This window comes from Atractosteus spatula, chromosome 20 (genome assembly GCF_055471065.1).
Source record: "Atractosteus spatula isolate fAtrSpa1 chromosome 20, fAtrSpa1.hap1, whole genome shotgun sequence".
NCBI lineage: Eukaryota > Metazoa > Chordata > Actinopteri > Semionotiformes > Lepisosteidae > Atractosteus > Atractosteus spatula.
The window spans coordinates 4,984,214-5,036,184 of NC_142725.1; the positions used below are offsets into that span (position 1 = coordinate 4,984,214).

Here is a 51,971-nt window from a genome sequence, read left to right on the forward strand (position 1 = left end):
AAACACTTAGGTACCTACCAGATTGGTTGATAGTAAAAGGATCACATCTAGTAATTTCTTGAAAAAAAAGGTATCAATGTATCAGATTCAAGAATATGGCTGGGTAGCTTGTTCCATACTGTGTAGAGACGTGTCTCCTGTTCTCATTTTTAAATATGCTTCAACAAAGTTGCTTCTTGTATCCTCTGGTTTGTTTGAAGAAATGCATTGGACAAACTTTTTTAGTGCATTTGAGGATTTTGAATACTTGGTCACCTCAAAATATGTTGATCATTACTATTGACACACAGTGCAGAACAAAACTTCCACTTTTGGATAAATCAGCATCTTTTATTCAATTAATCCTTTTATTCTGTGCAGCCACACTGAAGAAATCCAGTAAGAGAAACACAAACTACCTCAGTCACAGCAAAGTGAAGATAATAAAACACACTGCACTTTACAAGAAGAAGCAGTTTTGCCTTTAGGAAACCACAACAACATGTTAAACAAATGGTATCTAATCACACTCAACATCAAGATGCTGCTCTGCTTGTCACTATAAAATGCAAATAAGAGGAACTTCAAGCCACACGTCTCTAGAGACAGGGAGAGAGGTAAATACAGTAATTTGGTGCAGAAAGTAAAACATCTGTTCTTCTATAAACCACATTCTTTTTAGTTTATAGGGAAAAGCTAAGTATTTTCAGAATCGGCTCTGAAGTCAAAAAGATTATGTTATTAAACAGTCCTAATTTCTTGAAGTTCTGTTTTTTGAAGGGAAAAATCTTTGTTGGTCGAATTGGATCACAAAGACCAGACTTCCACCAAGAACAGCACCCAGTCTACACAACAGTACAGCAGCTGCAGCTTGCACCTGTTGGGTTGGTATAGAGTGACTCTTAATGTACATCTCATTGATTTTAATTGTTCTTGTTTGTTGGTAAAAGGCTTCTTTGTGTTTCACAGAGGAGAGATGAAGACAGAAATGTATAGTACTAATTTAATTTAATGGAAACCGTTTACAGCATAATTATATATGCACAATCTTATGAGAAATATCTGGTGTTGAAATAAGGTGTTCAAAAATAGCTTTGTAAAGTGCCTTGCTGCAACCTTGTTGTGAAAGGTGCTATATAAAAATAAAATGAATAGAATTGAAATATTGCTGTACTCAAATCATGTTTCAGAGAAAATGAAAACTACACACCTAAGACATTCCTTAGATGTATATTTTATGTTGAGGCAATGATCACATTTAAATCTAAGATCTTCCTTTATATGCTGTGAATTATGCCTGTGGCCAGCAGAGGAATCCTACTCCGTTGGGCCCCTGAGCAAGGCCCTTAACCCCAACTGCTCCAGGGGCGCTTACAATGGCTGACCCTGCGCTCTGACCCCAAGCTTCTCTCCCTGTCTGTGGGTCACATGGAGAGCAAGCTGGGGTATGTGAAAAGACAAATTCCTAAAGCAAGAAATTGTATATGGCTAATAAAGTGATCTTAAATAGGAACAAGTAATAGGTTTATTCCATGCTGAAAAGATAAGAAAGAAAACACAATGTTTCGGCTGTGGAGCCTTCTCTGGGTGACACCTGTGTCTTTTCAGCATGGAATACACCTATTACTTTTTCCTTTGCAGCCTACGCATTCTGACACAGCTACCCACCTGAATTAAATAAATTACTATTGAAAAAGTTCAGAATGGCAGAAAATCTTTGCTGCCTATTTGAATTCACCAAACATCTAAAGGTTAATGACATCACAAATCAAATAACTGATAGCATCCAGTATCTATACAAATCCATTTAAAACATTATTCACCAGACAAACACAGATCAACATGATTAGTCAATTCAAAGCACGTCATCCAAAGGTGAGATAAGAACTTTTCAAATGTACTATATAATTATATAACAATATGGATATTATGGATATAACAATAAGGATACACCCACTCAAATCACTTCCAAATCCAAAATGCATTTGAAAATATCACTCATCAGAGAAACAGTGCAATATAATAGTATACCATCACTGCACTAAAGTGAAGAACAAAAACTAACGTAAAGAACAAAGTTAACATGTTGAAGACAATGTCAGTGCCAAAGCAGAACCATATGAATTGTCCAATAAGGATGTCGAAAAGGCTAGTGGAAAAATAATGAGAAAAGTTCTGAAAAATAATCTGCAGAACAATGAGAAGCCCATCAGATTGTGAAGAATTGCATACGAGTGCAAAACAATGGAAGCAAGTGATAGCACGTAGGCCAGGGTATATTTGCACTTTGTATTGTCTGAATACCCAAATCTGTAAGTTTAAAATTGGAAATTATAATCAACAGCTCTTACTGAATGTAACACAAATGTAACCAAAAATTCTGCAATAAAATATCAGTCTTTTAATCTAAAAGGCTTATTTAACTTATTGAGTTGTGAAAATCGTTATGGTAAAAAACAGCAAATTAATTTTATATGTTCTTCAGCTTTTAAAGCTTATAACTACGATAAAAAATAGTCTTCAAAAACATGGGTCTTCAGTAACCCCAATGTTTTTTTAATTTACAAACTCAGAAGAAACGGCTATTAGATAAAACAATGAATGGCTGTTACGCTAAATGAAGATAATCCCCAAATTTATGTCAGACCAAGAAAGCGACCAGCAAGTGTGAAAGGTGGCTTAAACAAAACAATTCATTCATTGTTCAAGCACGTAGGACTGAAATTCTTTCCTGCTGTATTTCCCACAGATCTCGAGTACAAGGAGACATGGTGAAGATGGTGATAATGGGCCTTGCCTTGCTGGCACTTCTGCACTGTGCTGTCCAGCAAGCTTGCTACTATCAGAACCAACATGGCTATAACAGCTTCAGAATAAAACATATTCTAGGTTCCAAACCAACCAATGATAGGGAATGGAGTAATTTAATGCACCGGAGAGGACTGTGTCACAGGAATTTTAACTCCTTTATCACTAACGGCACTTCAGAAGTGATCAGGGTGTGCCAGAATGAGGGACGGAGAGTCAATATTAATAATCTGTGTAAAGGTATTAGACGGTTTGAAGTCTGTGAAGTGAAAAAGAAAACAAACACACGATGTTCCTACAGAGCCAAGTGTAAATACAGGAAAATCATTCTCGGCTGTGACTTGAATGGCAACACATGTAGACCTGTGCATTATGAAGGAAGACCATACACCGTCCCAAGGGGAGCTCCTTTATGCCACTGAAGTAACATTCCCCTCACAGGGCAGTCCAGGCACTAGGATTAGGACCTGTGACAGGCATACGTACTGTACATACAACACAAGAACAAGCAAATGTTCTCACTCACTTTATTTTTCTTGCACTAGGCAAAACAGTATCCTGTCAATTTCCATCAAGCTTCATTTCCTTTCCAAAAATGTTCAAATACTATATGCATACATTTTATAAAAATTTACTTAAGATTTGAATCAATTGACCGTCAGTATGGTGTAGACTAGGGGCAGGCAGTGGCAGTGCTTCAGCATCTCATTTCAGTCTGGTTTTCATTCCTCTCAGACCTTAAAGAATTAGAACAGAAGAGAGCTTGAAGAAGAGTGGAGGCCACATGGTCACCTACAGTGGTGCTGTGTCTGCAGGTTGACACGTCTCTTCAAAGCTGCAGCAGTTGAAGAGCTGCAGAGGGAGAAGCCGGTGAATTGGACTTCAAGCCACTCAAGAGCCACCACTTACTGCAGGTGGTTAAGAGCTGAGCTGAGCTGAGCTTTGATCCAGTCCAGTGGTTGCCTGTCCTGGTCCTGGTGCCCCACACACCTCCATCAGATCATTGAAGCCTTAATTGATCTAAGTAGTGGCTTCATTGGAATATTTATAATTTGTTACTAGTCCCGTTTGGGATTTTATTTCACTTACTAAACACAATGGTCAATGCTCCAACATGTTAAAGAGCTGGGAACAAACAGTTCAGATTAATCTGAATTATTATCAAGTCAGAGATGGGTTTGATTGTGTTACTAGAGGCTCGGCTGCAGCAAAATCCAGCAGGTGTGTGGGTAACCAGAACTGGGAACCACTGATCTAGAACGTTTGGTAGTTAGATAATTTACCCAGGAATTGCATCCAGGCATCCATATAGATCATGTCCATTAATTGAACTAATTAAGAATAACAATCAGTTGTGTTTTAATCATGTGCTGCTGCTGTTCAGCAGTGCCAAAACCTGCAGGACTGGAGCTGCCTGTCCCTGATCTACAATCTGCAGTATTACTGTATCTTTTGTTTTAACCTTCTTATTTTATGTTTTTGACCAATTTTGTGCACTTTTCTCTTGCCTTTTGAGTAGTGACTCTTAAGTGATTGATTGTGCTGTTGTTCCTTAAAATAAAGACTTTGCTTTGACTGCAATAAACCTCCGCCACCTTCTTGTCCACATCTTGTTGAGAACGTTGTTCATGAAACAACCATCTTTGTTATCTGGTCTCTTTTTTAGGACCCAACTGTATCTATAGTCACATATACTCTGATCCTTACAAATGCTAATTATAATTATGACTTTGATTAATTATAAACTTTACTAATTATCATTACTTAATTATTGTAATTAAAACAATGAAATCATTGACGCCATCGAGAACAAAAACTAGAAGATACTGCCAACTTCAGCACTAGAGCCTGAGACCTTTACCTTAAACAGAAGTTCTCAGTTTTGAAAACACAGTGCCCCAGTTTCAGTTATCACAAATCCACAACACTCCCTGCCTAGGTGCATGGGCTAATAATTTTAACACTTTTTAAAAAAAATTAAATTGCAATTTATGACCTTAATCGTTCATGAATTAAATTTGTGTTTTGAAGAATTTGCTGGTTAGTAGCAAATACAAGTCAGTGATTAAACCACCAAGTATTGGGAGAAGCTCAGTTAGAAGATGAGTCTTCATTCTTATAAATTGATATTAAAAACGTGGCCTTGTAGTCAGAAACAATTGTGTGCCCTAGGCGTGCCCTAGCAGTTGACAAACCCTGCCTAAGCCTTGACGGGTTCTCCATTCTGTCTCTTCTCCTGTCTTCACTTTCTGATCTCTACACGAGACTTCCTCTACTGGCTTCACAGTCACTCTCAGTATTTCCACTGTAGGCTTTGGCTTTGGTCTTGGTCTTGTAATAGACTCTTTAGAAATGAAACCAGCTCTAATCAGCTTGCTTGCATATCATCTCAACGAAAGAGTCTTTAAACACCTATTTATACATCAGCACCATGACACCAAGAATCCACCCACCATCCATTTTCTAATCGCTCTATCCAATCCCAGGTCACAGGGGAGCTGGAGCCAATCCCAGCAAGGAAAGGGTGCCAGGCGGGATACACCCTGGACAGGACACCAGGTCATCGCAGGACACACAGAGGCACAGACACTGACACAAACACTTTCCCAAAAGCCAATTAACCTGCAACTATGTCTCTAGAATATGGGATGGACCCTAAGAATTTCCTGTTTAATTCCTACAAGCTTCTAGCAGATGCAAACATTATTATTCTGTTGCTGTCATTTCTTATCAATCCAGGTGTCCAGTTGCTCTCACAGTTTGTTGTGCTGGCACACATGGCTTTCAACCTCTTTCAGACTGACCATCCCCGTTATAGACCTCTCCAGTGCTGACAGACAACCATCTCAATTGACAACTGTTACATGCTTACTTGTAAAAAAAACAGATTAGACTCTTTTGAGAATGGAATTTGTAATGGGGGAGAAGAAATGAGGGGGAGTGCTGAAATTATAAAAATATTTTAAGAATCAACAAGACAGCAATATTTAAATATTAGCAAGTCCAAAATAATAAAAACAATACATTTAAAAGATAAATGACCTGTATTTTGATACATGGTGAAACAACATTTTCGGTCCAGCAAAGGTTTAATACCCGTGTTAAATACTTCTGTTAAAAGTGTCAGATATGTGATGGTTCCAGTTACCTAGCCTATGTTTGTGTTTAAAATAACCTTGGAGTCATAAAGGGTCCTAGGCTTGTCACATGTTCACATCACTATTTCTCAAAAGTTCCCACATAAACAGACAAACCCATTGCTGATTAAGATGACCGCAGTACAGATGAAGCCTGATGCCTGACATTTTAGGTTTTGCCTACAGCTAACAGATAAAGTTTTTGCTTTTGCTTTTACTAAAATGCATTGATTTGCAGTTTAGATTAAAGCCCGCTATAAAGAATCTTAAAGCATTCAGCTTCAATCTTTTTCTTCCCCACACGTCATTTATTTATATTTACATTTGGCCTCATATTTATTCATACCCCTGCTACAATGTAATGAAATGAAAGCAGGTTTTATGAAAAAGACGATATGTATTAGCCAGGAGATCAATGCTGTCAGAGAAATAATTCAATCAATAAACTGAAAGATTGATTTATACAACCAGGTAGGCAGATGTATCCGTTGAACTACCAAGTTTAAAAACGGTATTTAACTTAGGCTCCCACTACATAAACCATCTTAGGAGCTGTACTCAAAAATATTGCATCTAGTCCAACTCAGCCCATATACACTGCAGTACATTGTCCTGTTTAGTCAGGACTAATACTGAACACACATCAATTGTAGATCAGTATTACACCATTCACTCTGCTGACAAACTGCACTATTTCATGTGACCTAATTAGAACTGGACTGTAGATACCCCACCTTGTAGTAGTCTTTAGTCCAGTTTTCAAGTACACTACTAAACGCTCTGCAGTGTTGACGTATTTAGCACCATCAAGCCACCTTAAAGGTGACTAAAGCATGTAGGGTGTGGAAAGGGCCCGAGTTGCTTCTTCATACTTAAAAACATTTTACCTCACAAGTGCCTTCACCTGTCTGATCTTTGTTGTTAATGTTTCTATTAGCCCTTTCACAACAGTGCAACATGAAGCTCCCCAAGTATTAGTACCTTCTTTTTATACAAAACAACACCCACCTACCCTGGAAGCACTAAGGAGCAAATCTACAGAAAGATACAGGCAGATATTCATGATATTCATGGACAAACTGTTAAAGCTGCAGAAGTATTGCACCCTCTTTAAATCTAACAGCACCTGATTCAATAAACAGCAATTCCATGTACACCTGAAGTGTAGTTCCTATAGTGCTGTCAAAACCTGACCTACATAGAGTAACACTCCATATTTCAGCATAGAACTATCCAATGGAAAAGAAATAACTGGCTGAGTGGCAGATCCGGTATATTTAAATAAGACAATGTTGCCAATTACAGGAGTGTAATCAGACTGGAAAACAGCAGATAGTTTCTTCAACTTTCATGATAAGAGCAGTTTTCAATCTATGGGACATCAAAACCTTAACATCCTTGAGCATTTAGTTTTCCAAGTGAATGGAAATAATTTTACAAAAATGTTACAAAACAATGTTGCAATGATGTCAATTAATTTAGAGCAACTTTGTGTGTTGATACATTAATCTTAGGACATACAATCAGGAATATGTATTTAACAACCTGTTTCCTCAGGGCATTAAAATACAATTACCCAGAAACAGTGGGAGCCACTCTGTTAACACAACCCCAGACAAATCTTTAATAAACGCACAACAAAGTTTATATATATAAAAAAACAACACAAAAAACAATGTTATTCCAGAATCACAACTCTTCTTTGGCACTGTGCGAGTCCACTGCTGCACTGACAGCAGGTTTGCTATCCTCAGTGTCTAAACCCTGCGCCTCCGGAGAGGAGGAGTCCGATCTGTTAATAGTAGAGGGGTCAGAAACAGACGCCGTCTCAGCTGGTACTGATGCTGTCCCTGAGTCACTGCTGGGGGGCTCAGCAGTGGTCTGTGTTGTTTCCTTCCCACCTTCAGACTGTGTGGGTGTCTCTGGGACGCTTTCTTTAGCTGTCCCCTGAAACTCTGCATTCACGGGGCTGATGAGCATCTTCAGAAGGTCTTCAGCTTGTATCCGTTCCTGGAAGAGAGATGGAAATTTTAAAAGGAGATCTTTTACACACAGACTGCACAGAATGTCCAAGACTCAAGACTCAAACACTGTGGGAACAAAGTCACAAGATATGTGGTTGAATGGGTTTTGTCAACAATGTTGGAAGAGTTGAAAATGTAAAAGGTGGAATGGGTCAAAACTGCTTGCAATGCATTTATTGTAGGATGATTCTTCATCAGAAGGATTTAAATAAAATCATTGATGCTGCAATAGAACATTCACCCTTTATCAGGAAGTCACTTGTTCCTGGTAAAAATTGCCACAACCTGCAGCCTGAACTGGTGGCAAGAAACTACAGACTCTAGTCCATCACAAGGCGCACACAGACAATTTAGAGACAACAACACTCGACCTAGCCTTTAGAAGCTGTGAAGAACATGAAAACTCCACCTGTAAGTCTGCAGAGTCAGGAGCTGTGAGGCAGCAGTGCTAGCTACCATGCCACCATGCTGTCTGCAATGGAGCAGGAAAGGGGAACTGAAACACTATTTTCATATTTCTGGGTTAGAAAGAATCACCACTGATAACTGCATTTCTAACCACAATGATAGTAAAATATTACACAGTAACATGTTAAAAAAAATAAACTGAATTTCCAGTGCAGTGCCATGTTACCATCAATGCCTGCAATTCAGAACAAGGCAACGAAACTTCCAATGGCTTGAAGCCGCCCTATTACACTGCAAACAAGCAGGGTTGTGAATACATCTCTTTTAATATTGCTCACGACTTCGAGACGGCTTTGCCGACACAATAGTTAACTCTGCCTGCAGATCACTTTGCAACATTTCTGCGGTGAAATGCCTGCTGCAGAACCTGTACATTGTTGTACTTTGTTACAGATATTTCAAAACCCGTCTGAAAAATTAGGACTGCAGTTCCGCTTTAAAATGTCAAAGCAGCCAAAGCTGAAGCTGCTTGGAATACATAGAACCGTAAACTCTAGGTTTGAGCTAAAATTAAGACGGACTTGATGCAGCTGTGCTGCTGAATAATTAGTGTTCTAATAATCAGTGAACAGCTGCTTCACTACCAGTAGATTGTAAAGGGGTGTCCTTAAGAGCTACAGTTTTAAACAGGAGGCCTCTTAAATCACTACCCGTTTTAAACATGAGAATATAGATAAATTAACTAAATAATTACTCACAATTTTCATACCTTACTGTACTTTTGCAATTATACCTGAAACCACTTACCAAATATCTTGCACCGCATTATTGCTTTGGTATGACTCAACAAATCAGTTATATTTCGTAACACATTAAATAAATGTTTCAGGGAGATAATAGATAATAATAAGAGCTTTCATTTGTCCTACGTGAAATTATTAAAACCTTTACACAGCATGTCTAGCAGAGAGGTGAAAACTTTACCGATTGATTTCACACCAACACGCCATCTTAGGAACAGTTTCATGGATTCTTTAATGACCAAGTAGTCAGGGTTTCATGTGAATGACAGTTCCTGTATCCCCTAAAGCCAGGTGTAGAATCAAACTTCAGTTTGGATCGGAGCGAAGAGCGCCACCTATTGGCCACTAATACCATTCATAATGGCAAACTTAATTTTAAATAAATTGGTTTAAATTAGGGAGACATGGTCACCCTGTGTTTGCATAGGTTTCCTCCCATAGGCCAGAGACAAGGTAAACTGGCTTCTGTAGAAACTGGCCCTGGAGAGAGAGTGTGCACATCCGTTTCTGTGCGTCTCCTATATTGGCCCTACAGTAAACTGGGCTGGTGTACCCTGGCTTGCGCCCACTGCTGGCCTGGATAGGCTCTGGCTCCCTTGCGACACTGAATTAATAAAGCAGGTGGGAAACAGATGAATGGACAGTGGTCATCAGATCCAGTGCTGACCAGGCTCAGCCTTGTGTTGCCTCTGAGACCAGGCTGCAAGATGGCAAATTATTATCCATCCATCCAACTTCTAACCATTCTTCCATTCAGGATCATGGGGGAGCCAGAGCCTATCCCAGCAAGCAACGGGCACAAGGCAGGGTACAGCATTGGGACGGGACTCCAGCCCATCGCAGGTCACACATAGACACAAACACACTCACAATCACACCAGGGCCAGTTTTCCCAGAAGCCAATTAACCTGCTAGTATGTCTTTGGACTGTGGGAGAAAACTGGAGCACCTGAAGGAAACCCACATAAAAAAGAGAGAACATACAAACTCCACATAGACAGTAGCCTAGGTCTGGAATTGAACTGCAAGGCAGCAGTGCTAACCACTGCGCCACAGTGTCATCCTAAACGTTTATTAATAATAGCAACAATAAATCATAAACACAAACTGAGATGGAATGAAATGCCGAATTATGACTCCTGAGGCAATGAAGTTCCAGGATTTAAATAGTGAGCTCCAGTTTTTACTGTTCACCCTGAGAAAGTGGAGTGGAGCAGACGGCCAGTTGTCACTGCTGTACCTTCTCATTGTGACGCGGGTCCAGTGTGAACCACAGAGCCACGGCGCAGCGCTGCCCCCTGGTCACGGCTCTCACTCCGTGCGGGTTCTCCTTCCCGGCCCCAAACCCCACCACTCGGCCGCACTGGGGCCTGACCACGGCCTGCAACACAAGGCACCTCCTGAATAACAGACAGTCCTTACACTTATACAGCGCTCTTCTGGATTCACCACTCAGAGGGCTGCACAGGTAGTGGTGGTGGAGGGGATCCCCATAAGTGTGCAGCCCCACCTGGAGGGCAGCCAGAGTGCACAAGTATCCTCCCCACACACCAGCTCTCAGTGGGGAGGAGAGCAGAGTGAGGAAGCCAGTTCAGAGATGGGGATTATTAGGAGGCCATGACTGGTAAAGAACAGTCTTATCTGAAGGACGGCCCCTATCTACAGTATAGTGTTCCCATCACTATACTGGAGGATTAGGACCCACACAGACTGCAGGGTGAGCGCCCCCTAGTGGCCCCACTAACACCTTTTCCCGCAGCGACCTTAGACTTTTCCCAGGAGTCTCCCATCCAGGTACTGGCCAAGCTCACACTTCTGAGCTCCAGTGGGCTGCAAGTTTTCTTCTTTTGCCTTTCTGTGAGAAAGAGCTTAGCCTTCACATCCAATTTTACAATAAATACTTTCACTCAGTAAGAATGAAGTCTAAATCTAAGGATGTACGTTTGTTTACAAAACATTTCTACAAGCAAACCAACCCTGCCTGGATAGTTTGTTCAAAGTAAAGACCTACATTTAATTAATTCATTACTAAATGAGAATATGGTCTTGTTCTGCTTACATCAAATAATTAAAAAGAAAAAACATATACTGTACAATCAAATCACTTACTGTGACAGTTTTGGCATCCAGCTGAGTGAAAATGAAATCACCCCCTTCAAAGTCATCATTCAGATACAGGATAGCACTGAAATACAGGGGAAGATTTAGACATTTGCAAGTCTTTGAAGAAAGTCTACTTTGGTCTAAACATGAGCTGCTAATTAATTGCTTACATTTGGTTGGAATACTTCTACCATTGTGTCTTTTTGGAGTGGGTAAAAACGAGAGCACCCAGAGGAAAACCATGCAAACAGAGGGGAACATACAAACTCCACACAGATAACACCCCAGGAATTGAACCCAGAACCCCAGTGTTGAGAAGCAGCAATGCTAACTACTGCACCACTATACTGCCTGCTTAGGTGACACTCACCTGATTAAAATATGTAGGATCATCAAAATTGGAAAGGTGTTGAAAAAGTAATAGCTCCAAAGAAATGTTTAAAATGTTTTTTTTTATAACACAGAAAGAAAGAAAGTTAAAGAAATTCACTTCTGGTACATGATAGCCACGGCCCTGCAATTATATAGAGAAATCCAGCATCTCAGTCACTTAAGACTTGGAAACAGTTGTAGTTAAGACCAGTAAAGAAAGACACTGACTGAGTTTAGACTTTAAGAGTTCAGGTACCAAGACCAGCTGCAAGGTTACAAAACACACTGTAAACACTTAAAGAGCCACATAACCTCAGCTGGATGTTAAAAAAAAGTTTGAATGAAATTGCTGTGTGTTTGACTGCTTGAATATTAAAGGATCCTCTATTGATGAACCACAAAGTCTAACCCAGGTGTGCACAACCCTGACATCACAGAGCAACAGGTTTCCAATATCACCCTCATGTAAATAAATTTATTAAAGTTTGGAGCAGCTGCTGGTTTTTAATCAACACACAGGGTAATACAGTATATTCAGGTACATAAGAAGTAAGCAGCTCTGACACTAAAAGGTTGGTCACGGTTCAATCAAAATGATCTCTAAATTACTGAATGACCTGCAGAACTGGATATAACATCAATATGCGACATGTCTTTCTCCAGTTTCACTTTTAAATGTGGCCTCGATGTACTCTGATTCAATATGAAAGCTGCTGGATGTATTTTAGTGCACAATGATCTTTCCATGTGTCAGTGGGAGTTATTGTTGCCCACAGTGTACTGATATCATCTGACAGATTGGCCTGAGTGGACACTAATACACTTATTCACCATCCCGTGTGTGAGTCTGCAGGTTTTGCAGCTGTGAGCTGAGACATGAAAAATGCAGGATGGTGATGCCAAATCAGGTGGGTTTACAACAAGAAAAAAATGGCAATGTGTTTAAAAAGAAGTCCACTGGTGGACACAGCTGAACCATACCTGTAGTCTCTGTATGTGTAGGCCGGGGGCTCTTTGATGCACTCCATGAGTTCTGAAACCAGCAGGCAGTTATCCACATGAACAGAGTGGCTCAGATCCTCACGCCCCTCCTGTTTCTCTGGGTTGCAAGAAAGAGAAATATTCAGGGGAAGGCGAAAGTTGTTTTTACTCAGTTCCCAGAGACAGCAATCAGAAGGCATCTGTGGAATCTTTTGGAAAACACAGATACTGCAGGAGAGCTACCTCCACTCCCCTCCCTGGATAATCTGGCAGTAACCCATGCTTAACAGGAGTCATGTTTGAGATGCATTGCTCTGTATCCCTTCCTATGGAATAGGTTCTTCAGAGTTTCTCTAAGAGCATATTCGACTTCATCATAAATGATTCTGAAAACACAGCCAGACTTGTGCATCCTTAATCCAAGAATGACAGACAGAATTATAAGATTATCCTTTAATCTTCATAATGGACCTCTCTGCTCCAAGCTCACTAAAAGACCAGAAATATGCGACCGGGTATCCTCGATTAGGGTGGGATGATGATAAAAAAAATCAATAATATTGTCATAAAAATATTCAATGACAAACATGCTATAGTTTTTATCGTCAATGTAGTTATCCATATGTTCTGCACGAGGGTGCGAATTATATCTAGGCATTAGGGGGACCCCTGGAGGCACGGGGGACACATTACACATGAAGGGCCAGTCAACTAGCACATACAAAGTGAGCATACTATTATATATAGTTATAATTTAACAGGAGTTACTCTGACCTTAAAATAGGAGTGACCACAGAGGTCTGTGCTTAGCTATCTTTGGTGTCCATCATGTTGCCCATGAAGTTGTCTGACGAGCAACTGCTATCAACAACAGTCAGATCGCCCAGTTTTGGTTGTTTTGTGAACCCAAAATTAGCTAGTAAAGTTCCCCGTTTTCTCTTGGGCATTATTGTCGCTTTTCAGTAACATATATAGAAAACTAAATGTCAATAGACATTTTCTCTGCAAATTCACTGTGTGCCTTTTTTTAAATCTAAAGAAGAAACGTTGCCTACTTTTGTAACAGTGCTGCCAATGGCCTTGATCAGTAATAGTATTAAGTTGCTTAGTTATTTCTATGGCAACAACATGCTCAAAAAAGAAACATAAATACAGTCTATACCGGGAAAAAGTGATGTATATAAACAGGAAATTTTGACATTTCCATATTTTAGAGACCCCCCCAAAATTTCGCAAATGGTCTCTTCAGGGGAGCTCGTGCCTTATTCAGAGGAGCTCAGCTCCCCCTGGTTCCCCTGTAATTCACACCTCATTCTGCACTATTGCCATTAGCACTGACCACTTCTCTTTCTGCCTAACAGACACTTCGCAAGTAACGGAGCTCACCAAACCAGACGTTTGATTTGAAGGGTATCTTCAGTTCATCTGCCTGTATTGGTGACACAGCTCTACAGCCCTGCTCCACAGTGTTTCAAGAAATGTCCCACTCTGAGGAGAGTGAAACTTTTCAGTCTTGAACACAGAAGGCTACAAGTTGACCTTATACAAATACTGAAATTATACAAGCATTGACAAAGTCAACTCAGTGAACGTTTTCAGAACAAATATTGCAAAATAAACCTCAGGCACAAATGGAAGTGCATTTAAAACCAAGAACTGGATATACTTCTATACCCAAAGAATTGTGGGAGGATGGAACAAGCTACTCAGGCATGTTATTGAAGCTCATACCCTTATAATTTTGTAAGAAACAAGATCATTGGATCAATTACAAGATGACTATCATCCAGGCTAGGTGGGCCGAATGGCCTCCTCTCATTTGTAACGTTTCTTATGTTCTAATGTTTACATGCTAGACAGAATTCTCACTTCCTTTGACTTTAAAGTGTTCCAAGTGACAAGTGTTTCAGACTCGAGGCAACGACTGCCTTGCATAATACCTGGGCGCAAACTACAAAGATGTGAAATAATGAAAAGGCAAAAAATTGCCACTTAAGGCTTAAGGCTGTTGTGTTTGCAAGATGCTTCACTTAAGTTCAGAGGTGCTTAGTTCATAGTAAGCTAGATTCCTCACCTAACTCTAGACAAATGAGGATGATGCCCTAAATTGCAGTACAGTCTAAATATTTCTGTAAACATCAGTTGATAGTTTTTTTTACTGTATTCATCGGAAAATAATTTGCATCTCTTAACGAGTTTTAAACACTGCATCAAGAAATGTGAAAATACACTAACAACCTAATCCATAACAAATTGCATCATTACACTGGTAGTACCCAGCTTTGACAGAGGGACAGCAGACAGTTTAAAGAAGCAACCGCGAAACCAGCCCATGCCACTCCTGATGCACAAACGTATACAGGAAGTTGTTTTACCCTGCACATCACTCCGATTTCAAAATGGCTGTGAGAAAGAGGTCTACTGTTTGACAGGAAGCAACAAAACTGGGCCTGCTGCCGTTGCCATGGTTTCAAAACTTTGTTCCTCCATTATCGTCCCAACACCAGGCCTCACCGTCAATGGCAGAGCGGCACACCAAGTGTGTGTAAGAGAAGTAGAGGGGAGTCTCCAGGCGGAAGTAGGACTCCACGATTTTGCGGACCTTCTCACTGATGTCAAAAAACAGACTGGCGCTCCTCATGGGCACCTTCCCCTCCTGGCCCAACTGCAGCAGCAAAAGGGACAAAATCCACTATTACTTAATGACTGTCCCCCAGGACACAACGACAGATAACAGCAATGATGAGAGATCACCTGCTCCAAAAGGGAATACTAAATGAAATCTGATGTCTTGTTAAATTTTGTTAAACTCTGGCCTTATAACTAAGTTATCTCATAGAGTTAAAAGGTTTAGGCAACAGTGTGCAGGAATAATTAGAGCTCTGGCCTTGAAAATGGACGGGTGTTTACTCAAAGGTTACAATTACTGTAGTGCCTTTGAGTAAAGCACTTCACTGCAGTAAAATACCCAGCTGTATAAATTGGTAAACGTGTAAGTCCCTTTGGATATAATATGTCAAACAAATAAAATACAGATAATCTGCAGGAAGGCAGCGTTGAATATAGACTAATGTTTTGACCACAGGTACGCAGAATACTACAAACCACTATGAAAGCCGTTTATGAAAATTAACAGTTTATTTTTAAAGGATCTGGAACTATCACAGTGTCGTGCAGGATGCTGCAGAGTATGTGACTTCACAGTCAGCAGGACACATCTTGGAGCTCCAAGATGCCATTTTTAGGGCCGTATTATGTGTAGGGAGAGGGGGCATTCTGGCTGGCAAACCTAAAGCAGCAGGTGTTAAGAAATAGCAATAACAATACAAAACAAGAGAGCCAGTAGTATATGAAGATTTCTAATGATTTTTACTTGGCCTGGACTAACTCAGAGACTGTCCTGTATCGGTATACCTAGATGAAGAAGTACTAGGGTATCCATCCTATTACTATATTTTAATAAATCAAGCTATATATAAATTACTTCCAGAAACACCTGAATATTTACTAGCACCACCATAGTGTGATGTTCTAGAGGGAAGTAAACACTGGTAAAATTTAGCAAACTACAATATTTACTAATGTAAAACCTGAAACCTTTGGTATATTTTGTAAAACACTTTGTAATATTTTACATTATAACCTTGGCTCTTAATCAACATAGTATGCTTAATCCTACGAAATACTTTTAAACACTATGACAAATACTTTTTCATACTATTTACAAAGAGAAGATTTATCCCCGTGGTGCATGTGAACTGAAATCTTACAATAATTACAGGACATTCTGTAATATGCTATTTGGACACCAGAGAGCAGTACAAGTGAAAAAAACAACACACCCTCACTACCACTGCACTCAAAAGCAGAAACACACAAGGTAAAAGTTTGCAGAAATGAGCTGAGCTAACACTGACACTTAGCAGAGGTAACAGAACTACAGAGACCATAACAGCAAAACCTGCCTTCAGGGCTTTGAGGACAGTGACTCCCTGGAACATCTCACTGGGTGTGTGAGGAGACGGTTTCCCCCTGTATCCATCACCCTTCAGAGCAGCAGCCTGGGAAACAGAAAAAACACATGGCTGTTCTCTGCGTACTCCAAATAATCCAGTCACAATTACTGTGCGTTCACCCGTTTACAAACAACCAGCACAGTATATGACATGGCGTATGCAGTTGGATTGTGGGTCTGAAACAAGGTACCCAGAAACACTGGTGAAGCTGAAACCCTGGCTTCTTTCAAGGCTGAGACTCTCTCATCAATTAGCTATTAACTCTCAAATGTGACAGACAGGGCGAACGGACACCTCTCCTCTGCAACCTTACATTTACATTTATATTTACCTTACCTTACATTTGACCACTTGAACAATATAATGTGCAGAAACCACAGACTCAAAACAAGACATCGAATATTTTATTTTCCTTTGCTTTTTACTCCCAATACTAGAAAAAAGGGAACTGTAAATGAAAAACAAAACTCATGAGGTTAACCAGAAAAAATAGTTACAGGTTAGAAGGAAAGATCTCAAATGGGAGCTTTAACCTCTGCCTGAGAGGAAACAGCACATCTGAAACACAGTAATTACTTTCAGTGGCCAGTAGAATAATTCTCACTGCGCTGAGTGCTGAGTGCTGGTGTAACACAATACTTATTACATTATTCCTTATTTCTTTATAAAAATAAGAATTAAAAAAACAACACAATCTATCAGTGTATAAAATGCCAGACTCATAGGCAGTCTAATAAAATGCATAAAGTCAAGATAAGAGCAGCCACATCACAAGATTAGAATTCTGCATTGCCAACTGTAGGCAGCCGATCTCTCCAGTAGGGAGCACTTGTGCAGTGTGCAGACTGAGGGACAGGGTCGGAGGGAATAGTAATTTTTCAGGATGAGATGTTAGAATAATCAGGGTTATGATGAAGAGCAGAGTAAGGATTAAGGTGGGGTTACAGTTGAGATGCAGAGCTGTGAATTGGCTTGAGGAGCTCGCAGGACACCCGCACACCTACATTGGACAGGCGGTGGAGCTCCCTGCACTCGTCCTCTGTGATGACGTCATCCAGCACCACCCTCTGTGACCCGTTCAGGGCTTTGGAGGCCATGGTCACCTTGATGCCATCGTACAGCACGCTGCCACCTGGAGGAGCCAGCAGGGAACATGAGGCACAGCCTCTGCAGCAGGCACATCGACTCACAACCCTTAACAGGCGTTCCAGCAGAAGCTTCCTTTTAGAATGAATTTAAATTATTATTAAGAATTCTCAGAATAATAGGCTAGTAGACCCAATGTACTCAGTTGTCTTGACTGCTGTAGTTCCCTGAGCCACATGCGGTGGAGGGGATACATGAGGCTGAGGCTGGTTTAAAAAGATCTGGGCCTTAGGCAAGACAGGACTTTACAAGTACACAAGAGGCACACTGTCACACCACCTTTCATGTTCTTTCTGTGCCATTTCTGTGATTACTAGCTGTTCCTAAGCAAAACCCTCAGGAGGCACAGGTTTATAAGAACAGAAGCCTCCTGAATATCTTCTTTCCTCCTTTAAGACTTTTTTTAAGAGTTTTGAGAAAAGGCTTGTTACACAGATGACCCCCAATGTGTTCTGGCAAGCACAAGTAACTGATGTTACAAGTTCCCTACCCACGTCTCTGATGCTCACCTTCCCTCACCATCCTGGAAATCTCTGTGGACTCCTTGTTCTTCTCCTCCACCAGAGTCTCAATCTCCTTCATCAGATTCCCAATTTCCTCAGTGATTCTAGCTGCCGTCTCCCGCTCTGCTCTGGAAGAGCAAAGGTACAGACATCCATGTCAGGCACAAGGAACATGAGTTACCAATATTCCAGGCTCGATGCATTGTACATTCCCAAAGTCCAGCATATGGAAATTTCTGCAAAATAATTCTGGCAACATATGCAAGAAATATCAGGGATACATCTTGCTTTGTAGCCCAGAAATGGAGAAAGGGATACATAAGTGGATCCCAGCCTAGATCCTGAGAGACAAATGTTTTGTTCCAAATGGGACCTTCACCAATACTTACTAATAGATCTGCTTGCTTGTTTAGGCTTTTTTCTGTATTCTGTCCTTTCTTTCAAAAATACTCTAAAGCATAATATTCCCAAGAACGTACATACAGAATTACACACATCCTTTCCTCAACTTCAGAAATAAGAATTTGTTCCCTTATTTCTAACTAAGAAGTTTTTAATGGGTGAACTATTTATGATGAACAGATACAGATGGGAATGACAGTGTATCAAACTGTCCTACAATGAATGTTTATTTTTTCCTTCGTGCTTAAGATTGGTTGTTTTATATTTTAGCCAAGCACACCTGAATCAGGGCAGCTCTCACACTCATGAATTAACAAAGCACTAAAATAATAAATGACAAACCCTATACAGCTTGGAAAGAGCTGGAAGACATTTTAAGAACACACCTAAAATAGAAAATTGAAATAAAATTGCCCGTGATTAAAAGCGTAGCTGGAACACAAACCAGGAGACACAGTGATCCCTCAGGACCAAGGCCGAGAACCAAAGCTCTACTTTCAAATACTGTACAGATCTGTCCACTCACACATTTTTAGACTTATTTATGTCAGTAAGAGTCAAAAACACATGTGAGCTGCCATTAACCCAAGCCCACAAGCAATTATGTGCTAATTGGTTAAAGAGGGGTAATTGTTCTTAAAACAGATGTCAGGCCTGCTACAGGCAACATGTTTGAATGACTGTGCAAATGCTGAAATATTACATGATGACCTGGAATCAGGACTATTTATTTTATCAGATTATGCTGTAGGAGCTTCATTCCTCAGATTAATTTTTTTGGAAATCAAAGTCCCACCTGCATTTTGGACTTCATTTAGGAAATTGTGCTACTCTACAGTCTAGAATTTGTGGGCATTTCCTTTCCTCTCATCAGATCACAACCTCATGTGAAAGCAGAATTGTATGCAACTGTCAATGTAACTATAATAACACCATTCATTGCTCTGTAAATGCATCCTACTGAAGGTGCAGTCTGGAGAACAGGGTCTTACTTCTGTTTCTCCCGAAGCTTTGGTGGCATAATGTCTATGGGTGTCCAGGAATCCTGAAAAACAAGATTGCAGGAGGATTAAAGTGCTTTCAGGCAAAAAAGCTTTTACAGTTGGAACTGAGATACAGATGACATGAGTATGATCCATTTGCTATGTCATGATCGTGCTCTTAGAGCATAGCTGATGCAGAAAAGATGGCAACCTTGTTTGGACCACATTTCCGATAAACCTCTGTAGGTGGAGGAGGTGAGCTTCTGCTCTCAAGTCACCTGACCAGTTGATTGAAACTGATTGGTCAGGTGACAGATTAAAAAGCAGTAAGAAGAGGCTTATGTGTTAATTGCTGATATTTGCTATTTGGATGCCAGAGAGCAGATCCTCTGTTTGCAGTCTTGCCAGAGGATAAAGGACTGACCATGAACTTTAGAGCTATGAGATCCTAGTACATGTGGAAGTATTCTGAAAGAGTGTGAGAGGGGGGATGTCTGTGCTTGGATGACTGTTTTTTGTAAATAGTCTTTGGGAGAGACTTGTTTGAGATGTTCGCAAAGAGAAACTGAAGCTGTTCGTTTTGAAGCCAGTATGCAAGGCTAGTCAGGGACCTGAAGAAGTAAGTTAGGAGCTCAAAATGGAGTTAGGCTTTTGTTTGGCTTGTTTTGTTTCCTTTCACTGTAAACAAAGATCACTATTTTGAACCTTCCAGTTGTGTATGTGTGTCTGCTGACCTGGACCTGCCTACTTTTAAATATCTCATTATGGCACGCCGTCACAATGCATTATCATCTCAGTCTTACACGCTATTTCTTACAAACTTTGTATTTATTTTTGTGAGAAGCACGTGCGTGTAGTTTGATGTTGTAGAAGAAACAATCTGCATGTAGTGTGTCAGAGCCCTGCCATACACTGGCATCTACCTTGTTCCCTATACTTCTGGGATACATGCTGAGTTGCTGATACCCTTGCCAGGAATCAGTTTTCTTATAATAGATGGATGGAACATGGCTAGAGAGAAAGAAACAGAAAGTTAAATAGTATAAAAGATAGTTTAAGAATGCACTTATCCTTCCGAGAGTGTTACCTGTGGAGGTGCCTTATCATTATTGCTAAGGGGAGGTTTAAAACTGCATTAACTGAAAAACAGAACTGTCATCTTGCGCCCAACATTTAACAGGATCCTCTCTACCATAAGAAACATGTGTCATCTTAAAATAAACAAGTAAAAGCTTCCATGCTGAAGAGAGAAGAGAAAAAAACACAAGCTGCTCACACAGCTGAAACACTGTGTTTTCTCTCTTCTGTTTTCAGCATGGAATAAACCTATTACTTGATCCTTTGCAGCCTATGCATGCTGACGCAGCTACCCACCCGAACTATCTTAAAATAAAGATGGGGAAAAATGAAATCAGAAAACACAAATGCTCGTAAATCTTTTGAGTCGAATGTGTGTGGCTAAAATGCTGTGGACAGCTACAGCTACAGCATTTGTTTAGTTGAGCAGTCACTTAAAACAGAAACATTACTTTAAACACCTTCACTGCTTTTCTGTGCTGCACTTATACTAAATAACTAGGTTTACTGCATTTAATACCTGTGCAGAAGGTGCAGCACATAAGTGAAGAGTCCTATCACTTTCACACTTTCAGCTTCTTAATTTTCTTTCTTTGAACAGAATATTCATAGAACTATATGATGCTTATGTTAGAGAGATGAGTGTTCTGAGAGAATCATCCATTTATCCAATAGCAGAAAAAGATTTACTCCTGGTAAGGATCCTGTAAACTCAAGAGCCTTACCCAGGAACATAGGGCATAATGCAGGACGACAAACTGGACAGAACACCAGCCCATCACAGGGTGTTACACACACATATACACAGGGACAATTTAATGACAGACCAGGCTAGCATGTCTCTGGAAGATGGGAGCACCAGGCTCATGAAAAGGACAAAGGACAAAGAGAGAACAAACAAATTTCACATACAAGGTGCTCCAGTCTGGAATTTAACCCAGAAAACAACAGCTTGGAGGCAGTGGTGCTAAAGGTGCCATTTATGAGTCAAATTTATAGTAATTCCAGTAAAGGACTATTCTGGTACTCTCTAATACAGAAAATACCAATGTCTAGATTCTGATATAAGTAATACAAATGTTTTATTAAAATCTACTGGAATACACAAAAGCATAAACTCTGGATCACTTAAGATAACGCCTGTGCTTGTTTTACAATACGGGAAAGGTTTCAAAGTATGTATTTTACTAATTAATCAATTTTTTATTATGTATTAATTTCATCAATCCAAAAATACTTGAATTTTGTAGAATCTTTGGAAGTGTAGCCTCATTCAGGTCCTATCCAGCACCTATTACTACCAAAAATCATACTGGTTTATGATTACTTAAAGGACTAAAGGGAAAAATAATATAACAGATCAAATAAAATTCACCTACCGGATCAATAAAAGTGATTCCAAAAACTTCATAAGCAAAATACAGCAGCTCTTTCTCCAGAAGGGATTGCTGTATGTACTGGCGGACATTCTGAGAGAACATTGATCACCAGTAAGTTAGTATTTCATTCTACACTTTCAACAATATCAACCACCTTCATCATGAACACAAGCAGGAAAAACAATGACATTTTAAAATTGTGAAATTCAAAGCCTTTTTGTCTCCATACAGTTTCAGATTCAAGGTAACCTTAAACTACTTCATTATATTTTAGAGGTCCTTATTTATTTATATGCTGTTTTATATCTTTTCTGCTAATGCACCATATAATTTACTTGATGTAAGACAATTAAATCTCCATAGTAAATGAAAATACAAAAACAGAAAAACACACTAATAATGAGGCACAATTCAACCTACAAAAAGACTTAAACATTGGAGGGTGAATTAATCTTTTTTTAAAAAACAAACATTTTGCGGTATGACATAAAAGCCAGTTTATTGACTTTAAAATGGCTATAATAGATAGAAAATAATAGAAAACATGGTCAGCTCACTGCTGCTCACCTCTCTGGGAGTGATGGTGGCAGCCTTCTCCTCCCCGAGCACTGCAGAATAGTAAGCCAGGTTCTGGTTCATAACCTCCTCAGCAGGGTGGAACAGAAGGTATGTTTTTGTGCACTCGATGGCCTTCTCGTAGTTTTCACCTGCAGAAGAATCAGAATACGTGTCTGTCTGGAAGGCACAGAGGGCTCCTAGGCTTCGCACAGTTAAAGGGCTTGAGGTACCTGCAGTAATTCAGATGGATTCAAGACTTTCAGTAAAGTCAGTGTCGGGCACAGTAATACATGCACCTGCTGAGATGTAATTTGTGAACCCCTTCAGAAGGTCTGTATTCTCTTAAATTTTAGACCCAAGATCTCAAGGTAAGAAGACCTTCATGAAAGTCTCAATTAAAACACAAAGAGAGAAGATATATTTGAATTGTTTAATTAACAAAATGATTGGATTCGGTGGCCCCTCCTTAAACAGCAAAGGCTTCAGCTAGACCTTCCCTGTATCTTGCATCATCCTTTAGGGATTTTGGCCCATTCTTCCTTAAAAGAACTGCTTCAAGCTGGTGGCATTTGAGGGTTTCCTTGCATGAGCAGCTCTCTTCGGGTGCTGCTATAACATTACAAGTGGGTTTAGAACAAGACTTTAACCTGACCAATCCAAAATACACAATTTCTTCCTTCTTCACTATATACTGTAGATCTACTTGTATATTTAGGATCATTGTCTTGCTGCATGAACCACTTTCAGCTGAGTTACCGCTGACAAATCGATCACGTGACATTCTCCTCCAAAGTTTGCTGACAACACCAAATTTCATGGTTCTGTCAGTGATGGCAAGTAGCCCAGGTCTTGAGGCAGCAAAGCAGCCCCAAACCATAATTCTCCCACCACCAGGCTTGACGGTCAGAATGAGGTTCTCATGTTGTAAGGCAATGTCTATTTTTCACTGCACTGCTGAAAATATTCTTTTTTGTGGTATAAAGTTGAATTTTTGACTGGTCTGTACAGAGGACATTCTTCCACTAATCTTGTGGATCATCCAGCTGCTCTTTAGAAAATCCTAGATGGGTAGCAATTTTCTTTTCTAGGGAGCAATGGTTTCTTCCCATGGGGGCTCTGCTCCCATGAAAAACTTTCCAGTCCAGTCTTTTCCTGATGATTGAGGCATGGACAATGACATTAGCCACAGCAGGAAAGGTCTAGAGGTTATTAGGTGTTAGTGTGGGGTTCTCTGTGACTCCTGTATGATTTTCCAAGTCTCTCTTGTGGAGATCTTGGCAGGACAACTGGTTCTAGAAGACTCGCTGTGGTGTTGAACATCTTTCATTTGTATACTGCCTGTCTGACGGTGGGTGGATGAAGCCGCAAAGAAAGCAATAGTTTAGAAATAGTTTGGTATCCCTCTCCAGACTGATGAGAAAGTAGTTTTCTGAGGTCCTCTGAAATCTCTTTTTATCGTACGAGGAATGATGTGTTTAACCCGTATGATGAAGATGAAATTCATAAACTCATTTTCTGATCATTAAAAAGAACAGGGCTTCCCAAGCTCAATTAAACACAGTTTAACCACTTGATTCTAATTACTCCCTTAATTGTGCAAAAGCTACTAGGGCTTCCTTTATTATTTAAAAAAAACTTTTTTATAAACCTTTTTACTTATTTAAGAAACACCAGTATTGATTAAACAAGTGATATGAAGTTGTAATATCCATAATTATATTGGGGTTCATAAACTCTTTCTCTGCACTGTAACAAACATATGACTAAAGTCACTACTTTCAAATGGAAAGGACTGAAAGACGCACAGCATACTAATCACTTTCCTACTGCATACTCCCTCAACACTGAGATAGCCTCCAGGCTCGGTGACCCTGCCATCTTCTGCACAGTGCGACAACAGCGATCCTTGCCAAGTCTAGCATTTAATGTTTGCCGCATTTTAATCCAGTTAGCATTTCCTCCTCTTTCTAGTCTAAGGCACTCAGAAGAACATAAAACTCTAAGAACAAAAGATGGTTACAAACAAGGGGCCCCTTCGTCCCTTCATGTTCAATGGGTTTCGTTCTGTACATAGGTGCTCTTCAATTTTTCTGGAAGAACTGGGTTCAGCAACAAGCCCGAGAGCTTGTTTCACAAGCTTTGCGTGAAACGCACCCCCTGTGCTCATTTCCCTGTCACTATGGGTTGTGCTCTCATGTTCTTGTTCCACTGCTGGATGTAAACTAATCCACTGGGTGGCTTTGTGATTTTCACAATGTCTTCCAAAATTCTGAATGATTGCATAAAGTCTGCTCGTAATCTACTCATCTAAACATTTTCCTGCGTGCCTGATACTATTGTAGCGGCGAGGCTTATTAAAATACAGGAATTAAGGTTTCTGCTTGCCAGTCCCTCTCTCCTTCATCTCAGTGGTGCTTGATACAGAGAGGCCATTCCATTTGGTTCACAATTAAGGTGTTTTTCTAGCTGCTAGAGTGTCCCGATAAGGAACACCTCCCAATTCCTGAGATTCTCCAGCAACCTTAACAAATGGAATCTCTGGCGCCTCAATGTCTCGGAGATTCCAAGGGAGTCTTATTCAAAGTTGGTTTACAACCCTAAGGTCAGAGTGCATGGTTACTCATCATCAGCCAATCAGGAACTGGTAGGGCAGGTTAACACCACGTGGGTCTCTGATGCCCATGAAACTTTCAACCAATGAACGACCTGCAGTTCCTCCAGGCAAAACAGGCAACACAGAGCGCATGTAGAACAGTTCCCAAGCGCAGGACATTCTCGCAGCGCGCCTGCTGGACATTCAGCCTCAGGGCTCCTCCTGAACATCCTCAGACTCAGCCCGGACCACCACATAACGGCCAGTGTGTCCGAGTGCAGGACTTTCCTTTGTTGTAAGAGTCGAGGACGGAGGTTGCCAGCGCGTAACCAAAGGATCCACCCGAGGTTAGCATCATCAGCAAGCCTCGTGAACAGGTTGGAACTGTGGACAGCTGAATCAGTATTCAGGACTAGCGCTTCATCAGGAACGAACCGGTCTTCTTCCTGACCTGCTGGGACCCGCAGTCACTTTTCTCCTTTGCACAAACTTTGCTAGTTTCAGCCAACACTAACTAGCTGGTGTTCAGAGAGCATCAGCAGCAGGAATCTCTCCCAGTTCTCTCCAGCCGCAACAGCACTGCCTGGCACCGAGCCAGAGAGCGCCGATTGGACAGCAACAAGCCTGCCACTGTTCTTTGTGTCTGCAGGAGATCTGAATCCACACAGATTGGATGAGTATTCAACATTCTGCATTACAGCTCGAGAATTCAATTGTTACCTCAACCTAAGTTGATATCAATTTAATTCCTATGAGTGATATACTTGCTTTTGAGTATCTAGTGTAGAAGTTGTAATCCAAGTTCATTTACGAAACAGTCTAAATGAATGATATACTGAACGTATGTCCCTCTTGGTATTTGTAACTCTTTGTGATTGAATATATACCTTTTGTATTCTGCTAACCCTCACAATAAGATCTGTTATGTTTATATGCACATTTTATGTATTAATAAATGTATTTTGTGTATTAGTACCCGTGTGTGTACGTTGTTTGAGTTATCCCACAAGGTTGATTCTAATAGCCATCAGAAGAATCATTTTTGTGACTTACTGCTTCATTTAATAATTGTCCCAGTTAAGCACAAAACCCCTACATTTACTGGTGCCTCATGAGAGGATACCTACACTATAAACCACAAAGGATTTAACCAAAGGTTTAACTATAAATCTGAATGCCAAACATCACTGGCATTTCTCCGGACTTACTGTTGTAGTACGCAAACTGCAGGTAGTTGAAATGGGCAGGCAGGAAGTCTTCAACAGGCTTGTCTTTGCCTGGTTTGGTAGCCAGTTCCACTGCACAGTTCTGCTTGCAGTTCAGCACCTGCATGTAGTGGTCTGTGAGGGAAAATAGCAACAGTGTTAAAGACAAAAATAGACAAAACATGACAGTAGACTTGTCATTTAGTAGACAGTCTCCTCCAAATCAGATAACAAAAACTGAGGATGCATGAGTAATTGCTACACCAGAGTCACTGATGATACAGAGAATTACTGTAACTTAATACTTACAAGTTCACTTCATTTTCCAAGATTAATATATGTTCACTAATATTAACATTCAATTTTATCTTTTTAGCTTCGTATAGCCATTTTTATCATGAAAGGCACTTTGTAACACAAGACAATTCATCACATCACAATTCAGATCCCATCCAAAGTTTGAGGAAGCTAAGTATTTCATTCAGGATGATCTATAACAAGTCAAGACTTGAACTGGGAACATCCTGATAAACTCTTTATCACTGGACAGCACAGCCCCTTAAAGTTCTGAAATTCACATGAGGAACATTCAAGGAGACTGAATGTGATAATCAAGTATGTTCTCCCCTTGCCAGCTCTCAGAGGGAAAATTAAGGCTGCAAACACAAATCTCAAAAGCTCAATTTTCATTGTAGTATACCACATTCCAGATCAACTGTGTGACTCAAATCTGTGATTCTCTTTGCTAGTTCATTTAGTTAGCTGCTTCTTCTTTGAAAACATGATAAATATTAGATCAGGAAGGTCCGTTTTCTGACTTATACAAAGTATTCCCATGTATGTTGTGGTTTCTTGTCATTTTTAGTGCGAGATTAATTATGATTCACACTGTTGTAAATATGAGATCAGCTTATTATATTCAAAATAAACTAGTCTGTCATTCTAAATTAGTTCAAGATGAGTATTTTTTATTGGTGTATTGATGTTTTGGGAGTTTGCAAAAGTTCAAAGAACACACTTCTTAGCTGGTTGCCCCAGGCATGGTTGAATGAACGTGCACAAAACGTGTATTTCTTATGTGGCACCATTTACCTGTGATCATGTTATGTTATGGTCAGGAAATGTATCAATTTTGCTAGAAAAACAATTTTCAGAGACAGGAAAGATTTGACTTTAATTCCATGCTGTAACAGAAAGCCAACTCTCTTTAAAACACCCACAGCTGAAAACAGCTCTCAGTTTCGGAAAAAGTCAGTACTATTTTGACACCAGAGTGTCAACAGCCTGTCAGTTAAATATGTGAGACCCATAGTACTAAGTGCATATTCACATTGACAGCTCAGTAGCTTTCTTTAAGAGGTGGATTTTTTTTCATTCAAGCCAGTTCTACATGTGAAAGGTAAGAATGAGCAGAACTGGTTTCCTGTCCGGGTCGAGGAAAATAACTTTTACCAAAAATTCTGTTTTACCTCGTTTGAATAAAGGCTAATGGGGGAAACTGGAAACTCTCGGTCCAAGAGAATACGAGATAGAAATATCGATACAGTGGAATTACATTAATTCATTACATTAATTAGAACGGAGGAACATGTCTTTGCACAAAGAGACCTGCTGTGTCAAACAAATAGTCCTGTCATTTCGTGGATACGAAGTGAAGACAACTGATTGTTTTATTTTCATTTAAGCTTGAAACAAACAGATGAATAATTACCGTTCTCTTCTATACCATTTGCTCTGTAATTAAATCCTAACATCTTCTCTAAGTCTGTCTCCATCACAACGCCTAGATCTCAAATGGACCGAAAATTAGTGAAAAAGAGTAGTTCAGTCCCACACACTTCTACTCAAACCACAGCCTAGTATTTGTCCAGCGAGTGTATGATGCCTTCAGCCCTTGTTCTGAAACATATGCATTATATTATACTGTACATGCATGAACATCTTAGCATCTTAGCTTGAGGAAATTTCAAAGCTCCATTCGGCCAAACAGTTCTCACCTGTCATAGACTGGAAGAGGTCTGCACTGTAATCCAGGTAGTTGTAGCCCTCATAGTCATAGTCTCCCTCACAGAGCGCACGGCACTCCTGATAGGCTACGAAGTACTCCTCCACTGCGGCCTCAAAGTGTTCAGTCGCAGGGAGGAAACTGTCTGCCGTGTAGAACTTCACACCTTGTTGGAACTCTTCCTGAAAATCCAGAAAGATTGGCAAAAACACAAGTAAGAGAGAGATTCTGAAAGAAGTGAACCTGATACAGAGAGAAAGGCTGTTAGATGTCATTATCATCATGATCACTTTCAACAACCGCTTATCCAAATCAGGCTTGCAAGGGAGACAGAGCCTATCCCAGGAAGCACTGGGCACAAGCAAGGATACAACCTGGACAGGAAGCCAGTCCATTGCAGGACACACACAGACACAAACATGCACCAGGGCCAGTTTTCCCAGAAGCCAATGAACCCACCAGCATGTCTTTGGACTGCTGAAGGAAACCGGAGCACCAGGGGGAAACTCACATGAACACAGGGAGAACACACAAAACTCCACACAAACAGCACCCCAGGAACTGAACATAGGACCCCCCACACAATGCTAACCTCTGCACCTCTGTGCCACCTACTGCACCTATAGAATAGTGGGTCCCTGTTGAAGGTACTACTGGTTGCAAACAGGTCAGGTTTTTATCTATAACAAATAAATGATGCACAAACTGACTGAAGAGCATACAGCATGCCGGGTACCACAAGGAACTGTTCAACACTCAAGAAATACATAAAATATTCTATCACACTTTAAATAAAGATTCATGTGGTAACTAGCACTTTAAAATCTGGATTCCATTAATGATAAAATTTGGCACACATGACATGAAGAGTTTTGCTTATGGCAGCAGACTCATGCAGATTAATGCAGAACTTTCTTAGAAACGTTTAAAAGCTCATTGGTAAAGTAACAAATTTCCAATGACTGATCCACCAGTATAGACAAACTGGAGCCTTTATTGGAAGCACAAGTCAGGACTACATCCTTATGGGACCAAATTAAATCCCATGTAGCGAAAACATGCAAACTCCACACCGCGGTGGCTCTGTGGCTAAGGGTCTGCGCCTGTGGCTGGAAGGTTGCCGGTTCAAATCCCGCAGCCGGCAGAGGAATCCTACTTCGTTGGGTCCCTGAGCAAGGCCCTTAACCCCAACTGCTACAGGGGCGCTGTACAATGGCTGACCCTGTGCTCTGACCCCAAGCTTCTCTCCTTGTCTGTGTGTCTGTGTCTCATGGAGAAAAGCTGGGGTATGTGAAAAGACGAATTCCTAATGCAAGAAATTGTATAGGGCTAATAAAGAAACATTATCATTATCATTACATTATCATCATAGATTTGCGAAAAACAATGCAGACCTGAAATGTAGTTTTTGGTTTAGTTCACAATTTATTGAATGTACTAGATAAAAATACACATATAAAGAGTGTTAAAGATATGTTATGCTAAGAATTTTTCAACACATTTTATATGCATGTTATATATAACATTATACAGTAGTTCAGGTGTGTAGCTGCGTCAGCATGCATAGGCTGCAAAGGAACAGGTAATAGGTTTATTCCATGCTGAAAAGAGAAAAAAGAAAACGTTTCGGCTGTGGAGCCTTCTTCAGGTGTGAGAAAGATAGGGCAGTCAGCAAGGATCAGGGCATCTTTGCTGACTTCCATATCTTTCTTACACCCGAATAAGGCTCCACAGCCGAAACGTTGTTTTCCTTCTTCTCCTTTCGGCATGGAATAAACCTATTACTTGTGACATTATACAGTATATCAGCAACAGCCGCGAAGTATGCTGTTTTTAAGAAGCTCTTGAAAAGATCATTAATGCACAGACAAGAGAGCAGCCCCTCACCATGTGGGGTCTCGCCTCCAGGTCTTTGAAGTCAGTCTCCTGCACCCCCGCCATCATCCTGTAGTACTCCAGGTTCTGCCTCATTTCCATGTGCTCGGGGTTGGCCAGGTAGAAGGTGTGCGCAGCTGCCACCGCTTTGTCCAGGCGGTTGATCTAGGAGAAGGCAGAACAGCGGGATACAGTACAAACCCGTCTCCGGAAACCTGCCCGGATTGTGTAGAGGTGCGCCTGGGTATCATCTGCTTTGCAGTTCCTCCGAGCACACAGACGCAAATGAAATTACAATGTACAAGCATTCGGAAAGTGAAATATTGCACTGGACCGATTTATGTTTCCTTGAGAAAATGAAACAAAATAAAACAATTCACGAAGTGTAGCATTTTAATTTAAAATCTCGTTGTCTGAAGACTTCGGTATGTGAAAAGTCTATGGCCAAGTTCCGACAGAGGTGTGGGACGTTTCCTTTGATTTGCAGTCTGAGCCGCAGAAAAGGGCGCCTGTCCCTTTAAATTTTACTTAAACATCGGGGAGGTTAAAAGCACAGAGCCGCCACCTAACTACGTGGCACAGAAATTGTGGTGGGGGGGGAGGGAGAACTATAATTGAAGCATCTACGAAAGTACATAATACGCGAAACAATCAGTTACGATTTTAAACTGTTTAAGTTACTGTTTATTGCGACAACGTGGAGTTAAACCGTTAAACATTTAGACTGCTCTACTGGAGTCCTGGGCGATTTGGAAACAGTTTACATATTTAACTAGTTCTTTTTCATGCTTGAAGCTGTTTTTCCATAAAACCCTGAACGGGATATAATGGTATTTCTGACAAATCACTGTAGAAACAACAGTTAAATTGAAAACTGAACTCTGCCAAAATACAAGTGGCCTGTAGGAGCCATGAGACTTGGAAACATGCAGACATCCCATTTAACAAAATTAACTCTACATACTCCAGTCTCGTACTTTTCGGGGGTTTGTTATTAACATTTCAATAAATCTGCACGACTGTAACAATAAATAAACTTTATTCATTTTTTTAGTAGACTTAGAACCAATTTTACTTCGATACTTGCATGCATTGCATACTTTTTCATACAAGAACAACTATTAAACAAAAGTTGAAAGAGACGTTGTTTCAAAAAGTTAGTTTTCAATTAAAAGTGACCTCAGAACTACCTCTCGCATTACACTATATGCATCTGGTTTAAAATGACTGTGTTACCTTGAAGTAAGCCACTTGAAGATAATTATAAGGAGACCTCTTCCGAAACTCGATTTCTACTTCTTCGCTGATTTTATGCAGAGACGGTGGTCCCAGTTTCTCTTCTTCGCACGCACTGACGCACTGGGCCCGTTTTAATACGTTTTGGAAAAACCCGAGGTCCGCCACAGCTCCGTTGCCTGGCACGGGTATCTCCCCTAAGCCTGGTAAGGGCTCCCCAAACCCGGTCTGGTTGGCGCAGAGGAGCCGGCAGTGCGCCTTCACTCGCCGTATAGCGCCCTTGTTCAGCAGCGCCCGCTCCATGTTCAGGATGACCGAATTCCAGTCCCCCTTGTAGTAGGCTTCCACCCCGTTATCGAAAAGCAAGTCGTACGGTTCCAGGGGGACACTGCCGCTGAGCTGTACATCCGTGGAGGATCTTGGAAGCAGGGAAAGAGCAAAAAGTACGCCGATGCACAGGAACATGGTGGTGGTAACCGGGCCTCGCTGGTGGAAAGCGAGCGATTCCAAGAGATCCCGTCGGCGTGTGCCTGCGCTGAAGAAGCCTACATTCCTGGCCAGAGGCAACAGCCCAGATTTGGGAGGGTGGAGTTAACGGAGACCCGTTCAACACTCCCCTTAAAATCTCAGCACCTCTTTCGCAGCCTGCGTGGACGTGGATTTTTCCTGTCCCAAATTAAGATCAATACTTGTAAATCGCTTCAGACGATAGCTCCCGAGCGAACACCGAGTTACAGACTGGTTTTATTACGAAGGAATACGCATGCAAATATGGGCGACCTTAGAGCGTGATTTAATCTGCTTCCAAAACGGGTAAATCTAAAAATAAGTTCAAAAATAAGCAAAAAAAAGACGTAAAGCGTATTAGTATTTTTAACGTAACTCCGTTTGGAAATCTTCGATACTACTTTCATATTATATTCCTACTTTAATATTAGTGTTTTGTTCTTCTTGAATTATGATTTTTGAGTGTAATTTCTGTAAAAATGATGTGTTGGTAATTATGGACCTAACACGTCTCAATACTCCCATGCCTACAACCGCCACACCTTACATGCAGTTTCCTTACTGTATTTTTACTGCAAAGTACTGTACAATACTTAAATTATTTAACGTATTTCACGTCGTGAATCTGATGTTCATTTACAGGAAACTATTGTGATTGTGAAGAGCAGCACACAGTCATGGGGGTCAGTGCTCTTGCCTTGCAACTCTGGGCTTGGGTGCAGTATGAGACACTTTCTATGTGGAGTTTGCATGTTATACCCACGTCCATGTGGCTTGTGTCCAGGTGCTCTCTACCCACAGTCCAAAGACATGCTGTCAAGGGTAACTGATGTCTCTTAATTGCCCTCTTGAATGTGTGTAGCCTGCAACGGACTTGCATCCCACACAGTGTGTTGTCCTGTGTTAATTTCTGTCTCACCATTACCCTCTAAGGCAGGGGTCTGAGTACGGTCAAGGAACCCAGTGTCTTCTGGTTTTGTTCCACCCATGTTATTAATTACATAGTTGGTCTAATTATTCAATTAAATGCATAATTGTAATACTTTCATGCAACTCTGAGGGCAAGTTATAGGTAACTGTACCTTTACTGAAGTGATGTCTAGTGTAATCAACTTCAAAGCCTTTAAGAAAAAATCTAGTTTAGCAAATATTTCGGTGAATTGTTTGACTGACTTATCAGGGCAGAATAAAAACTAGAACACAGGCCTACCAGGAACTTATACCAGGTATAAGTATAAATCTTTATACTTATACAGCACTTTTTTTGGACACTCCACTCAAAGCGCTTTACAGGTAATGGGGACTCTCTTATCTCTTCTCTCTCCCCTCCACCGCCACCAGTTCAGCCCCACACCAGCTCTCAGTGGGGAGGAGAGCAGAGTGATGAAGCCAGTTCGGAGATGGGGATTATTAGGAGGCCATGATTGGTAAAGGCCAGGGGGAACTTACCCTGGATACCGGGGTAACTCCCCTACTCTTTTTCAAGTAACACCTGGGAATTTTTAATGACCATGAAATGTGAGGACCTCAGTTTTACATGTCTTCCAAAAGATGGCACCTTTTTTACAGTATAGTGTCCCACTCACTATACTGGGGTATTTGGACCCACACAGACCACAGGGTGAGCACCCCCTGCTGGCCCCATTAACACCTCTTCCACCATCAACCTTAGTTTTTCCCAGGAGGTCTCCCATCCAGGTACTGACCAGGCTCACACCTACCGAGCTCCAGTGGGCTACCAGCTGTGAGTTTCAGGGTGATATAGCTGCTGGTCAAATAAAGTTGTAGCTGAACCAATTTCTGACATTGCCATTGAAACTCGTTTTCACAACAATAGATATGGAGTTAGACTCATTTAAATTATCATGATTTAATGGTAAATGTCATTTTTAAAAATCATAAGCAGAAGTGTAACCAGGTACGATAACAATCGTATAACTTGCAGTGCGGATCTGCTAGGTCTTGCCGTCTGGAAAATTTCATTATTCGTTAGGCCGCAAGAGGTCGCTCAAATCCACTGATCTGGCCATATCAGGCTGTATCTCAGATCCACATTAGCACTAAATCGGTATTATCTAGTTATTTTCAAGCGAACAAGGCTAGGAGTTTAGCTAATCTTGAAACCAGCCACACGTCTATTACATAAATCAGGAATTAATGGTCACTTTTATAAAATGTGTACGTTCATAAACGTAATATTAACTCACAAAAACAAACACACACTGGGCCATTTGCAACGAACTGAAATCAGCATACTAACCTGGAGTTAAAAACCACCCTGCTTAGTCCTTATTCTGTACAGGTACGGCTTATACCATCTTTTTTAATGCTTTATTTATAACCATTAACAAAAACACGAACATCCTTAATTGACATTTAAAGAAGTAAAATATTGTAAACATACATTATAAGAATAGTCAGAGGTACTTAACTAATTTACAGAAACAGTTTAACATAACATGTCAATGGTTCCTTTTCAATAGTTTTAACGTAAAATTCCATTTCTATTTTAAATAGGTTAATATTTGGAGTGGACGTTGTCCATTTCATTTTATGGATATGGTATTTCCCCATAATTAGTAATACATTTATTATAAATATAAACTTTTGGTACATATCTGGGCAAGTAAAATAAAGTAAGGTATCAAACCCATTAAAACCGGCTTATATCATCTTGCATGGGATCGTGTTCTTGGTTTGCGTAACTCTGTCAAAAGACATTTAGGTGGCCTTCGCGCAGTCTAATAGTTAACAGCTTGTTATTTATCTACAGTATTATTCGCAGGTTTTTAATGGTACCAGGTGAGCTAAGAGTTAGTTAGAAGCCAATACTTGTTTTGTTAACATCCACATACCCCATTATCAGAGTCCATACGGCTGATTTACAGTCAGGCGTTATCTACGGAAACCACAATGAACCTTGCTCGCCATCTAGGACCCAGAGACACCCACAACTAGGGAACTGGACTTCATTCTGTGAGATCAGTTGTCCGGCAGTGTGTTTAGTGTGCATTTAGACTTCGCTGATTTTAAACTACCTTTTACTTTGGAAGACAGTTCGACTTCTTTATTTGAAACGCTTCTGTACACACAATGGAAAAAGCCGTGAGCTTATCAAAGTCAACAACAGCTGGAACTACAACAGGTAAGATATGCAGCACACGTGTCTGTGTTATACAATCAGCTTGCTGTGCTTCACTGATGTAACATCACAGCAGTATCGAGTAGTGATCTGAAAAAAGCTGTATACATGTGGATAATTAATTTATAATGTGCATTTGTTCTGCCGGAGGTTGTTTTGTTCATTTTAGTTATACGTCTAGCTGAAGTCTAGAAAATTAAAAGCTTAACATAAACCAAATGTACATTTCTAAACGTATTTCATAAAGATGGGCTGTAACTATTATTTTTGTAAGTTATATTAATACATTTCCTTAAAATACGCCCATAGTTTTGACAAATTAAGGTGTAATATCTCTTGCCTAAGTCAAGTGTTGTATAATCAGTCGAGTGTTGTATAATCGGTACAGTCACAACCTCTCATACCAGAAAGCCTACATGTATAAAACTTTCATTACACAAGATCTCACAGCTCCCCTATACGTCCAGTCGTACCTCGTACCTATGGAGCAATAAACAGAATTTAATTAGGATATTAACCCACATATATATTACACCTTATTTATTTAGGTTTGAAACATATATATATAATACCCGATTTTAAAATAATTTACATAATCGAGACAATAATCGAGTTAATTTACTAAATCGAGTCTGGAGCTTCAAAGAGGAGATTAATGTTATCGCTTATTTAAAGCTCCACACCCAATTTTGATCTTTATATCGTCTTTTATTTAGAAAAGTAAGTAAAAAAACTGTTGCAGCAGTAGCACATTTTTCTTAAAAGCACTTCTTTCCTTGTTGATATATCAGAACACCATCTGGCACTTTACTGTGCTGCATTCTGCCAGCTCTCACTTCCTTTTTCCTTCTGTTGTGTTTTTAGTTCGGAAAAGCTAATGTAGTATTACAGGAGCCTGTCTTTATAAGCACTTGTGGGCGCAGGGGTAGTTCGCCATTCGGGCACTGGGAGCCCAGGGGTGAGGGGGTGTCCACTGTCCAGTGTTGACTGTGCTGCCCTGTTGTCTGCTCTGCAGTGGCCCTTGTGGAGAGCAACAGCAATCCCACAGGCCTCCAGCTGGTCAGCTCCTACCACACCAACCGCGTGGGGGACCCCATGGACCTCGTAGCTCTGGCCCAGCAGGTGCAGAAGGTGGGTGAGCTATTAGAGCCACGACAGCCAGCTCTTCTCTTCTGCCTTCTTAAGCCTGAGGCATAAGCGCCCATTCATTTACTGTAGGCTTCTTCTTTCAACTTGTAGGGTCCTGCAGGAGAACTGCAACGCTGTTTTTATATTTTGGGGTTAGAAAGAATCAGGATTGATGAGAGCATTTCAGATCACAAAGAAAGTAAAATCTACACAGCAACTTGTAAAACCTCCAATTTACATCACAAAATAGATTAAATTTCCAGAGGAGTACAGCACCATGTTCTGCGATTCAAGTAACAAAACTTCCGGTGACATGATGCAGCCCCGTGACATTGTAAGCTAGCAGGCTAGTGAATACATCTCTATTAATCCAATAGAAATATTGCTCTCGATTTAGAAACGGTTTTGCAGACAAATGCCAGCAGCCATATTACCATGCAACTCACAACTGGCAGCCCACTGGAGCTCAGCAGGTGTGAGCCTGGTCAGTACCTGGATGGGAGACCTCCTGGGAAATACTAAAGTTGCTGCTGGAAGAGGTGTTAGTGTAGGCCAGCAGGGGGCGCTCACCCTGTGGTCTATGTGGGTCCAAATGCCCCAGTATAGTGATGGGGACACTATACTGTAAAAAGGTGTGGTCCTTTGGATGAGACATAAAACCGAGGTCCTGACTCTCTGTTGTCATTAAAAATCCCAAGGCGTTTTCTCGAAAAGAGTAGGGGTGTAACCCCGGCATCCTGGCCTTTACCAATCCCCCTTACCTGTAAAGCGCATTGAGTGGAGTGTCCACAAAAGAGCTATATAAGTGTAAGCAATTATTATTATTATTATTATTAAATACTACAATCTTGTTAACTGTGCGTGCAGATCAGGATGGAACATTTCTGTGGTGAAATGTCTGCTGTACAACCTGTACTTACTCACTCATACATCACATTACATTAGTCATCACAGTGACTAGTGAGCAGGAAGGGCAGCATCAGGTCGCAATTCTCACAAACTCTCGCTCTCGCCATTGGCAAGACCAGGGCTTTGCGACAACAATGCCAACTGTACAGTACTTTCACAAAGTTCACAGTTTTGTGGTTAATTCAAATGTTTTAATTTTTTCTACAACATAGAGTTTCATCAGTGCTGCTGCCATGTTTGTCTACCACTGTTTCACGTATCAACCCAAACAGGTTGTGGGAGGTTAACAGTATCCTTTCAGATTAATGCTCCATCAGAAGGGATGATGGGAAGTGGTGGATACAGGACCTGGATGTGTCTTAAGTGTTAAATATGGAGACAATAAGAAACATTTAACGAGCTGTCTCATGCAGTTGACCCTAGGGAATGAACTTGGTGTTATTAATGTATCACATGAACAACTTTACATTATCTCGGAGATAAAATGTTAGGGTAATATTAGGGAAGGGCTGTACTCGATCCTTCCTGTACGTAAGAATGTATAAAAAAGGTTACATTTGAGACCCAGAGTTCATTCAGTAATCAAGCCAAACCAAGTGTATTTTGTTAATTTAATATCCCTGCATCCCTCACCATAAGTAGTTAGAAAATGGATAGATGGATTTTAAATATCCTCAGTTCCAGTTATGCTGATGACCAGTGGGGATGTGAACCAGTTTGGGTATATTTTTTTCTTAACTATGAATGTGGATTTTGAATAATCTAGTGTTCTGAGTGTTTGAATTCATATATTGCATATGTTTTTATAACAGGTTTAAAAACATTATGAGGACCCTAGATCTCAGCTTGAAAAATGAAGCATTTGTACTCTACACATCCAAGTGTGCAACCTTTAAGTTATGTAGTTTAAATGGAGAACCAGTGCCAATTGAAAACCTTTTTTTTTCTCCGACAGGCCGATGAGTTTGTTCGAGCTAATGCATGCAACAAGCTGATTGTCATAGCAGAGCAAATCAGACACCTGCAGGAACAAGCAAGAAAGGTATGAGATAAGGAGATTATGAGTAAACATATTCATAATTAAAGAGATATAATTCTGACCAGAAGTATACAGAAAAGCCTTAAATGGCTTTGTGTTGATGTCCATACTAACTTACAATTTACATCTTAGATCAGAGCCAGAGGTCTCAAACCTTGGTCTTAGGACCCTGTTCTAGTTAAACTTACAATTTACCTGTTTCTAGACATTGGCAGCACCTGTCAGATATTAATAAATTAAGCGAGTGATCCTTTCAGTTTAGACAATGCTGATCCTTGAGTGCTAAAGAGCACTCAGATTGTACACCAAAGTGATCTCCAAATACTTAATTTAATGTCCCCTGCTTAACTGATGACGATGAAATCCAATCTACTAGATCCATGACGGTACCCTGTGAAACATTACAAATATGTACTCCTGGGGCCCTTGACCAAGCTAGGTGGAGGAAGAATATCCTTGAAGAAGCACAGCACTTTGAGGCCATAAAGAAGACCCACCAGAGAGTGTGTGGAAAAATTCATAAATTCCATGGAAATTTCCATAAATTCATGGAAGTCGATCGTCTTTCCAGAGGGGGATAGCCAGTGAATGACAAATCCTGCTGGACTGGGGCTCTCCAGGTCTGGAGACTCCTGTCCTGGGTGATTTTTAGTCACTCAAATAATGTGGAGAAGAAAGATTAAAAAGAAGGCTTCTGAGTTACAAATAGGTTAAAGCATCATCATTTATTTTGGTATTTGGTATAGGTTTTCTCAGGTTCCAGCCTTAATTAAACCAGGTTAAACTGAACTACAGAGTTTTTAACTGGGCCTAGAGAAGATGATGTTAGTTTGATGCCAAGGGATTAGGGTTAATGGAGGTGTTCCATTTAGGGTTAGGATTTAAGAATTGGGTTAGCTTGGAACTCAGGCTGGGCCAGTTCAGAAGGAAACAGAAATTGTATCTGGTTATGTATGTGTCAGGTTTAAACCACTGGTACATTACTTTTGTATTGATCTTAATCATAGCAGTGGTTGAAAGCAGGAGTAGGCCATTCAACTCTTCTCCAAACTGCTTTTCCGCAGCCCCCTATCAGCTGAAAATTTACATCAAGCAGAACAAACCAGAACAAATTTCAGGTCCCTTTCGATATGTCCCGGTTTCCGCTGGGAAAGAGATGCCAGTTAGAAGAGTTGAATTGCTCTTCAGTTTAGCAGTTCTCCAGTCCTTTGTGAAACTCCCCCTTGTGTCTTCTTCAGGTTCTGGAGGACGCGAAGAAGGACGCTGACCTGCACCACGCCGCCTGCAATGTCGTCAAGAAGCCGGGGAATATGTATTACCTGTATGTGCGGGAGTCTGGCCAGCGCTATTTCTCCATCCTCTCCCCGCAGGTACTGTAACTAGAGATTTGAGACGGGAGCTAAGAAGAAATCGCTAGATTGCAAGGAAAAGAGATTCCTCACAAAACACTGATTGGATGTCTCAGCTGTGTTTATGACACTAGATATTGGGAGTTTAAAAATGTGACTTGAAGACATAATCTTGGACATCTGGGTCCTAAGCTTTGTTTCTGTATGTATATTATTCAAAACAATTTGACCTGATGCAGCTCACAACACTTAATCACAAAATTATACGACTTAAATTCGCACTCTGAATTACACAAGTGAGTATGAATTCTGACCCATCCTTTGTCTAACTGCGTCATACAATTCAGAGTCGCGGGGGGCCAGGAGCGTGTCCTGACAAGATTGGAGGGTGCACCTGGTACGGGACACCAGTGTGAATCCTGAATCTTACCATACAAATTGGACAACAGACTGACTAAAAAGAACCATTTTTAGAAGTAAAAAAATTGTTATAATTAACCAATGTAACCATGTGTCCTTATGTGACCCTGGAACCTGTCTCTTTAGCATCATAGGTTTGAGTTTACCCCCTTCTTCCCATTAGTAGTGGCTTAACAATGTGAATTGACAATGAAAATTGTTGTACAGGATGAAGTATATACAAAGCAATAGTCACGCAAGCTGATGGAATCGTACCAGATGGTGTGGTGTACTGTAAGAATGCTTGGTGTGTTTGGGACTGTGGAGATTTAATTAATTTCCCTTTCTTTGTGCAGGACTGGGGACCCAGCTGCCCACACAAGTTCCTTGGCGCCTACAAGCTGCAGTATGACATGTCCTGGACTCCAGCTGAGGAGGTGGACAGGCGGGACTCCGAGATCAACATCATTGACAAGCTGCTGACCCAGCAGACTGCTCTGCCTTCCTGCGCAGAGCCCAACTTCCAGGGCCTGTCTTCCTAAACCAGGGCTTGGCAAAGACTTTCGTGGTGACTGAGACTTTGTTGGATTCATGGGTTTTACTTTGGGGTTTGTGTGGCATTTGAGAGATACGGGTGCAGTGGGAGATGTTTTTTTTGTGGTTTTCATGAATGCAGGTAAGGGCAATATTGATCCACTTTTACCCAATGTCCTCCTTAATCGGATCGTGGCTTTCCAGTCAGATTTTGCTGCTAACTAGTGATCTTGAGACCTGGAGCAAGTATCCAGTCTTAACTCTCAGCACCTGCAGAGAGGATACAGATAACTTCTTGTTTCTAGTTTTAAGTGACATTCACCAATTTTTAATATATATAATATAAATGGTCGGATGTCATTTGGTGTATTGTTTTTAAAACTATCAGTGCCATTTTATTTGTAGGTTTAGAATAAGGGCAAGTTGAAATGTCTGCCCACTTTCCTGGGTGACTCCAGTGGGTGAATGGTGATGGTCTCTGGGGATGAAAATGTCTGTGGGCCATTGAGAGACCCATCATCAGACAACTGTGTCCCTCTCTGTTGTCTTGAGAGGGCAGCTGTATGGTGATTCAGTGGAAGTGTCCATTTCCTTCACAGCTTAATCTGTTGCCATTTTCCTCCTCCTGTTTCTCAGTTTAGAAGTTCAGTATTTCCCTCTTCAAGGAGGGAGCCTGTATGGAGCTGCTGTTCTCCACAGCCATGTCTTCACTGGCTGGGTCACAGCACACATCTTAACAGTTTACAGCAGCTACGTGCATGATGACTGCGTGTAAATACATTTGTTTTCAATTACATTTCTAACTTCAAATTGTCTATCTCCAAATTGTATTATTTGAAACTGTACTTTTATTGAAGCGAATATAATGAGTTATTGAATGTAAAAGGTCATAAGAAACATCCTATATGTGTCTAAGAAAGTAATTAAGTTAATTGGTCACATTTCTGAGTACATCAGAGATATAAAAGAGGCAAAGGGCACAGTATACAAAAATACCATTCCATAACAGTGTGGTCTAAATATAAAACAGGCTGTTCAGACTTTGTAAAAACTGCTATACAATAATGAGGTATATTAGGAGAGAAGATGAAGATCCATATGACCTCTTACTGTATGCAGGGCTGCTTTGTGTAATGAGAAATACATAATGGAGAACTTTCAAAGCCACTTCTAAATTAAGATTTTTTAAATTACTGTAAAGTTTAATCTGCTTACATGTACATAATATTTCTAATATTAGATTTTTACATTTAAAATAATTAACAGAATTGATTAAGCTAGCTATTGCTATTATCAACACCAAATACAAACACTAAAAACATGGACATGGAAGTATGTTTATTTTTACTGGGTAAGATAAATATTTTTTTTTGCATTACACTGTAAACTGCTGTGCATTAAACACTGTTAACACAGTGTGACCTTGACCTTTTTATATCTTCTTTTATTTGGTTACTGAACTGTGGGGCTCTTGTACCGTGTTAACAGAGTGGATGTCACACTTATGATTTTAAAAAGAGATCAGATTAGGAGAGGAGTTTCAACCCCTGCTATTGAAGAGCCTCCGTACTCCACGATTTATACATTTTTCTGTAAAGTAGATCATTAGTTAAACTAACGTCTGAGTACCTTTCATTCCTCAATGGGCACAGTTTGCTAAAGTGAACAAAAGACATAATCAGTATCTTCAGAAACAGGTGACCTGAACTGGACCCAGGAATTCGATTGCAGACCCCTGGATTGTGAGGCTCACTACCCTGTATTAAAACCAATATGAGGTTTTACAAACTACCCACCATTACAGCAGTAAAACAAATGCAGTATATTGTCTTGCAGTTTTATCCTTACCCTTATGTGTGCTTGTTCATTGGGGAATCTGGTAACATACTAAAACCACAAATAGACTAGAACTGCTAAACAATGGACCAGGAGCTGTTGAGGTTGGGGGGGCTTCAGGTGTCCAGGTTCTCCTTAGACTTATCAGCAGCATGACCTTGTGACCACCTGTCAGGTACAGTACCTGCGAGCTCAATATCTTCATGATGTACCTAAACTAATGACTGGTAAACTGGAGCAATTTCTGAAACACACACTCAATCTAACTTATGGTCCCCAACAGACTCTATTCCATTAATTCTTAATTAATTAATCAATCAATAATCCTGCTTTTAGTCACTGGGCAAAATTTACATTCTTAACGATTCTGAACCCTGCTTTTACATTGTTCATATGGGGAACAATTCCCTTTTATACATCATTTAAAATGTCGTGACTTTCTGGTACTTAACCCTGAAGTACATCGGAGACCACTTGTATACAATACTACAGTATTGTAATCGTTCACTGTGGTAAAACTGTTAAACTATTAAGAGAGATTATAGAGGTAAACTCATAAGGAAAATAGCAAAACTCCATAACTATTCAAGAAGAGTTATGTTTCAAAGTAACTTTAATTTTATGATATTTCCACTGACAGTCTCCAGGCTTTTCTAGGACAATTCTGGACTTCAGTCTTGGAGGTATTGCTCAGGATTCTGAACAAATACTTAACAATTTCAAATAATACTGTACGTCTAGTCATATCATGAATGCACAAATGCCTTATGTAAAAAAATATATAGCTGATGTGAAATCCTGAAATTTGGGCAAAGTGACTTCCTAGTTGCTTGACCACTAAAGGTTCACTTAGAGGGTCCAGGTGGCATCAGTTAAAGCCTGAGTTGCCGCAGCAGCCTGTAAGTGTTTGAGGATCCAGGGTTGGAAAGCCTTTAGTAAGCCATGGTCCCACCAGTTTGGCGACTCTGTGGACCTGCTAGGCTCCTGTGACATTGCTGTTACATCAGCAAGAGCCTTGACATGACTTCTGTAAGGCACTATGGAGCTTGCAGTATATCAGACTGTCAGGTGTGGACAAGTCAGAGGATCAGTTGTTTCCAAACAATTTAAATGAGTCCCTGACCCTGATCATCGCAGGCTGGATTTGTAATGCTTTTAAGGTAAGAGTTAATGAAGGGCAACAGCTTCCAATTGTCCGTGGCAACACCAACACGAGCCGCGTCCTCTGCGTTCCTGATCTCCAATAAGACGTGAAACTGCGGAGGGAGGAAAAGCAAGACCTTCTGCAACTCCTGGTCGGCCTGCTTAGAGATTAAGAAGCGGTGAAAGTGGTTGTCGATGATATCTCTTAGAGACCTCTCCCCAATTTCAAAGCAGAACAGGCTAATAGCAGACTGTCGAGACTCCTCGGCGCACATGGACTTCCACAGGTGCTCAAAGAGCTGCTCTCTGGTTTCCAGCGGCCAGTCCGCTGGCACAGGCAAGGGTTGGAAAATATCTGGGAAAGCAACAGGAACGTCCGCCAAATCGGTGTGCCAAGAAAGCCCATCCTCCGTGGTGAATATGGCACAGGCGCGCAGTGAGGTAGGGTACGGCTGCCGTGGCTTAAGTTTAAGGAAGACCACAGGCGGCTTTCTGTTTTTGAACAAACAAGGCACACTGATGTCACTCATTTCTTCATAATTAGAGTCGGTGAGATCAAAATGCAAGCAGATGGAGAAAAGCTTGTGGAAGAGAGAATCTACCTCCCCTGCAAAGGTTAAATGGTATTTCAGAACTACCTCAGAGGCAAAGCCAGGGCTGAGGAACTGGTCGTGATAGCTTTTTAGGAGGTCTTCACCTTTGCTGATCTCTGGTCTGCCATTACACAGCTCGCCCAGCATGCCATCATCTCGTAGTCTGACAAGCTGCAGCACTGGTTGTTTGGTTGGCTGAATGGTCAAGCAGCTGGACTGCTCCTCACTCTCAGCCATGATGGATGACAGAGATCTGACCTTGGCTTGGCCCACTTCGGGCCCCATCGCCAGGACCCCAGAGAGCTTTTCTCGTGACAAATTGGTCAGCAGGGTGTAGTAGAAGCGGGCGTGATCTCGGATGTCTGTGTCCTCGTAGCGGTGCATCATGAACTGCAAGAGATCCGCCAGGTCAACAAACACCTGATCCAAGCTGGGATGCTGGAGCAAGTTGCGACAGATGGCAAGAATGGCATTGCCCATACGCCAGTCTCCAGACCCACACAGGTCAGAGCTGATAAGGAGGTTAAAGAGGAAGTGCACAGTGCTCCTCTGGGAAACCTGAGTCTCCTTCGCTACCCTACCCAGGATTTTGAGGTGCCAACACAGACTCTGAAGACTAACCTGGGACACAGGCAGATCCACGATTTGATTTTGCAAGGCATTCAGCAGTTTGATCGCCCATCCAGGGTCTTCCAAATGCTTTTGGATTTGATCAGTTAGGTTAATCAGATTTGGTGCCAAGTTGCAGTGCCTGGAATAGAGTTCACAGAGGCTCTTTGTCATCTCATTAGCAAGTTTCTCATTGTGGTAGAAATAACTTAGGAAAAGGAAGACTGCTTTAAAAAAAGTGGTCGTCATCTCTCGGGTGCCATGGTTATCTACAATTTTATGAAGCGCCATCAGATGATCGAAAAGGTAGCCAACTCCTTCCTCATTATCGGCCTCCAGGTAGACAAGGCAGAGGAGGTTCAGTCTGCAGAGCATGGTACTGCTGTCATTGAAAACAGTAGGCAAGAGCGAGATGGCCAAGCGTGGGGTGACCAGCACTGGCAGGCTCTCCTCTCCGTTTAAGGAAATGGGGCGATTCTCAGGGAAGTGGAGGATGCAATCCATATAGAAAAGCTTCTGCGAGGTGTTCAAGAGGGGGTGCTGAGCCATGCCCAGTAAGCGCTTGAGAAGGAAGTTCTCATCCTCGGTTGTGAACAGGCTGTCTGTGAAGGCTCCCTTCATCAGGAGGGTGGAGTGCAGCAAGCTGATGTCCATCGTCCCAAAGAGACGCAGAAGCTGGGACTTGAAGATGGCAGGGGAGAGGGCCTGAACCATAGCAACCACCTGAATCAGCTCCCGAAGCAAGCCGGATTGGGAAACCGGGTTGTGCAGGTAGGACTCCTCCAAAAGCAAGGAGACGACCGACTTCAGCTCCTTGGTTTCTGTGCTGGTCTGAAGCATGGGGATCTGCTCCATGGTGCTCACGCGAAAGGGCGGCAGGGTCCTCTCAGTGGCCTGCCAGTCAAAGTCTTCATTGCCCGCCAAAAGAGACTTCAAATCACCATCTCCTGTTCCTGTCTGCTGAGAAAGGAGGTGTACAGCATTCTTTAGCACCAAGGTATACAAGAGAGAGTACGCCTGATGCAGAGTTGTTGTCTCCTGCTGCTTTAGAAAGTAAAGAGCTTCCAGCTTCTGAGACAGCAGTCCAGGGAAGCAGGTCTCCATCTCTCTGAGGCAGTCACATGCCATGGCCCTGAGGGGCCGAAAAGCACTACCATCCTTGTGATCATTAGTGTCCTGAATCGTCAGAACTAACAGGGCCAGAAAGCTTCCCGCCACCTTCACCTCCCTCTTCACACAGGACGTGCATATTAGCACACTGGTGATGGCCAGCATCAGGTGACACCTGAGATTCAGCGACTTGGGTGGCACATGTGCAAACAGAGCCATCAACGCCTCTGCTGTTTCCTCCCCCACTGAGGCGGATGGACAGAGGACAAGAGGGTACTCCTGGAGAGGGGACAACAGGAGGATCTGAAACACCAAGGTGAGACAAGGCTGATGGTTATACTGCAGCAGCAGATAATGTGGAACATTCCTGATATTGACAGAGTGGCCCAGACCTCCCAGGTGGACTCCCTGGTAAAACAAGACCGACTCAGGTTCAGCTTGGGGAGCTCCTCCCTCTCTGGACACATAATGTCCCCCGTGTGTCTCTTTACACCCTATATAGAATACTGATTCAGGTGTAAAGAGACACATGGGGGGCATCTTGTGTCGCTCCTCTTTTCCAGTTCTTTTCAACTGGTGGGTTTCCTGGCTCTTCCTTTCCCATGTCCTCCTGGTACTTTACTCTTAACTGCATAAACTTTTCCCTTGGCTACAGTAAGAAGGGAACATGGTGGTCACAAAGAACCTCCTTCTCTGAGCCCAAACACCAGGCGTGAACTGACACTGTTCAAGCAGTATTTTTTTCTTGGGACCCATCCCTGAACTTTGGCAGATGTGTGCTGTGACTACATCTAGTGTGTGCCACATCGGCAGACAATCTGGATGAATGTTTCATTTTACATCATTAAAGATCAAAGAGCATTCCAATAAACGACTTCTTGAATTGATCCTTGACTGATTAATTTAAATAAATTATCCAGTTTCAGGCTAATTGCACTCATACAAATGTCAAATAAACTGAACATTTTTATTCTATAATATAATATTTAGCTCAACACAATAGTCTTTTTTACTTTATAGTTTCACACTTCCTATTGCTTTAGGACAGAGGCTCCGAACCCTGGTTCTGAGGACCCATATGCCCGTTGCAGGCTGAGCTGCAGGTGAGGGCTTTGCTCAAATCTACAAGCTGGCTCTTTAGAACATTTGCATGTTTCTTTTTCTACTCAGATGTTGGAGATTTTGATTTATTTAGGAAATGCTGTAGTTAAAAGGCAACCTCCTACATGTTGAGAAACTGCAACCAACTAGAGTTCAAATTCAGCCTATTAAGAGGTCCGTTAATGCCCAGTTTTCAGTTACTTAATTAAGTGCTCAGATGGAACCAGTAATTAGCAGGTGTGTGGGTCTCCATGATCAGGACTGGGAACTTCAGCCTCCAAGGGTACAGAGTTAAACCCTGTACTGAAAAATCGATATTCCGCGTCCGTTATTAAAGCGTCACACAGCATAACCAATGTATCACCTCAGATTCAGTATAATAAGAAATTATTCGCTGCCATATGATTCCATGATGTCAAAACATAAACACGCGGTATGACATAATGGCCTTCTTTCTTCTAAATAAAATATACTACGAAAACCAATAGCACAAAGCTATTTCTACTCAAAATGTTTGGAATAACAGCGATTAGCCATGTATTTGAAATACAGTTAAGCAAAACCATCCTTTGGTCACTGAAGAAAACTAAAAGATGCGTTTATCGTTACCACTTAAAAGTTCCGGAAACAGCAAATTAGTTTTTAAGTTCTAAAATGTTGCAATTGCTTATGAACTAATATAATTATTAGACTTTAAAAAGTCCCTGCATTTAAAAAAAAAAACTTACAATTGACTAACATACGTCCTGGTTTGCATTGCACAGAGACTGTCATTATGAAATAGTTATTTCGTTAACGAGGCAGCTGTGCGCCATATTTACGACCCAAGCAGGAAGCCCTCCTCCCACCGCGAGCCCCCCGTGCACCTTGGTGGCTTCGCTGGTCCGGTCGTCCCGCAGGTCCCGCAGCAGCTCGCCCAGGAACGCCTCGGGGCTCGTGCCGGACAGGAACCGGCTCGGGCTGCCGGAAAAGGCTGCGACCCGCGGGGCCCACGAGCTCGGGCCGGGGGCTGCCATGGCGACGCTCTGCTCGCCTGCAGGCTGAAGCCCCTCTCCGGGTCACCCTCACCGAGTAGACCCTACTCGAAAAACTGCGCCCACGACCTAGAAGAAAGGAAAAAAGCTGCGATATATTCGTGTGTAGAGATAGGTACCCTTCGACAGCTCTCCGATCCACAGAACCCACAGGCAGCTGTTTTTTAAAATTTATAAAAGCTCTTAATGTGGGCTACTGTGTCTTAAGCATCTTTGCGTTGAACAAAAAGTAACCTTTTTTTTTAATTGGTAGCAGGTTCATTCATGAGCTAAGGGCAGTGATCCAGTGAGGGAAATTTTAAAACGCGTTATAAACTAGTACAGACACCTCCGTATATACATTCTAAAAACACAAATGCACGTTTTCGTACAGTTTCACTTACGCTCTTAAATAATAAAGAAAAAATTAATGCAGTTATATGCTCATTTTGGAATTCTCTTCCTTCGCCATTTACTGTATTCTCCAGTTCCTGTTTTCAGTATCATGTGACTGAGCTGCTGTGTCATATGACAAGCTTGTTTCTCACACAAACACATCTAAACAAAGACTCTCTCGTCCTCTAGAGGGAGACTAACGCAGCATCATCTGTTTAGAAATGCAAAGGGTCTATTTTGCCGGATCCTATCGTACATCTCCTAGGAATTGTTTCACTACACTGTTTTCCTGGAAAACCTTAAGGTGTCAAAAGCACACCGAAACATGTAATACTATTTAACGTATGTGGTATATGCATCAGGATGATTTGACATTTTCTTTAGATTACGTTGAAACCCTGGCTGATTACAGTACATTGAGAAGTCTTAATAATCTACTCCAAAGTTCTGTGCTACTTTTTTACTCATCTATGCTTTGTGTTTTATAGACAGACCGTAAATGATGCTACCAATCACATAATTAAAATTGTACCATCCGTCCATTTGCAAATGGATTTTTGTCCAGTACAGGGCTGCGGGGAAGCCAGAGTCTATCCCAGCAAGCAACGGGCTCCAAGGATACAAACTGGACAGGATGCCAGTCCATCACGGAGCAAACACATATATGCACACTAGGGCCAGTTTTCCCAGAGGTTATTTAACCTATGGTATGTCTTTGGACTGTGGGAGGAAACTCATGTGAACATGGGGAGAACATACAGACTCCACACAGACAGCACCCCAGGAATTGCACCCAAGGACCAGCGCTGCAAGGCAGCAATGCTAGCTTGAAAATACTTAGCATGCATTCATAAACATCCCAATCTTTATACAAGAGTGGTCTATAAAAACTACTGAGTGAGACACTGCAGGATAGGGCTGGAGACCCCTGGCCTTATTGGGAAAATATAATGTATACTTTACAAATGCAGATGTCTACAATACTGTTACTTTGCTGCTTGAGTATAATCACCATGGGCAGTACGTAGCTGCAGCAGGAATGGTACTTCAGTATTGGGTGTGAAACATTTTCAAACCAACCCTGTGAAACAAAATGAGACAAACCCCTCTGTGGTGCTCCACAGGTAAATAAAAAACATTGCCTTCATTGCCCAACTAAAATTCAGTTGCTGACTGACTCAATCAAGTTCCAGAAGTAAAACTGGAACTGAGCCCATGGATGTCCGCATTGTGAAAGTCCTTATGTGTCACTAGTGTGGTTATGAAACAGGGTACTAAGCAGAAAGTGTGATTTTTTAGCATGCGACTATTGAGCTAATTTCTATACCAAAGTTCAGGTATAATCAAGATTTCTTTCTAAACAGGGAATTAAGTTAGGAAATGAATAACTTAAGACTAATTTGACTCTTACAAACTTTTTCCTTTTTCAGATGCAGGTACTTTTCTGTTAACATATAGGAGCTGCCACTGATTCTAATACTAGTGTGACTTGCTGTGACTATGTGCTTTGCTTGCAACATCTCTCCTAAGGGTTTCCCCAGTTAGTTTAATAACTTTTAGGGAATAGTTTCTGGAATGCACCACTTAACAATCACCTCACCCTTCAGCTTTGAAAACACTGCAGGATTTAATCACTGAACAGTCAGCTGCCGAGAAGGCCTAAAGCTAGCAACAGGAGGCATTGAGTTTTGCGAGCATGGAACAAGCAACCCAGACGTGTTGTTGAAGCGGATACCCTGGCTTCTTTCAAGAAGTGGTTGGATGAGATGCTTGGATCAATGAGCTGTTACGTACCAAGCAAGCTAGAATAACCAAACAGAAAGTTTCTTGTTAACCAGCAGATACTCCTTATGAGACACATCCAGGTCTGTTGAGATACACCTATGGTGCCAGAACATCATGTTGGATGGAATCTGAATTTACTTTATTGTCCACATACAGTGGAAATTGGCCTTTGGCTTCACTGAGACAACAATAAAAATGGTGTTTATACACAGTACATAAAACATACATTGGGTTTTATAAATGTACTGTATACAATTAAACTAATATAATTAGCAATACCATTCAATACAATACAGTTCAAAACATAAGATTCAAGTGTAAGCTCCGTGCACATTCAGTATATATATATACGCTGTCAATGCAATGCATTGAAGGGGCTCATTCATCAGAGTTTAAAAGAGTAATGGCACTCATTAAAATTGTTTTCTGCAACCTCCTGCAATGTCATCCAGATGGCAATTTTTCAATTTGGAAGTGTATTGGATGTGAGGCATCATCTATTATTAACACGGCTTTCCTGTAAACACTCCTAGTATAGATGTGATTCAGCTGGTTGTGTTTTTGACCAATAATTCTGCTACCTATGCCTATGCTATCTCCACAAACGCAGTCTCTTTGCATGTATTCATCAAATAAATACGTATTTGATCTGAAAAATAGTGAAGGAGAATGGCTCAATGGTATAGAAAACGTATCTGTAAAGCCTGCTCTAAAAAGAGTATTGTCCCCTCTTGCTATGTGCTGTGTGTTACTACATATCCTCCATCTGTTTCCTTTATGGTATATGGTGAGCATTTTTAGGACCCCTTTGGAATTGTTTCTCTGTTGCACAGTTGGCTTAATATGGTGGTGCCATATTTGAGCTTAAGTCTCTGATCTCTTTGTCCTTTCACAATCTCACTTCCCAGCAAAAAAGTTCAATATTGCTTGAAAAGCAAAACCCCACATAGCATCAAGCAGGAAGCTACGTCCGTGTGTACAAGAAGAACTTAATTCCACACTGAAAAGTGGAGAGAACAAAAACATTTTGACTGCGGAGTCTTCTTCAGGTGTGTGGATGAATGAGGAAGAGCAGGAGGAGGAGGAGGCAACGTTGAGAAGAAGAACGAGGGAGAGTGTCCCATGAAATCGAAATCTGCGAGAGGAGAGGAATCCTGAAATCTATAAATCATGGTTATTTCCAAAAAATGAAAGTTCACATATCTCTACAGCTCTACATGGTTGACTACATTTAAGGAAAAATACATCTTCTGATGCTTTTCTTAGTAAGATTCCTCTATCCCTGTGAAACGATACAGTCAGAAAGGTGAGTGTGGCCACAGACAGAGTATTTTTCCTGAAAGGATCAGCCAGTCTTTTTGTTTCACTGATGTAAATGGCAAAAAAAGTTATGCAATAAATGAGATTGCTGAACTAATCTGATGACCTCTCTGTAACCCTGGAATGTCTAGGTCACGTGTGTGCACCTGGTATTGTCTGTACTTGTTTAAACATCCTCATACCTCAGGTACTGTACTGTATGTCAACAGTGCTGTAAGTGTAATGGCCAAATCCCCAGATAGGATATAATAAAATAAATATAATAAAACGTGTTCTGGATCAAATTGCTTAATTGAGTAAAACTCTGTTTCCTACTCTGTCCCTAGGTCTTTTGTTGGAACGATCTCAGTGGAACTTCCTTTTTAAAGATGGGTTAAAGAAAATATTGAAGCTTCCCAGATGCAGGGTGGGGTGTAACAGCTCCTCTGGACCTTGGAGCAGCTTTGCAAAGTTTGAAACTGCCAT

At 41.1% G+C, this 51,971-nt stretch overlaps 3 protein-coding genes across 4 annotated transcripts; 1 reads left to right on the forward strand and 2 right to left on the reverse strand.

Moving 5' to 3' along the window:
• Positions 1 to 5,812: 5,812 nt before the first annotated feature.
• On the reverse strand, positions 5,813 to 32,152 carry p3h1 (prolyl 3-hydroxylase 1). The gene is made up of 15 exons (XM_088938325.1): positions 31,594 to 32,152; positions 30,370 to 30,522; positions 28,475 to 28,664; positions 26,481 to 26,612; positions 22,689 to 22,828; positions 22,122 to 22,211; positions 19,675 to 19,727; positions 18,287 to 18,408; positions 17,636 to 17,763; positions 16,581 to 16,676; positions 15,130 to 15,280; positions 12,616 to 12,733; positions 11,269 to 11,344; positions 10,400 to 10,540; positions 5,813 to 7,934 (listed from the first exon to the last, which is right to left on the reverse strand). Exons 1-15 carry the CDS (start codon positions 32,056 to 32,058, stop codon positions 7,614 to 7,616), a joined length of 2,376 nt encoding a protein of 791 aa, XP_088794451.1. The 5' UTR covers positions 32,059 to 32,152; the 3' UTR covers positions 5,813 to 7,613.
• Positions 32,153 to 35,009: 2,857 nt separating this feature from the next.
• Positions 35,010 to 42,016, forward strand: c20h1orf50 (chromosome 20 C1orf50 homolog). 2 transcript variants are annotated; one of them, XM_088938407.1, is made up of 5 exons: positions 35,014 to 35,245; positions 36,258 to 36,373; positions 38,235 to 38,321; positions 39,557 to 39,688; positions 40,423 to 42,016. In XM_088938407.1, the coding sequence occupies exons 1-5, from the start codon at positions 35,194 to 35,196 to the stop codon at positions 40,606 to 40,608; spliced, it is 573 nt and encodes a 190-aa protein (XP_088794533.1). In that variant the 5' UTR covers positions 35,014 to 35,193; the 3' UTR covers positions 40,609 to 42,016. The 2 variants fall into 2 exon arrangements, with proteins under 2 accessions (XP_088794534.1, XP_088794533.1); XM_088938408.1 differs by lacking the exon at positions 38,235 to 38,321 and having other exon boundaries at positions 35,010 to 35,245.
• On the reverse strand, positions 41,922 to 48,518 carry ap5b1 (adaptor related protein complex 5 subunit beta 1). The gene is made up of 3 exons (XM_088938406.1): positions 48,410 to 48,518; positions 47,859 to 48,095; positions 41,922 to 46,194 (listed from the first exon to the last, which is right to left on the reverse strand). The coding sequence occupies exons 2-3, from the start codon at positions 48,006 to 48,008 to the stop codon at positions 43,543 to 43,545; spliced, it is 2,802 nt and encodes a 933-aa protein (XP_088794532.1). The 5' UTR covers positions 48,009 to 48,095; positions 48,410 to 48,518; the 3' UTR covers positions 41,922 to 43,542.
• Between the last annotated feature and the right edge of the window lie 3,453 nt (positions 48,519 to 51,971).

Bases quoted from the DNA above. Each gene is read 5' to 3' on its own strand.
- c20h1orf50 (XM_088938407.1), top strand. From the start codon at position 35,194: ATGGAAAAAGCCGTGAGCTTATCAAAGTCAACAACAGCTGGAACTACA. The intron at 35,246-36,257 runs GTAAGATATGCA...TCTGCTCTGCAG, and splicing joins AACAGCTGGAACTACAACAG to TGGCCCTTGTGGAGAGCAAC. The intron at 36,374-38,234 runs GTGGGTGAGCTA...TTTCTCCGACAG, and splicing joins TGGCCCAGCAGGTGCAGAAG to GCCGATGAGTTTGTTCGAGC.
- ap5b1 (XM_088938406.1), bottom strand. From the start codon at position 48,008: ATGGCAGCCCCCGGCCCGAGCTCGTGGGCCCCGCGGGTCGCAGCCTTT. The intron at 46,195-47,858 runs GTGCACGGGGGG...TTGGTGTTTCAG, and splicing joins GGACCAGCGAAGCCACCAAG to ATCCTCCTGTTGTCCCCTCT.
- p3h1 (XM_088938325.1), bottom strand. From the start codon at position 32,058: ATGTTCCTGTGCATCGGCGTACTTTTTGCTCTTTCCCTGCTTCCAAGA. The intron at 28,665-30,369 runs GTGAGGGGCTGC...CTGGATTTTCAG, and splicing joins TGGAGGCGAGACCCCACATG to GAAGAGTTCCAACAAGGTGT. The intron at 10,541-11,268 runs GTAAGTGATTTG...CTTGTGTTGCAG, and splicing joins TGGATGCCAAAACTGTCACA to GCCGTGGTCAGGCCCCAGTG.